The sequence below is a fragment of the Rhinatrema bivittatum genome, chromosome 4 (assembly GCF_901001135.1).
Source record: "Rhinatrema bivittatum chromosome 4, aRhiBiv1.1, whole genome shotgun sequence".
NCBI lineage: Eukaryota > Metazoa > Chordata > Amphibia > Gymnophiona > Rhinatrematidae > Rhinatrema > Rhinatrema bivittatum.
In genome coordinates, this window is record NC_042618.1 from 60994197 (window position 1) to 61066285 (window position 72089).

A 72089-nucleotide genomic window follows, 5' to 3' on the forward strand; every position below is an offset into this window, starting at 1 on the left:
AAAGGAAGAAAAACAAACCTACTGCCCACCCCTGCCGCCACGATCGGAAAGTAACCGAACCAAATCTCAGGCGCACAAACTCACAACAAAGGAAGAAAAACAAATACAAACTTTTTTTTTTTTTGTTTAAATAATTACCAGTCGTGCCGGTTCCAGTACCACCTGGGGGGAGTGAACCAGGCTCCCAGGTGTCACCCCCAGGGCAGGATGCTACACTGGTGAGACCAGTCCCACACATCAGTGGCCTTTGTAACCAGGCGGGATGGCCCTCTCAGGGCCTCACACCCCCTGGGAGGCACAGGACTAGACCAGCAGGCAAGCAACTGCGGTCCCCCTACGAACTACACACTACCTGCCTCAGTCTAGTTCCCTTTCTTTTTTTTTTTTTCTTTTTTCTTAATACACCAACTAGGCCTAAGCTCAGACTGTAGGTTTTGCACCCTCTCCACCTGCTAGGAGACAGAAGAATACTGCCAGACTGTAGGTGGCACCAGCCTAGATAAGGCGGAGTTTGGTTTGTAAACTTCTGTCTCCACCTGCTGGAGGGGGGACAAAACCCAGGAGTCTGGACTGATCCAGGTACGTACAGGGAACAAGGACCAAACTCTCAACTGTCATGTAATTCCCACGTTTCCCCTCCCTTAGTACTCCCATCAGCTTGTAACTTATTTGTAAAAATTATTAAAAAGAAAAGCAACTAAGGTGCCAAATCACTAAGGACTGCTAATGGCATTGCTAAATAGCACCCTTAATACTAATGATTTAGCACAGGTGAGAACATGTGCTAAAATGGCCATGAGCATGCATGCAAAATATGCAAATGGGGTGATTATGAGCGCATTAGTTAATATCACCCTGTTCACATAGAATTCAAAACCTACTGAGATGGTCAGGATCTAGTAAATGTAGCACCTGCTAACTTTCAAGACATGGAGGAGTTCTTTCTAAAAAAAAAAAAAAATCTAACCCTGTGGACCTAACCCTATCCCCAGACACAAACCATAGAGGCTATAGGCCCCCACTCCCTCCCATGGATATCCAAAATAATAGCTTCAGGCCCATGATTCATCCCTCCCTCCACTTCTGGCAAAAACCAGTGGGGCTGCAACCCCCGATCCATTCTTTTCCCCTAACGTCCAAAAATAGGGATTTCAGCATCCCCTCCCCTTTCCCAGAATACCATGGCATGACACTCTATGATAATAAGTAATAATAAGCAGTGCCATTTTGAAGCAAGCTGTGATGCTAGTAGCAGATATTTGCTTTCTACCTGCCAGTGAAGAATTCCAGAGCTACAGGAGAGTGAATGGGAATTCTGGGGCTGAGGAGAAAGAGCATCTAAGCCTATTTTTGGATGCTGGGATTTCAGGGAGCAAAAGCTCCTACGTACTCTGAGAGAAAAGTGTTGAGGTAGGGGAAGGGGAGAGGGGAAAGGAAAGGTAATGTGGAAGCCAGAGGCCCTAGAGCAGAGCTTTCCAAAGTGTGTGTCGCGACACTTTGGTGTGTCGCCTGAGGTGTGCCAGTGTGTCGCGCAAGCCCGGTGCACGTGACACAACCGGCAAGTGGGAGCCCAATGCGGCCGCCGGTGGAGCTCATCCCACTGGCGGCTGAGCAGCGAAGAATCGTTGTGCTGTGTGCCGCGGACACACAGCCGGAAGATCGGTAAGGCCGTGGTGAGTTCACGTCACCACGGCCCGAAGAAAAAAGGGCATGTCTAAACGTGCAGGTGCTCCGCCTCCTTCCTGCCCACGCGGCCCCGGAAGAAAAATGTTGTCGGAGCCGCACGGGCAGGAAGGAGATGAAGCAGCTGCGTGCAGAAGAGGAGCCGCGTTGTTGCAGCGAGCGAGAAGAGGCCCGGTAGCAGGGCCCCCACCGCGGATCGGATCGGCCCGAGAAGATCAGGGCCGCTGCAGAGCCGATCCTGCAGCGACCCGTGAAGAGGAGGCCCAGAGGTAAGAGAGAGGCTGAGGGCCCGTAGAGTGCGTGTATTAGCTGAGTTGAGAGATTGGGTGCCTGTATGAGCTGAGCTGAGTTGAGAGATTGGGTGCCTGTATGAGCTGAATTGAGAGGTTGTGTGCATGTATGAGATGAGTTGAGAGATTGGGTGCCTGTGTGAGTTGAGAGATTGGGTGTGGGAGTGAGGATCTCAATGTTTGCAGAGACAGCATGTGAGAGCCTGTGTGTGTGAGAGAGAGACAGCATGTGACAGTGAGAGCCTGTGCATGAGCAAGACAGCATGTGGGAGTGAGAGAGAGACTGGGTGTGTGAGAGTCAGACAGCATGTGCAAGAGAGAGACTGTGTATGAATGATTGTATGAGAGAGAGAGAGTGAGAGTGAGTGTGTGTGTGTGAGAGAGAGAGAAAGCATGTGAGATGAGAACCTGACTGTATGTTTGAGGGAAGAAGATAGATGGAGAGAAAAGAAATAGAAAAAAAGACAATATGAAATGAATTGGCAAAAAAATAAGAAAGGGGAGATGGAACAAAAAAGCCTGGGACCAACCAATTAGAAAACTAAGATCAGACAGCAAAGGTAAAAAAAAAAAAAGAAATAAATTACTTTTTACTGATTGGCACATGTAATCTTTGTTAATGTCAAGAGTAGCACTTTCTCTATGCGGATCTCACAATGTACGAGATCAACATGGAGGAACTGGAAACCCACAGGGCCTGCACAGAGGAGGCAGCAGAATGGGCTTCAGTGCCAATAGCAGCAATCAGCGCCTCCCCAATAGCCATGCGGGCATCAGTGGCAGCAGAGGAATGAGAGAGGCTCCGAGGTTGCTGGCAAAAGAAAGAGAGGGGGTCTGCCTTTAGTAGGGATGTGAATCGTTTTTTGACGATTTAAATATCGTCCGATATATTTAAATCGTCAAAAATCGTTAGGGCACGATACAATACCAATTCCCCCGATTTATCGTTAAAAAATCGTAAATCCGGGGAAGGGGGAGGGCAGGAAAAACCGGCACACTAAACCCCCCTAAAACCCACCCCCGACCCTTTAAATTAAATCCCCCCCCCTCCCGAACCCCCCCCCCCCCAATGCTTAAATTACCTGGGGATCCGGCAGGAGGTTGTTCAGCGGCGGAACCGCCACTGAACGACCTCCTGCAGGTCGATCTCCTGCCGGCGCCATTTTCCGTACGAAAACGATTCGCGGCGAGGAAATCGCTCCCGGAACCCGCTGGACTCCCAGGAAACTTTTGGCCAGCTTGGGGGGCCTCCTGACCCCCACAAGACTTGCCAAAAGTCCAGCGGGGGTCCGGAACGACCTCCTCTGTCGAATCGTTTTTGTCTATGGCCGCCGCCATTTTGCGGCGGCCATTTTGAAAAATGGCGCCGGCTGAAGATAACACGATTCTATTGAGGGGGGCCGTTCCGGACCGCCGCCGTTCTGGACCACCGCCGGATCCCCAGGTAATTTAAAGCATTTGGGGGGGGTTCGGGAGGGTTGGGGGATTTAATTTAAAGGGTCGGGGTGAGTTTTAGGGGGGTTTAGTGTGCCGGCTCACGATTTTAACGATTTTTCACGATAGTTTACACACCCAAACGGCAACAATACGATTCCCTCCCCCTCCCAGCGAAATAGAATCGTTAAGACGATAGAGGACACGATTCACATCTCTAGCCTTTAGTGTGTGCATGTGTATGAATGGGTGCTGCCTGGGGGTGTATGTGTGTGAATGGATGGGTGCCTGCCTGGGGGATGGTGAGGGAGTGGTGTGAAAATGAATGGGAGCCTGCCTGGGGTCAGTTTAGTGTGTGAGAATGACTGGGAGCTTGCCTGGGTGTGTGTGTTTGTGTGTATGTGAGGGAGCAAGAGAGAGTGTGTATGAGAAAATCCAGGGGAAGTAAGAGTTTGTGTGTGGGGTGTGTGTGGAGGGGGGAGGAGAGTGTCTTAGAGCCTGAGAGTGTGTCAGTGTCTGTGAGAGCGAGAGGTTATGGTGGGTATAAGAGCATGAATGTGACAGTGTATGTGTGAGAGAGAATGGACATGTGAGTCTGTGTGAGAGAGGATAACCTCTGGAAATTGTAAAAAAATGTATATGATTTTAATTAATAGAAATTCTATTTATCAGTAGTTTTAAAATATTCTTTATTAGTATGGTTTTACTATTATAACTGATGCTTTATGTTTCTTGATTTTGTTTGTTTTATGAGAAATGGTGGTTCTGTTTTTCCATTGTTAATACACAGAGTCTGGCTTCTTGGAGTATTCCATTTCAGTTTTTGTCTAATTTGTGCTCCTTTATTTTGTATTCTGTATTTGGTGAGGGTCTGTCTCTGCTCTGTGTGTGTGTCCCATGATGAGAGATTCTGCTAGCATAGGGATCTATAGCAATCGGGGTTTGTTTTTGTTTCCTCAATAGGTGGTGTATTGGGTATTCCTAGGACCCAGTGTAATATTTACCCATGCTTTTTCACAGGTAGGGTTATTGTTGTATTTGAGTCCTTGGTGTTATTACTGTTTATGTTACAATGGGATTGCAGTATAGATTTTTGAGTGTCATTTTTGCGAGGTTTTATTTTAGTTCACAATGTGCCTGGCAGTGGAAGGGTGTTTGTGCTGCTGTTAGCTGTGAGGTGACACCTAGCATTTGAAAATATCTTTTAGTATGATGAGGCTGTAGGGAACCATCCAATCTTCATTGTTTGGGGGGAATTTCAGTGGATGCACAGAGTTCCAGAACTGGAGGTGCAGGATTTATATTGACTTCTGTCCCTCCTATATATTCCAGATTTCACTCTCATAGCCATATAGAATTAGTTGAATGAGAGGCTATCAAATAATTATATATGTGAAACTGGCCAGCTTTTTAAAATATGCAGACGACCCTTTGGACTTTTTTATTAACACCCAATATTCAAAAGCTGTGTTCATCCCATCAAGCTCTATAATCTCATTAAAGAGGTAATTGAATAACACAATAACTTTGTTTTATTATTGTTACTCATAAATTATAACAATAACATTAATCTTTTTAATATAAAAAAAAGGTTTTCACAAGATATGTTGTGTTGTGAAACATTTTATTATGTATATATTTAAGGAAACATACATAAATTGTCGAAATACATTTCGTTCATTTAACCTTTAACCTCCGTTTGCTTGTAGACTAATTAATGTGTCCCGAAATTATGTTTGTCTAAAAAGTGTGTCACCAACATGAAAAGTTTGGAAAGCTCTGCCCTAGAGGTTTTATGTATTTATTTTATTTTAAATGCTTTTATTTCCGCAACCTCCAAGTGCGAGCCCCCAGGGAGCAGCAAGAGGGCTATCTCCATTCTAGAAAACACAACTGTTTCTCCCTCTTGCTGCTAGATCCAGGAGATACAACCCTAGCAAGGCTCACCCCGCCTTTAAAATTAGCTTCCGGAACATCCTATCCAAGGTAATCAAGTGTTGAATAGGCACCCATAATGGGGAAGTAATTTATTTGGTTCAGAAATGAAATCAACACCTGGCACTCCCAACATATTCTATGTCAGGGTGAGAAGAGCTGGGCAACTTATTTCTATTACAAACACTCTGTAAGGATTGCTTTCATCATCCGTGCTAACTGGGGTCCCCAGAGTGACCCGCAACAGCCAGAGGTGTACTCAAGATGCTCACCCACGGCACGAGACTTGCGGGATTCCACAGCCTGCAAGCCTAAAGGTTTTGTTTTCTTTATTTTGGCTGACTCTGTCAAACATACCTGTAGAAAAGACTGCCACCCGTGAAACAATTCCACCCAGGAAGGGCAGAAGGATCCATAACAAACCAGGGGGCATCAGACTGATGCCCAATAAGTTGCCCTCACCTGCTGAAATCCAATTAGGGGGGCCTCACAACCAAGCGAAAATTCTGACAGATCCCCTTCCGGACCCATTCCCACATCTTGCTGGGAAGGGCTGGCTCAGAAAAACAGTGGGAGACAACTCTCTCCGAGCCTCTGAACAGCGCTGACACGATTAGAGGGAACCCCAGGCAGAGTAAAATCGCATATATGCCAGCAGTATTTGGGCATAATCGCATATCTGGCAGCATTGTAAATCGAAAGGCTCTTAGGCTTCTTAACTACTGGCGCCATGGTTAAAATGTTTACTAGCAGCACACTTCCAACAAGCATAGAAACATAGAAGTGACGGCAGAAGAAGAAGACAACGGCCCATCCAGTCTGCCCAGCAAGCTACGCAGTTTATCCATTTTTTTCCCCCTTTTTTCAAACTGTGCAGCTATACAAGACAAACCCATACAGTACGCCAAAATTTAGCATATCCACATTTTTTTTTTAGGACATCCAAGCATAGAACATTCAAGTATGGGAAGTCCAAGTTCAGGACATTTACACGTAATAAGCGCACAGTACAGACGCTCAACACTTGTACACCCAACCACGCGGCCTAGACAGATACCCAGCCTGGACGCAAAGGCACAAACTGGTCAGACACTTTCAAAGCAGACCTTGCGCAGAAAAAAGCGCAAGAATGCCACCATGGCCCACCACACGGCAACTTAGCCTGAGAGCGGGACCTAGCACAAAATCCTGCTCAGCCTGCCAAAACTGCCACGACGCCCCCATCCCCTCATGGAGGCAGAGGCAAACATCAGATCGGCCTGCCAGAATAGAAGAGAGGTTAAGAGGAATCCCTAACATTCTCTCTCTCTCATTTCTTTCTACTTTTTTTTTTTTTTTTTTATATAAACTCTTTACCTGAACTCAGCTCATTCTGGCTGAGTACAGAGTCGCTCTCCAGCTGTGGGGTAAGAGCGCTAATGCTTGCACCGCCCACACATCTGCTAGCCTTTCAGCTGTTCTCTCCTGGCAGCTAAGTCCATGCCAGAAAACCGGCTACTGGACTAAGGCACTCGACTGAGGGAGGGATCTTGAGATATCACCTCAGGAGAAGGGGTGCGTAATTCTCCTTTTTTTTTTTTTTTTTTTTTAAACAAGCAATCCGCTGTAGGGAAATGCATGTCCACCCTCTGTTGGAGACAGAGAATGCTGGCGGGCTGATGTCAGTGCAGGGGTGCCTATACGGTGACATCAGCTTTGCACAGTCTCCATCTGTTGGTAGAGGTGCATAACCCACTGGTGTGGATTAACCTGTCTGAATGCTAGAAAACATGGAATAGCAGCACTAGGTAAAGAACCATACAGAATGAAATATTATAGCAGTGTTCCCCAACTCCCTCCTGGAGGCACACCTATCCAGTCAGGATTATCACAATGAATATGCATGAGATAGATTTGCACACATTGGAGACCCAGTGTATGGAAATCTCTCTCATGCATATTATTATGGAGAAGGTTGGGAAACACTTATTATAGGGAAGGGCTAAGAACTTAATATAGTGTGTACAGATATATATATATGCTTCAAATTCTTCATTTTTTTTTTCACATACAGAAACATCAGGTGATGTTCAATGAAGTCAGCGCCTCTTACTAAAAAGGCTACAAATACATTTTTACTATTATAGTGTTCATGTAAATGTGTAAAATTACTTACGAAAAATGTTAAGTGCATTTTATTTGAGATTATACTGTAACAGAGAATGGAAAAATGTATAAAATTGTTACCATATTTTGGGCTATATAGAGCTTAAAACATAATAAAGTGCAAATTTTTACACAAAAAACCACATTGTCATGGATGTGATTGAACTTTAAAAAGTCTTTGTAAACTTAAAGAATAAAACAGTACAACATAAAATAATGAGTTCATTGTTAAATATTAATACAACTGAATAACGCAAATATACTGTGAATGCAACTACGTGTAAGATATGTCATAAAATTATACAAAGTTTTGGGGTTTTTTTTTTTATTAAATTAACCTCAGAATTTAAAATACTGTGCAATCATTTTCTCCACCCTTAAGACGGGTTTTTTACACCTACTAGAATTCTGTAAGTTTCTTGAAATGTTTGTGAATTTTGGATTGTGTATTAAGAGGTTTGATGGACCTTGTTACCATACACACACATATATACATACATACACACAATCCCACAATTTTGAAACAATTGTTGTGATCAATCAAAAGATGTCATGCTAGTTAATATTTTTCTTGGAACCCCATTCATCCCTTTCTCACTAATTTTCTACTATTTTTTTTTAAGTAAACTAAATTTCATATGCATTCTCAAATTGATAAGAGCTGATTTGATATTCATTATTCCAACAATATGCTGAATTGTAATATCTAGTAATACAGATCCAAGGCAAGCAATCAGTGAGCACTGCCATGTAGTATCTACCCAAAAACCTTTCTACATGAAATGAAAACAAATGAGGGTAAAAGAAAGAATATCAGGGTTAGTTTCATGTAATAAATCTTTTAAAGCATTACAGATTTACATTTAGATTTATCTTATGTACCTTTTAAACCTTTCAGCTGACATTTTTTAAAACATTTTTAATGAAATGTAAGTTTTAGAGCTACAGTGTAACAGCTGAAAACATTCCATTTAATATCTAGTACATAAAACATGATCAAATACGCCCAAAGTCAAATAAGAATGGCATCGTAAAAAGTGCTGCCAAATCAAAGAACTGAAAAACTTGCAATGTGTCAAATACAAGTAACAGTTATGTCTTAATAGGCACTGGTTTAATCATATTCTAAGAAAATGCCATTTTTTGGTGGCATATGATTATAACCAGTGCCTATTAAGTCATGAAGGAAAACTGGTTCTTACCTGCTAATTTTCGTTCCTGGAATACCACACATCAGTCCAGACACATGGGGTTGCCTCCCAAACAGCAGATGGAGACAGAGAACAAAACCTTTAATGACACTGCTACTTAAGCTAGTGTGCCAACCTGCAGACCTTCAGTATGAACTGTACCCAAGCCAAGATGAGATTAACTGTAAACACTAACTTCAACCCCTCTCTTAAAGTGAGCATGAGGAAGGCAGAGCCCTTTGAACTGGCACTCTTCCGATAAGTATGGGTATTAGAACTTTTCAACCAGCAACCAACTTTATACTGTTTTACACACTGAAAAACAGAGTGGGCTTTCCAGAACAGGCAGGGCTCTGGACTGATCTGTAGTAGTCCAGGAATGAAATTAGCAGTTAAGAACCACATTTTCCTTTCCTGTTCATACCTCAGATCAGTCTAGATGCATGGGATGTACCCAAGCTCCTCTAAACTGGGTGGAATCATGACAGACCCGCTCGCTGTACACACTCACCAAAACCAGCGGATTTCGATGCCCATACCTCCAGCCAGTAATGAGTGTGTAGTGAAGCTCAAGTAGCTGCCCAACAGATCTGATAGAAAACTAGCTAACACTCGGCCTACGAGGTTCCCTAGTAACATGAGCCCGCAGTTCCTCAGAAACTGGTCAACCCCTGCAAATGCATGCCATCCAATTGCCTCCTTCAGCCACCATGCAATAGTAGCCTTGGAAGCCAAACTCCCTTTTTCTGTCTATACCAGGGGTAAAGGAACCTTTTTGGCTGAGAGAGCCATAAACGCCACATATTTTAAAATGTAATTCCATGAGAGCCATACAATATGTTTAAAACTAAATACAAGTAAATGTGTGCATTTTATGTAAGATCACACTTTTAAAGTACAATAAGTCTCTGAAAATATTACACCAGGCCTAAGACACCATACATCTCCTATTAGGAAAACGGACCAAGTCAGGCTGCTATAGAGTCCTACACAGAAACTACACGCCAGCAGAAAACCTCACCTGAATCACGTGCTGTCCCTCACCTAACATAGAATAAAGAGACCAAAACGCATAACTAGAAGCATGCTGAAAAAACTGAAATTGGAAACTGCAACAAGCCAGAGTCTCTGTATGCAGTGTAACAAAGGAAAAAGAAACATCACCCATCCTTATAAAACAAATCAAGAAATATTAAAATCATCAGCAGTAAAACTGTACTAACAAAAAGAACATATTTTGAAACAGCTGATGAGTGGAATATCCAATAATTAAAAACTCATATAAAACATTTCCAGATACCAACAAAATATTTCAAAATAGCAGACATAAAGACCCAGTAATGAAAAATAATAAGGATACAAAATTTTTTTGCTCTGCATACCTGGGAACGTTTGATATCCAGGTGTCCTGAGATTGTTCTGAATTAGCAGGAGGCGGGGTGGTTTGCTTGGAACTTTCTCCTCTCTCAGTCACATACCAGCGCTCTCTCTCATACTGGCTCTCAATACACACCTATACACACATGCTCTCAGTCACTCACATATACACATGCTTTTTCTCTCACTTATATAGGCTCTTAATTACACATTTACACACATGCTGTCTATCTTTTCACGCTTACACACACACCACAGGCTTTCAATCACATAAATACATGCTGTCTTTTTCTCTAACACACAGACTCTCATTCACATGCTTACAAACATGTCCTCTCTTTCTCTCATTTACACACTCACATGCTCCCTCACCTAAATCAGCTCTCAATCACACAGACACACATGATCTCTCTCTTACTTATACACACAGGCTCTTAATCATACATACACATGATTTCTCTCACACACAAAGGATCTCAATCATACACACATACTCTTTCACACAAACAGGTTTTCAATCACAAACTTACACATACAGGTTCCCAATCGTAAACTTACATTCATGCTCTCTCTCTCACAGGCAGGCTCTCAATCACAGACATATTCTCTTTCACATGTACAGGCTCTCAATCATTCACATACATGCCATCTCTCTCACACACACACACACACACAGGGCCCCCCCCCCCGCGGCCCGGAAGAGGAAGTGGAGAGCATTGGGTGCGTGTGCGGCAAGAAGAGGCCACGCTAGTGCGCTCGGCATCGGCCCGAAGAAAAGAAGACTGCAGTGAATGAGCTCATTCACTCTCTCTCTCCCCCACCCCAGGAACTCGCGGCAGCAGCAGCCTCCTCCCAACGCTAACCTCTTCATTTCAGCCCTCACGGAGGCGGAGTCCCATCGGCCGCGGTTGAAACCTCTTCATTTTCCTCCGAGCCGCGCTGCAGTCTTCTTTTCTTCGGGCCGATGCCGAGCGCACGCACCCGATGTTCACCACTTCCTCTTCCGGGCCGCGGGGGGGGGGGGGGGGGGCGGGAAGAAGAGGAGCACGCCGGTGCCGCTGACTCCAGCTGTCCTGCCGCGTTCCGCCCGGCTGACAGCATTTTAAGCCCGGGCGGAGGAGGACCGGGGAGCAGCTGGGTCAGCAGGAAAGTGTGGCGACACTTGTCTGCGAGCCAGATGCAGCCCTCAAAAGAGCCATATCTGGCTCGCGAGCCATGGGTTCCCGACCCCTGGTCTATACCATAGAACAACCAGGAGATCAGACCTCTAAAAACTGTTTGCAAGGTACCTCAACAATGCCTAACGTACGTCTAACAGATGAAGTTCCCCTGCATGTCACAGACTCCAAATTTGGAATAGCGGAAAGCTCCACCATCTGACTGTGGTGAAAAGACAGAGATTGAAAGACTACCTTCGGCAGAAGGAAGGTAGCATGTGCAATGACATACCTGCCTCCGAAATTTAAAGAAAAAGGGTCCCTACATGATAAGGCCTGAAACTCTGAAATCCTTCTGGGCGAACAAATAACCACCAAAATGACTGCTTTCAAGATGAGATCTTTCAGAGATGCCCTCTTCATCAGTTCGAACGGAGCTCCACCAAAAGCACCCACAGCACAGATTCCATGAAGGACCCCCTTTCTCACTGTGGGGACGCAAATGCTTCACCCCACAAAGAAAACAAACCACATCCGGATGCGAAACCAGGGACACGCTCTGCACCTTACCACGAAAACAGCCTAAGGCCGCCACTTGCACTCAGAGGGAATTAAAGGCCAGTCCCTTCACCAGAGACCCCATTTGCAAAAAAAATGCCAAAATATGTTAAACTGAAGCTTGAGTAGGCTTAATGCTCTCCTCAAGAAACCATCTCTCGAACACTCTCCATACCTTATATAAGCCATCTAGCTTGCAGGAAGGTGGTAATGACCTCCTCGGAATAACCCTTCCATTTCAAACAATTCCTTTCAAAAGCCAGACCACAAGACAGAAGCGATCCGCCTGATCCAAGAAGACTAGATCCACCTAACCTTTGAAGCAAACCTTGAAGATGCTCAACCCATAGCGATCCGTCCACTGCCAAATTTACCATATCTGCAAACCAAGGCAGATGTGGCATTCTGAAGCCATGAGAATCACCTTGCCCAGGTGTCTCATTATCTGTCATAGCAGTCTTCCTACCGGGGCCATGGATGGAAAACGTATAGAAAGGATCCCCTAGCTGCCTCAGGAGAACCAGAGCATCGATTCCCTCTGCTCTGTCATCTGCAACTGACAAAATGGTATGTCTTGGTGTTCTGCCCTCGACAACCATCAATTCCATCTGGGGAATACCCACCTGGCATGAATGAGCATCGCTTCCTCTATCAGCTCCCATTCCCCATTGTCCAACCGAGAAAATCCACCTGAATGTTGTCCACCCCAGCAATGTGAGACACTGCCAGAGCTGTCAGGTGTTGCTCCGCCCAGTGCCACTACATTGTCCAAAAGGATTCTCAATACCCACTCACACAATAGAGGAAGTAAACACCTCACAAATCACTAGAATCTCCCATCATGTGATAGACCCCAAATTTTTCTCCACTAACCATCAGCCTTTGCAGTCTGCCCCGACAGAGGGCTCCCTATCCTGTCAAACCAGCATTGGTGATCACTACCACTTAATTCAGAATCTCTGATTCCTCGCCCAGCTCCAAATAGGCCTGAGAAAGCCACTGGAAGAAACTGGTCTGGGACTCTTCCTGCAAGGAAAACTGAAGAGAAAAATCCTCTGACAGAGGGTTCCCTAAGACCTACAGATAATTCCAGCTTTTGGGTATGGATAGCCATAACAACCTCGACTTGTCTGCAATTTTAACATTCTATCCATGAGAAATTCCTTGTCTCTAGCGGTGTCGAAGTGTGCTTCTAGGTATTTCCATGACCAGGTGGGGACCAAATCGCCCTTTAACAGATTCACCACCTATTTAGCCCAGAAATTACAGCCTCTGCATGACCTGCTTAACCGAGTTCTGACACAGTTACTTCCACTTCACTCTAAGGAGCCAGTTGTCCAAATATGGATGCACCCATATGCCTTCTCTCTGAACAGCAAAGGCCACCATTACCATCACCTTGGTGAATGTATATGGGGCTATTGCTAGGCCAAATGGAAGCACAAAGAATAGAAACTGTTCTTCCAACCACCACGAATCTCAGAAATCTCACCATCTTTAGGTCTAGAATGGGATAGGTTCTCTCCTTCTTTGGAACTACAAAATAGATTGAGTACCAGTTGCGACTGTGCTCTCCTCAGGGAACTACGGTAGGCTTAATGCTTAGTTTTCAAAACCTAGCCACCATGGACTAGACTGCTTCTTGCTTAGTACTGAAGGCGCAAGGGAAGGCTAGGCAGGCTTCGCATATTGGATGAGCCAATTCTAAGGAGTAGCCCTCTTTTATGACTGTTAGGATTCACTGGTCCATTATAATGTTGATCCACTCCTCATAAAAGATAGCAAACCACACTCCTCTTACTTCTGGAGAGGAGTGGACCAGCCCCATTCCAGTGTGCCTTTACCTCCTCCAACCCTTTGGCCAGTGCTCTCCTGGGCAGGCACACACAATGCCCAAAAGGACTCTGATCTGTCCACCCCCTGGCTCTGAGACGAGCCCTTCTACTGGGGCGGTATTGCCTCACATTTCTGACTTTTGCCTGCTTGGAAAATTGTATTTCTTTCCCTTTGGGCATACCTTCAGGCAACTTATGCCCCTAGGCCTCACCCAAGTACTTTACCAACTGTTCCAGGTCCTCGCCAAGCAACAGTTTGCCTTTAAAGGGAAGATTTTCCAAGTGTGACTTGGAGCAGATATTGCCTGACCAAGTGCACAACCCCTGGAGCCGCCTTGTTGACCCCGCTGACCTCACATTCTGGGAAGACGTGCGTAGCAAGTCATCAAAGGCACTGCAACAGTGACTACCCATCCCAGCTTTCAGTCTCTCCACCTTCTTGGCTGGAAGATAGAGGTGAAGGGGTCAGGGATCTATCTATTGAATGCAGAACAAGCATGCCAGTGCTACGAACCACTGCATGTATGCACAGCACCGAGACCTCTAAAAATCTCCTTAAAATGTGTCCATCTTCTGGTCTTGTGTGTCCTTCAGCACCGCTGAAACCCACCACCAGAATGATAGCATTGCTCTACCAAGTTTCAGCTTGACTTTCTAGAGTATCCCACTTCCGAACCACTAATTTCTTACACTGCGATGGAAGGAAAAGGGCCTTCACCAGGCCCCAGAGCCCATGCAGAATAAGATCAACTCCCACATGTTTCAGACTGCTCCCGGACTTTGTACAACACCTGGGGAATCAGTGGGGACATCACCTCCTCCCCAGAAAGACGAACCATTCGCCGGAGCTTCTGCAGGAGCAATTTCCCTTCCCCCAGCCTGAGCACACTGAATCCTCTGACTGATCCACAGTCCTGCTAATACGGCTGGGAGAATGCATGGATCCTTTATGTCCCCTCCCCTCAAGGCGATACTCTGCATGCCCTGACTCAGACACAAGAGGCTCTTAGAGTGGGGCAACCAAATAGGCTGTGTGCCTTACAAGCACAACATTCGCTGAAAAAAGCCTTCCCTGAATCCGAGAAGAGTCCCCCCAGACTTTGTCTGAATACTCCAGAGCACTATCGAGGACCTCCACAGCAGGAATAAAGGCCGCAGAAAACAAAGGCCCCTTCCCTGTCCTTTCCTGCACGTGGGAGATGGCTCTAAAATGGCCATTGTTCCTGTGCTGCCAGGCAGAACTGTCTTAGCAGAGGCTGACAAACGTGTGGATTTCCTGCCATCCTGGTTGACTTTGAGCTAACGTCCTCTCAATGTGCGCACTCCTAGCAGCCCCATTTCGTTTAAATGCATCCTTTTGGTCCGAACAGCCTCAGCAGCATTTCCCATGCTCAGTGGTCACTGACGTGCAACTAAGGTAACTCGCTACTTAGTCTTAGAGGGATTCAATCCTGTGGAGGTAAACGCAGGCCCTAGCCTGTGCATACTAAATAGATGAGCCCCACCTATGCGTCCAAGTCAAACGCACTACCCAGCCTCAGAGGGATAATCGCCAACCCCAGCTGAGTGGTATTCCCCTGAAACAGCTCGCGGTAGTAACAACTGGACCCTGGCCTTCCTTGCAGCCAATACTTCAAGCTTCTACCCACAGCCCTAGCCACATCTGGTCTATGCATCCATGCTACCCAGGCTGAGCAGGATTCCCTCGAAACGGCTTGCAGTGGTAAAAACCAGACCCCATCCTTCAAAGCAGCAGATTCCTCCAGATTCTCCCCACAGCCCTAGCTGCATCGTTCTCCTCCTCAGCCACTTTTTTTTTTTATTTTTAAACAAGAAATAAAGCAGGAATACTTCCCTGCTCTGTCGTCAGCTGTTGGAGCAGGAGTGAGTGCAATCTCCATGGGGAAAATGAGGGAACCAGACCACTGGCTTTCAGTCTCCTCACTGTCCACAGGCTGAGACAAAGACAGGGTCACCAACCCCTCTGCTTGCCCTGCTCTACAGGGGAGATGGTCCTCCATGGCACCTAATATCCACAGGAGCAAACATCTCTTCTTTCTTTCTTTTCTTTTTTTTTTAATCTCCAGACTGCATGTTTTGCACCTCTACCATCTGCTAGAGACTGAAAAATAGAGGGACTGCAGGTCACACACTAGGTTATGCGCAGTGTCAGTAAAGTTTTCCTTCTCTGTCTCCATCTGCTAGTTGGGAAACAAAACCCATGCATTGAGACTGATCTGGTATATAAACAGGAACTATTTATTGGTATCTGACACCTTGCAAGTTTTCAGTTCTTTGGCTAACAGCACGTTTTACAATAAAACTCATTTGAGTTTGGGCTTCTTTGATTGTGCTTATATATCAAATACCCTCACTCCTTTGTTGGCCATTTTGATCTATTGTGACTGGTTTTCATTTTTGCTTCTTAGTTGTGACATTAGTTTGATATTTGTTTTTACCATAGTCGCAACAGAATGATACTGGAGCAAAACTGAAGGGTGTGGCTGAGAATCGGGAGACCCACATTCAAAGTCTCTATTCTCAGATTAACAGTTGCTGAGACCTTAGGCAGGTCTCCATTTCCTCTTGCCTCGGGTTTCCACTTAGATTATAAACTGTTTAGGTCAAGGATAAATTGCATGTGTGTGTAATTTGTGGAATGATGCCTTGATTTAGGCACCCATATAGATGTCTTAAATAAATTATTAAAATAAACTCAGCAGCAGCCCATAAGGAACTCACTCAACAGAATGGGCTTATCCAATTCACAATTTCCTTACTAGTTTGAAACAAATATCATTGATTTGCAGATTCCCATCTTACTAGTCCTAAAAAAAAATCTGTTTTAATAAGAAGAAAAAAAATGAAAGGTTTATATGGCAGCTTATAAAGTTATCCAGATCATTTTACTGGCTGAGCACGGAAACATTGACGACATTGTATTTAATGTCCATTTGCTCCTTCCGAAAGAATTCTTGAAGGTTCAGTAAACTTGGCAGTAAGCAAGTAAAATAGTGCAGGTGTAGGTACTAAGCTAGAAAGAGGTAAATCCGTTCCAGTTTTTCCACTCGGGAAATAGAGATAATCCCATAGGCATGAAGCAACCAGTGGCTGAAGAGAACAATGAGCCTTTTCTTCCTCACAAGAAGATCCTTGAATGACTTGTAAGAAAAACAATTAGCATTGTATAAATTGTAGAATTCAAAAAATCTATATATAGAATGATTTACAGTACAATAAAAGCAAACACTTTTACATCTGCATTACAAATGTAAAAAAGTAGTGCTTTGCAGTATCTGTGCACATGAGCAGAGGAAAATGTCATTAAAAATGAATTAAAGTTCTTCCTACCTCTATTTCAGAAGCAGACATGTAACAGCCAAAGTAACCAAAGATAACACCAGTATAATATACGGGAAGGCATAATCTAAAATAAAAACAAGTCAAGATCTAAATTGCATCCTTTGGTCTATGAAAGATTCTCCATGAAGTAATTAGACACATGGTGGGAGAAAACAGTGTATGTATCCTGGAGGCAATTCTGAAACTGGCCACAGAGGGTGAAGGTCTATGGGTAGACCTGCAAACTAATTTTTGAAAGGAAAACTCCATGTGGCGTTTCCCTTTGAAAAAGTGAGCTGGCAGGGACTACAAGTAAAAAAAAAAAAAAAAAAAGTGCCAGTGAATGGAGCCCCTGTTTCCTGCAGTGCAAGGTTGTGTGGGTGAGAACCTGTAGGGAGTTCAACATTACCTCCCTGCATGTCCTTTCCCTGTTCTGTGCCCACCCCTTTCAGGTGGCAGCTAAAAACAATGTGCTGACTTTTAGGCACATAGAGGGGTTGCAATTTTAAAATAGGCAATCTAGCCACGTTAACATGTCCTCATTTTATTTTTAATATGAGTGAGAAGACAGGGACTGTCCTCCTGTGAAGGATCCACAGAGTTCACACTTTTTTTTTTTTTTTTTTTTTTAAACAATAACTCAGAAATACTTGCTTGATCCAAACACGATAGACACACAGAAGGAAAAAATGCCCAGAAGGGACAAGCAGAAGTTAACAGGGAACCACAGGGTGAGCTGTTCCACCTACTGGAGACAGACAATACTGAAGGGCTACAGGGTAGGCTCTGTCCTGATATAGGATACCCTTTCAGTTTTGGTCTGTCTCCACCTGCTGGAAAGGAGGCTTAACCCATGGTCTGGACTGATCCGAGTACGTACAAGGAAATATTGCTTTTCTGTATTTGCTTCTTGTTGTAACACACTAAAACATACATTTTATTTTAGACGTTCTGTGCCATTTTAAGCCTACAGGACAAATGCAAGCTATTACTGAAGGCTTGCTACACAACCAGAGAAAACTAGAATGGGATAGCCCATAAGAACACATAGTCCATCCCATAAAGCGCTTGAATCCCAGACAGATGTTTATCTAATCCGCTCTTAAAATCCCCCAGTGATCAGATTCCACTTCCCTCAATAATTTATATCATTTCTTAACTCCCAAGACAATTAAAATGTTCTTCCTGTTCAAATCTGCTGCTATTTAGGCTTATTACTTATTCTTATCCTACAATATGGTGACTCCTAATGTCCACACTCAAGATGTACATATGTGCTCTGAGGGAGCTTCAACTTGTAAAATCTAACTGAGAACTACTGCCGCAATGATGATGCTACATGGAGGAGAAACAAAGAAAAATGGAGAAAAAAAATTATAGGTTTTGTGAATGAAGGTTCATATTGCTATAAACCTAGTAGAGGCAGATTCCACCTGAGCTGGGAGCCCAAAAGGAGCAGGAGAATATTACCAGAGCCAAAAAAAAAGTAAAAACATATATATGGAGAAAATACTACTTACCTGAATTTCATTTTCCTTAGTGTAGACAGATGGACGCAAGTCCAGTGGGTTATGCACCTCTGCCAGCAGATGGAGACAGAACAAACTGATGTCACAGTATATATACTCCTGCAGTGACCCTAGCCTGCCAGTATGCTCTTCAAAAGCAACTGTGGACAGACTAGAAAAAAAAAACTTGACTAACTTGACTAAAAACAGTCAACCAAAAGAAAACACTGAACTCAGACAATGAACGTATGTACCCCAATCTAGGGAGGGAATGAACACTTAACAGTAATCCCCAGAACACGTAGCCCCACAGGAGGACCATTAACACAATCAAGCCAAGGACGGGAAGCTGAGTCCATCTGTGTACACTAAGGAAAATGAAATTATCAGGTAAGCAGTAATTTCTCCTTTCCTAGCATGTAGACAGATGGACTCAGGACCAGTTTGATGTATCCAAGCTACTCCGGAATAGGCTGGGAGGCTGCCTGCGGTCCAATCAACACCACATGTGCAAAGGCTGCGTCCTGCTGGGTCTGCACAAGTATATAAGAAGGACCATGTAGCAGCTCGGCAAACTTCAACAGGAGACAACAATCTAACCTCCACCCATGACACTGCCTGAGCCCTAGTGGAATAAGCCCCAACATGAGTAAGTAACGGCTTATCAGCATCCACATACACAGTTGAGACTACCTCCTTAATCCAGCAAGCTATTGTAGCCCACAAAGCTGGTTCAACCCTCTTTCCTCCACCATGAAGGACAAACAGACGATCCATCTTTCAGAAAGGTTTAGAAACTTCCAGAACTGCACGACATGTCTCTTGACATCCAAGGGACACAACAGGTGATACTCTTCTGCATCTCTTATCCAAGAATGGCAAGGAAATGGACTGATTCAAGTGAAAATCTGAGACCACTTTAAGCAACAAAGGGGGAACACTACACAGCTGGAGTCACCTGAAGGAACAGCTCCTGGCAAGACAAGGCCTGCAGCTCGGAAATCCGATGCACAGAACATATCGCCACCACAAATACTGTTTTCAAGGTCAATAACCACAAGGAAAGGCTACGCAGCGGTCAAAACATAGAGCCTGCCAAGAAATCTAACACCAGGTTAAGATGTTTCACTCCCTTCAAGAAACAGGCCACATCAGGATGAGACGATAAAGATTCACCATTCACCTGGCCCCTGAAACAGCAAGAGCCTCAACCTCTACTTTCAAGGAATTAAGGGCCAACCCTTTATTTAACCCATCCTGCAAAAATTCCAAAATGAGCGGGATCTTAACTGAACAAGGAAGAACATCTCGATCCTCACACCAAGTCTCAAACACTCACCAAACCCACACATAGGCTAAGGAGGTGGAGAACTTTCAAGTTCTTAGCAAGGTGGCAAATCACCGCAGAAGAATATCCATGCTTCAACAAGTGAGCCCTCTCAAGGCCCATACTGTAAGACGAATCAAGTCATATCTTCATGAAGGACAGGCCCCTGAGCGGCAGAAGATGAAGGGGAGTCTCAACCAGGAGTCTTTGCAGATCTGCATACCATGGTCTTCTGGGCCAATCCAGTGCCACCAGGAGTACCATCCCCCTGACCTTCGGTCCTGCGAACTATCCTGCCCAACACAGGCCACAGGGGAAAGATAGACAGCAGCTTGTCTTCCAGCTAGACCTGCATGAGAGCATAGATACCCAAGAACCTCGGGTCTCTCCTGCGACTGAAGAATCGAGGAAACTTCGCATTACGAGAAGTCGCCAGCAGGTCTAGGAATAGAAAGCCCCAGCAATCCACTATCAGCTGAAATGCCCTCGTCTGACATTACCCATTCTCCTGGGTCCAGACTCTCCCTGCTGAGAAAATTTGCTCTTACTTTGTCTTTTCCTGCAAAATGAGAGGCCAAGATCACCTGGAGACTGCCCTTCCGTCCATTCCATAAGTTGGTCTATTTCCTGCAACACTTGTTGGCTCTTGATTCTTCCCTGCTGATTGATGTAAGCCATTGTCATTGCATTGTCCGACATTACTCTGACCGCTTGACCTTGCAGACTGTCGTTGAACTGCAAGCATGCCAACCGAAGCACCTGGGCTTCCAGGCGATTGATGCTCCAGAGGAAAAAACCTAATAACGGGGCCTAGCCCACCTGGGCTGCTCAACCCGGCAAGCTGCCCAATTCCCTTAACCCAAACAGGAGCGGGAACGAACGTTGGAACGGCATGCTGAGCACAGAGGAAGTCCTACACATCCCATCTCTGACTTTCCTTTTTTTTTTCTTTTATATCTTACCTGAGCTCAGCCCTTCCCAGCTGAGTACAGAGACAGTCTCCAGCTACAGGGGGAGAGGGCATCTGCCATCATCGCTGTGCTCTGCTTTCTGCACCCGTTGCCTTTAAGCTATCAATCAGCTAAGTCCACACCGGCTGAAAAACCAGCAATCAGACTGAGACACACATCTGAGGGACCACGGAAATCACTTCAGGAATTCTCACTGGGGGAGGGACCATTTGGTATCATTAAAGGAGAGCGGGATTTTTTCTTTTCTTTATAAAATTCTCCTTCTAAAATCTGAAGCAATCCCCAGTAGGGAGATGCACATTCACCATTTGCTGGAGATGGAGAATACTGGCAGGCTGATGTCACTGCAGGAGTAAATGGAGACAGAGCAAACGTTAGTTTGCTCTGTCTCCATCTGCTGGCAGATGTGCATAACCCACTGGTCCTGAGTCCATCTGTCTATATGCTAGGAAAAACTACATTTACAGGAGAAATAAAAGACAAAAAAGAAAATTACAATGTTTAGAGTGGATGAGGCTACCTTACTGCAGTAATAACACATTAACTGAAGTGGAAATTAACATTCATAGTAGTTTTCAGACTTACACAAGAGGCCGCCTCCAACTGCCTGAAGCAAAGTTAGAATAGGGAAAAAATAAAGTGCTGCATAGATGCTTTTAAATCGATCTGACTTTCCCAAGCCACAGGCAATCTTCTTCACCAGAAGTGGTCGAAGGAGCATCATTAATATCAAACAGAATGCATAATATATAAATACAATGGTGTATCTGTGGGAGAAAACATTAGCAAGAGTTAATGACATGTCTGACTGTGCCCTTCTAATCTTAGTCAAATTTGCTTTTGTTTCCCAGTTCAGTAGAAAGAGTTCATTTGCATTTTAGAAAAAAAGTGAAAGCATTTTTATTTGAACAAGCTTACAAGGTCTTGAACGAGTAGATGTGAATCGGTTATTTATACTTTCGGATAATAGAAGAACTAGGGGGGCACTCCATGAAGTTAGCAAATAGCACATTTAAGATTAATCGGAGAAAATTATTTTTCACTCAATTCACAATTAAGTACTGGAATGTGTTGCCAGAGGATGTAGTTAGTGCAGTTAGTGTAGCTGTGTTTAAAAAAGGTTTGGATAAATTCCTGGAGAAGTCCATTAACGGCTATTAATCAAGTTTACTTAGGGAATAGCCACTGCTATTAATTGCATCAGTAGCATGGGATCTTCTTGGTGTTTGGGTAATTGCCAGGTTCTTGTGGCCTGGTTTGACTTCTGTTGGAAACAGGATGCTGGGCTTGATGGACCCTTGGTCTGATCCAGCATGGCAATTTCTTATGTTATTTGTGGTTTAATCTGCTAAGTAATCTGTGCAGCCAAATGCTATTAGCACTGTAATGTAAATTGAGTTGGTATCAGGTTTTTCAGTTGACACAGCCTTATCAACACATTTCCAAAACAAATACTATGGTTCTTTTTTTCCCCATTGTTGCACTGCGTATAGGATCTGGCTTCTTGTGGTTTCCAACCAAACATTTTAGGAGCCAAATAAATTATTTTTCTTATAAATGTACTCTTTTTTGCATTTGGTTTTTATTCAGTTTATTTCACCTCATTTTTGTTTCTCTTTGCATATTTTTTTTTGAGTGGGGGGGGGTTTTAAGGTGTTTCTCCTAGCTTATTTTGCTTTTTTTTTCCTATCTCCTCTTCCTTCCCTTCATAAGCCTCTGAAAGGGGGGCTGCCCCAGACTGTAGGTCATATTTGGTGTGGCCCAGTACTGTCCTGGGCTGTTGCAATGAGTGCTAGATGCCCAGGACGTTTCCATCCCTGAGATTTTTATTTATTTATTTTATTTAAAGCTTTTCTATGCCGGCATTCATGATACAATCATATCATGCCGGTTTACAAATAACAGGGGGGTGCAATAACTTTGTTCTTTTTAACCAGTGCAGAGGAAGCAAAAGTTACAATATAACAAGGTTGTTGAAACTGGGGGAGGAAGACGACAAGAATAAATATAAATCTTTACAGAGGTAGATTATTTACATTGTGCAGTAAGGTCTCTCAATGGATAATAGACTCTGGAGTGCTTGATTGCTGTAGGATCTCTCCTTGGATATTAGTTTCGGGAAAAGCTTGTTTAAATAGCCAAGTCTTAAGCCTTTTTCTGAATGTTAATAGGTAAGGTTCAAGTCTGAGATCAGGTGGTAAGGTATTCCAAAGAGCGGGTCCCGCTGTAGAGAAGGTCCGGTCTCTGAGTGTAATATGGTGAGTAGATTTAATTGGGGGAACAGTCAGTGATCCTTTGTAGGCTTCTCTGATGGGTCTGGATGATGTGTGTAGTCTGAGGGGATTTGGAGGTTGAGGGGGGCTAGGGCGTGGATGGATTTATGGATGATGGTGAAGGACTTGTGTAGGATTCTGTAGTGTATTGGCAGCCAGTGTAGATTTATTAGAATGGGAGAGATGTGGTCTCTTCTTCTGGAATTTGTCAGGATTCTGGCTGCCGCATTCTGGAGCATCTGAAGTGGTTTAATGGAGGAGGACGGGAGGCCCAGTAAGATAGAGTTGCAATAATCTATCTTGGAGAATATTACGGATTGTAGGACTGTTCTGAAGTCCTGAAAGTGTAGGAGTGGTTTCATTCTTTTGATTACCTGCAGCTTGTAGAAGCAGTTCTTGGTTGTATTGTTGATAAATGTTTTTAGATTCAAGTGTTTGTCCATTACTACCCCTAGGTCTCTTGCTTGTGTAACAATAGTGTTTCATTGGAACAGTTTGTGGGGAGTTGCTGTTTTTGGGTGTGATGAGGAGGAGTTCCGTTTTGGCCGAGTTTAGAATCAGATTTAGGTTTGCGAGGAGTCTGTTGATCTCTTGGAGGCAGTATTCCCAGTGTTTAAGAGTTTTTGTGATACATTCTTTGATGGGTATCAGAATTTGAACGTCGTCAGCGTATAAGAAATGTTTTAGTTGTAGGTTAGATACCAGTTGGCATAGGGGAAGAAGGTATATGTTGAATAGTGTTGGGGATAGTGAGGAGCCTTGAGGGACTCCTTGTCAGGAATTGTAGTGGGGGGGATTCATTATTATTGATTTTAACTTTGTAACCTCTGTTACCAAGGAATGATTTCAAACAAATTTTGCAAGTACTACTACTTTAGTACAGAATTAGTATGAGATTTTTTTCTATCTTCCTTTTAAGGACATACTGCCTGTTTCAAAAAGATATTTTACCTTAAGTTGCTGATAATTTTGTATTTTGACAGCAAATGAACTCCATTCTTTAGGCTACTGCTAAATCCTAATTTCCTACGTTACTCTATGGTACAGAACATGAAAATTCAGGTCCAGTTGCAGTAAAATATGTACACTCAGACTTACTTAATCTGAGATGCTTTTATCAGTGAGGATCAAGGTAGGATGACATGCGATCATTAATTTCTCATGCACATGATCATGCCAGAAACAGCATTATTGGCACCGATTCACCTTTCCTGCAGGTTAATGCTATCCTTCTACTTAATTTGTTGGTGGCACCTTCCTGCTGGGAAGATGCAGCAGCACCTACACATTAATTACGGACATATCATTTGTACCAGAAGATGGTGAGTGAATGTTATACTCCCAATCTCATTTCCCCCCACTACAAGTAAAACCCAGATGCTTCCACAGATGCCCAGCTCCTCTTCCCCTTCCCTCCCCACTTTGTCCTCCACCTCTTTGCTTTGTCTCTCATTCTCCACCATCCATTTTCTCTCTGGCACTGCATCGCCACAGCAGGAGGGAGGCATGAAGCACTTCTGCTTCCTTCACCAACATATTGGTTATTAGCATTATTGCAGATAACCAGTAGGCCATGGGAAGAGGCAGGAGCGTTAGTACTGGAGAGAAGCGCTTCCTGCCTCCTGATCCACTCGTGCTGGAGCGGCAGTACAGGCATTAGTAAATCAGGGCCAGTACTGAGCTGTTACTCTAAAGTGTGTGCCCTAATTACAACTCAATAGCTAACTAAGGGCCAGATACATCAAGGTATTTTCCTATAGGCATAGAATGGGAGAAAAGCCTTCGTGAATCAGGCAGTAAAACGAGTTTGCAAAACTTAGTACATCAGCTACCCATGCCCCAGCCTAAATGACAGGTCAAACGTCTAGTGCATTCAGACCATTACTTACAGAGGATACACTGCTTCCTGGGTACAGTGTAGGGTGGTGACATAATCTGGACTTGGATTATAAAGCATTGTGTACCAATCTGAGAGCATCTCAACCCCGCAGGACTGGATGTGCAGTACACCCACTGGCTCACTACAAGTAAAGTAACGATTGCAGCAACACTGCATTCAAACAAGGCAGTGGCATGCTGGAACAATGCACTGGAACTGAAAGGAAAGAAAAATGTTAAGTCAGAAAATTCACTTTTTCTAATTTCAGTTAATATAATATAACATGCAGGCCAAACCAAACTACTGAGAAGATGACATTCAGTTATTGATCCCACTAGGTGCAAATCCAAATCATCCTCTAGAAATTTAACTCTGTGTCTTCCTGCTGTGCTTTGTGGATGCACAATTACATACTAAAACTGAATCCTAATAAAACCAAAGTTCTGTGCATTAGAAAGCACATGCTTTCTTTCCCTTGTCCTTTAAAGTTTGGATGGGGAACCCTTAGGCTGATTTTGGATTTAGAATTCCCTTTTGAATCTCATGTTTCTTTGTTAAAGAAAAATTGTTTTTTTTTCCACCTGTGGCAATTGTGTTGTATTTGTCCTTTTTTGATCACAATAATTTTGAGACCATTTTGCAAGCAGTTATCTCTGCCCATTAGACTACTGCAACAACCTATGTTTAGAATTGAAAAAAACAAAACAAAACAAAAAAAAATGTTGGGCAATTTGCAGTTAATCCAATATAGAGCAGTGCGGTTGCTGACTGGTTATGGATTTTACTATAGCATCATTGGAATGATCAGAGATCTATACTAGCTACCAATAGCTTCACAGATGCAGTTTAAGGCCTTGACCCTTGCCTACAAAGTGGGCCATGGGCTGGGCTCAGAATATTTGAAGAAGAGGCGGCTAGTGAGATATGTGCCTAACTGCACTCTGCAATCCCAAGGTGGAGGCTCTCTTTGTATCCAAAATGTGAAAATAGCTAGGCTTTCAAGAACTAGAGATCAATCCTTTTCAATGGCAGTTCCTTGCCTTTGGAATTCTCTTCCTGGATATTTGTGTATGTGCACTAGGTTGTTAGCTTTTAAAGGTTTGTTAAAAACTTAGCTGTTTTAGTGTTTTTAGTTTCAAGTTCATAATCAGATTATATCCAAGTGACATCCTGGTTGGCTGGGGTTAATTTTATATGTCTAAGGTTTGTTATTTAATTATATTGTGTTTTTTTAAGGTCATTTATTTAAGTGTTTTATTTGTACTCCATTCTGAGCTGGTTGTAAGGATGACTATAAAAGTGATCTAATAAATAAGATTTAATGAAAGGCAATAAACTGGCACCTTTTATATAAGGGCTGACAAACTTTTGTTTCTTTTAATTACATCTATAGAACTCTTAATTATATACCATCTGTACATCTTATCTCACTATTCATAATATTGATGCTTCTCATCTTTCAATTTCAAAAGCAGCATGTCAAACTAGTGAGCTTCCAATGATGGAGTAGCTCTCTTTGGCTGCTAACTCCATGAACATGAGGTTGCAGAAACACAACTACAGTAGTCAGAGGAGTTTCTACAATCCTACTAGGCATACTCCAGGAAGATAATTTCATGCATCCTGAAACATCACAATTTGTTTGAGGACATGCAGTGCAATATCCTGATCCTGCAAAACACGCCACAGCTTAAACACCAACACAGGACATACATTTCCCCCTAAACAAAAGTTACCATTTTTTGCTTTTATTATTTATCTGTATTTAGTTTGTGTATATGGAAGCCCCCAGGACATTGTACTAACCTTTTTTTCCCTGAATACCACTCAATGAAAAACCAATGTAAAATTAAGGGAAGCATTGCCATAAAACCAAGATATAGCCAGTCATACAACTCTGGAGATTCAGTGCATATTCGACAGATTTTAGCTGAGTTTGTTCTTTGTCCTCTGGGGCAAACCTAAAAGACAACAGCACGATGCTTTTATTACAATACCAGACAGATTTTCTTTCTAGATGTGACAAAGTTGACAACTAGAACAGAACCATGAATGAAATCAGGGCACCTATTGCAAGTATTCTGTGTTCCAGCATAACAATATTTGGGTATCTGGAAGACATTCAAACACATTGGCATTCTAAAATCTATTAAAAAGCACCAGGGAGCATGCAACAAATCAGAATGTTCAACTGTCTGACACTAACCCACTTCTATATTTCTGCTACAGTGTCAGCACATGCAATTATGCTACATTTGTACCATTCCACTGCAGGAGAACCTTTCCCATAGCACTTACAAAATAAAAAAAAAAATTAAAAACCATATTAATTATAAAACATATGCAATCTAAAATGTACTGGTGCTTTATAATAAGGTATAATAGGTATTGCTGCTGGTTTGTCTCATCATAATTGCTATCCTTGCTCTACTTATCTCAGTCAAACTTCCATGTGGCAACAGTGTTATGATGTCCCTAGATATCCAAGATCCTGTTACAGGTGTTGAAATGGCTTCTCTAGGTACCTAGATGCTACATGGAAACAGACAGTGAAGTACCTGGACTCTAGGTCTGGTTCCAGTTTTCAGCCACTCATGCTTTGTGGTTTCCCTAATCTTGAGCAACACTTTATACAAATATAAGAGAGTCTTAAACAGTCTAAATTATATAAATGCAGGTAGCTTTGTATCTATGTCAAATGTTTTCATAGCAACATGGGTCTCTACCTGAATACTGAGGATAGGATGTCTACAAGTTAGATTTACTAAGTCTTATGGCATCTATCATGTATAAACAGATTTGTATTTCAATACATAAATTATCAATTAACCCCAGAAATATTAGCTTCTTCATCTTAACTGAGCACATATAAATTAAAAAATTTTACAACATCAAGAGCTTACCCCACATTCTCCATAAATTTCTGTTGTTCCATTAAACGCCACAACTGGCTTTCCACAGTAATGTCCAATGCAAGCTGGATGCATATCGATAGCATGAAAGGGAAGAAAAAAAATACTATAATGTATCTCACATAACCAAGTTTTTCAAAACCTCTTATGAATCTTTCTTAAGTGAAGCCTAAGAGACAGTGGAAAATAATGTGGTTTAAATTTTTAAATAAACTATGTCTTACACAGAAAAAAAAAATACAGGGTGCATTTTGGGGGTAATACTGGCTGGTAGAGCTTGCTTTTGGCTGTTTTGATTTGTTTTCCATGTAGTTTACCCCCCACCCCCCAAAGAAAAAAATCATAAGCTATTTTGCATTGCAGGATAGCATACTATTATGGCATTTTTACAGAATGAAAAAACATTTTAGTACAGTGTGGTACATTCTAGTCACCCCATCTCAAAAAGATACAGCAAATGGCTGTCCTATGAGGTGAGGTAAAACAGGTTAGGGCTCTTCAGCCTGAATAAGAAATGACTGAGAGGAGATATGATAGAGATCAATTAAAATCTTTAGAGTGGAGCGGGTAAAAAGGGAATTATTTACTCTGTCAAATAGTATTAGAACTTGGGGACACTCCATGACATTAATAAGTTTTAAACAAATTGAAAAAAATATTTTCACTTAGTGGAATTTGTTGCCAGACAATGTGGTGAATGCTTTTAATTTAGCTGAGTTTCAAAAGGATTTGGACAAGCTCCTAGAGGAAAAGTCCATAAACTATTATTAGCCATGCAAATTTGGGAAAACCATTGTTTATCCCTGGTTATGAGTAAGAAGGGCTGAATCTATTCTTTGGAATCGTGCCGGGTGCTTGTGACCTGGATTGGACAGGACTGGGCTGGGCTTGATGGACTTGGTGTAACCCAATATGGCATTTCCTAGGTTTTAGTTGCTTGAATGCGCCCACAGGTCACATAAGCTCTTTTCTTGCGTAATATACTGCCAGAAAAAAAAAAATTTGACATCACCTGGTATTTCCATATTATCCCAAAAATACATGTAAACAAAAAGTGATATACAGCTAATGGGGATCGTGAGCTTGTGTATCCTGAAAAGCCTAAGAACAATACTGGCAAAGAACCGAAATATAGGTAAAGAACTACACTTAGATCTCTGTACTAACACCTAATAACAAAAGTATCAACACAATAGTTTCCCCTGTTATGCTACCAAATTATTATCACTTAAACAGAACTCCCGTTGGTACAAACGGCTAACTCTAAAACCAGCAGGTATCAAACTCACAAATTAGAAAAAAAATCACAACGCTGGAAACACTCACCCATCGCCCGGATCAAAGAAGAACCGCTTAGACCCTCGATGACCGAGAAAAAACCATAGCTACTTCCGGTCCCTCCGCAACAACTTCCGGGTCACGTCAGTTGTGGCGAGACCACTAGAAATAGCAGGATCTCATTGGCTGAGATGTAGGGGGGCGGTTGGTGTTGTGTTCTCTAATTAACCTTGTCTGGGTCGGTTCGCTATGGAAGTGCCCGGGCTGCAGCTGCCTCCGCACGATGGTTCCGTGCTGGCGGCAGTGGACATGCACACGGGCGGCGAGCCCCTGCGCATCCTGCTGGCCGGGCTCCCCGAGGTGCGTGGGCAGAGCCTGCTGGAGAAGCGGCGTTTCGTGCGGCGGCAGCTGGACTGGGTGCGCCGGCTGCTGCTCCTGGAGCCCCGCGGGCACCGGGACATGTACGGGGCCTTGCTGGTGCCCAGCGAGTGCGAGCAGGCGCACCTGGGCGTGCTGTTCATGCACAACGAGGGCTACAGTACCATGTGCGGCCACGCCGTGCTGGCACTCGCCCGCTTCGCCGTGGACTACGGGCTGGTGAAAGAGCCGCAGTCCCCGGAGACGCAAGTCAACGTGCACTGCCCGTGCGGGCTGGTGACAGCCTTCGTACAGTACGCGGCGGGCCGGAGCGGCAGGGCCCGCTTCCTCAGCGTGCCTGCCTTCGCCTTCGCTACAGGTAACGGGAACGAGCCGACGCTGTCCGACTGCTGCTGTTATTAGATAGTTGTAGAGCGCTGTAGAGACGCGCACATAAAAGACCATCCCTTCTCAAAGGTGCTTACCGTCTAATCTAAATAAAGCATTTTTGAGGGAATGGGGGGCGGGAATTAAAATTTCAAGGGGGTGGTGGTTAATAAATGCAGTTTAATTGAAAACTGGAACCATTTTGTTTAATCGGCTAAAGCTGTCACAATTGACTCATAGCCTCAAAAGCAATCTGTTCCCTGTATGTACCCGGATCAGTTCAGACCATGGGTTGAGCCTCCTGTCCAGCAGATGGAGACAGACCAAAACTGAAAGGGTATCCTATATCAGGACAGAGCCTACCCTGCAACCCTTCAGTATTTGTCTGTCTCTAGCAGATGCGACAGCTCACCCTGCAGTTCCCTGATCTTTCATACAGGCTGATACAGTATTGACGCGGTAGAAAGAGTGCAGAAGTGCCGGGTGCACCCTCGTTTGCCGCGCGCACAGTTCGGATCACATACCGCTTGATACAGTATTTAAATGGCATGCAAATGCAAGCCGTGTCCATGAAGTGCAATCCATTTTACTGTATAGAGTGCTATACAGCGCCTATACAGTAAAATGGGTGCGATAGTACCTGTCATTTCAAATGTCATTTGAAATGACAGGTACCAGGAAGTGGATGGTTCTATGCTCGGGCATCGGAGATTGCCAGTCCTCTCTCCCCCCCCTCCCCAAGCAAGGCACAGGGCAAAAATCGACTCGACATGTTATTAAGAAAATAGAAATTGTAACTAAAGTAAACTTACTGCATGCTTCCAGCAGCCCCAGTCCTCTCTCCCCTCCTCCCGAGGTGCCCACCGCGGCTCCCCTGCCTCCCGGGGGCAGCCGGCGGTGAAAGCGGCTTCCAGCAGACCCGTCGGCGAAGGTGCATGAACGTACGTCCAATTTGGGCGCTCAAGGCATCTTCGCTGGCTTGAGCGCCCTAATGGGACGTACAGGCGGTGCGAGCTCATCATGCCAAAAAAAATTGCACCGGCAGGCAACTGGAAGATTGCCCGGGGGGGGGGGGGGGTGCGTCGGAGGGGGCGGGGCGACGACTCCCCTACCTTTCCTGCATGCGGGGCAGCTCCGGCTCGCCTGCCTGCCTCCCTCCGTTCTGCTGCTCACTGCCTCCCCAGCGCCATCTTGCAGCTTGTGACATCACCCCTGACCCTTGAGTGCCCAAACGCCGGCGAAGGTGCATGAACGCACGTCTAATTTGGGCGCTCAAGCAGCGAAGGCGCTCGAGCGCACAAGGTCCTTCACAGTTTTGGACTTCACCACTTCCTCCGGAAGGGCATTACAGGCATCCACTACTCTCTCCGTGAAGAAATACTTCCTGACATTGGTTCTTAGTTTTCCTCCTTGCAGCTTCAGCTAGTGACCTCGGGTTCTTCTGATTTTTTTTTCTGACGGAAAAGGTTTGTCGTTGTCTTTGGATCGTTAAAGTTTTTCAAGTATCTGAAAGTCTGAATCATATCACCCCGCTCCTCCTTTCCTCCAGGGTGTACATATTTAGATTCTTCAATCTCTCCTCGTATGACATCCGATGAAGAACCTCCACCTTTCTGGTCGCCCTTCTCTGTACCGCTTCAATCTTGTCTCTGTCTCTTTGTAGATACGGTCTCCAGAAGTGAACACAGTACTCCAGGTGAGGCCTCACCAAGGACTTGCACAAGGGGAGAATCACTTCCCTTTTCTTACTCGATATTCCTCTCTCTATGCAGCCCAGCATTCTTCTGGCTTTTGCTATCGCCATCTGCAAAAAGACAAACCTTACCTTCTATCCCGTCTGCAATGTCGCTCACAAAGATATTGAATAGACTGGTCCCAACACCGATCCTTGCGGTACACCACTTAAAACCGCTCTCTCTTCAGAGAAAGTTCCATTAACCATCACACATTGTCTTCTGTCCGTCAACCAGTTTGCAATCCAGGTCACCAACTTGGCACTCACTCCTAAGCTTCTCGTTTTATTCACCAGTCTCCTGTGCGGAACCGTATCAAAAGCTTTGCTGAAATCTAAGTAGATGACATCGAGCGCTCTTCCTTGATCCAATTCCTTGATTACCCAGTCAAAAAAGTCAATCAGATTTGTCTGACAGGATCTTCCCCTGGTGAATCCATGCTGCCTCAGGTCCAGTAATTCTCCAGACTGTAGATAGTTCACTATTCTCACTTTCAACAGTGACTCCATTACTTTTCCCACCACCATATAAGCATTATGCATTTATTTGCCACCAAACATGCCTTGATTAGTAGTACTTTTCAAGCTTTACACATACAAATTGTGACACCCCCCCCCCCCCCCCCTGCACACCTAGGGGTAGATTTTCAAAAACGGCGCGTTGGCGTACTTTTGTTGGCGCTCCAGGCGCCAACAAAAGTACGCGGGATTTTAGTAGATACGCGCGTAGCCGCTAAAATCCTGGATCGGCACACGCAAGGCTACCGATTTTGTGTAGCCGGCGCACGCCGAGCCGCGCAGCCTACCTCCGTTCCCTCCAAGGGAACTTGGAGGTAGGCTGCGCGGAGGGAATTCGCTAACGCCCTCCCCTCACCTTCCCCTCCCTTCCTCTACCTAACCCACCCCCCCGGCCCTGTCTAAACCCCCCCCCCCTACCTTTGTTGGGGGATTTACGCCTCCCAGAGGGAGAAGTAAATCCCCGCGCGCCAGCGGGCCGCTGGCGCGCCTAGACGCAACCCAGGGGCAGTTCCGGAGGGTGCGGCCACGCCCCCGGACCGCCCCGGGCTGAAACCATGCCCCCGGGCCCGCCCCCGAAATGCCACGTTCCGCCCCGAAAATGACATGCCGCTCGGCCCCGCCCCCGACACGCCCCCCTCGGAAACCCCGGGACTTACGCGAGTCCCGGGGCTCTGCGCGTGCCGGTAGGCCTATTGAACATAGGCGCACCGGCGCGCAGGGCTCTTAAAATCCGCCCCTAAATATACAGAAGGCCTTGGACCACACGAGTTGAGAGTTTAACAGGAAGTTCATGTATCTTAATATAAGATTTTTTTAATATGGACACACTCCTAGAGGCAATGTAGAAAAGTAGCCTGTACTGCCGTACATTTGAGACACTGATCCGAAGAAACAACAGGAGCCTGAAATGCCTTCACAGGCCAAAAAATATAACTTACGTAGTATTTTACATTGCAGTTCCCTCAGAGCTATACGTTTTGTAGCTTTATTAATGATAGAAACCTCTGCTAGTAATTCCCGTGCCAATAGTTGAATATTGAGATCATGTCCCCAGATCTCTGCCATGGCCAACACTAACCTATATTCAGTAATAAGAGTGTAGATATTTGTATGCCACTGACATAGTCATCTTTCTTGCTCTTCCCATGTGAAGAAATCTTTGAAAAGGACCGGAGGTCCTCGCACTAAGCCCGTTTATGAAGAGGTTCGAAATTTAACTCTGTAGTTGAAAATATGGGAGAAAATCTTAGAACTATAAACCCCACGTGGTCAATACAGTATTGCAGGGAGTGAACCTTCCCTGACCTCAAATCATAAAAGGCTTGTACAGAGTTAAATCCCTTAACCTCCAACAGCTGGAAAAATACATTAAAGTCACCAGCCTAAAAGTGAGGATTTCTAGCTAAAGGTAGGCATGGAGAAATCTCCCAGGGCAGATGAAGTAACTTCCTCAGAAATTTCCAAACCCGCCGAATCATTCCAGAGTATAATGAGCAGGTAACCCAAACAGGAAGGGAGTCCCTGGAAGCATGAATCACAAATTTTAAATACAGAGGATGTACATAATTAGTTTCTAAATCTGTAGTACTAGAGGCCCTACTAACTCCCAACCACTCAACAATGGTTACAATATGGCATGCCCTGTTACAGTATTTAATATGGGAGAAACGTACACCACCCTCAGCTTTGGGAAAACTTAGTTTTCCCCCAGAGTTCTCACCTTTTTGGATCTCCATATGAATCTAGCACAAATATTATTGATAAGAAGGATATCCTTTGTATTTAGTAAAATGGCTACCAGTTGAGGAATATATAATAACTTGAGAATGAGTATCCTCTTTAATAGTGCCACCCGCCCCAACGTCAATACGGGAGATCCATCCTCAGTCTTCTGATGAAACTTTTATTACTGGTTGTATGTTACAACTTGGGATTTCTATATACTAAAACTCCTAAATATCTAATTTTCTCCCCCGCCCATTGAAAGGAAATCCAGGCCACCAAACCTCTAAATTTCCCAGCAGGTCCAACCCTTCAGGTTTATTTAAGCTTAATTTCAGTCCTGAAAACTTTCCAAACTCTGTTATCAACTGCAACAACGTGGAAGTGAGGAGGAAGCCTCCGAGAGGGTCATTAAAATATCATCAGCAAATAGCATTATTTTTTAATCTAGTGGACTGAATGGAATACCCTTAATAGCTCTTTCCTGTTTTACTCTCCGTATCAAGGGTTCCAAAATTAAAATAAATAATAGAGGTGATAAGGGGCACCCCTGTCTAGTCCCTTGGAATAAAGGAAATGCCTCCAACAGCATCCCATTAACCTGAATATATGTCAATGAGTTAGACTAAAGATCCTTATCGCAGCCATAATATGACCAGTAAAACCAAAGGCACCCAATATAAAATGAAAAAAAGACCATGAGACCCTATCAAAGGCCTACTCCGCAACAAAGCTGACAACTAATGATCCTGGGAATTGATTGTGCACTCTCACCTCCATCGCCAATAGCAAATATTGAATATTTGCATTGGACTGCCTCCCATGAACAGAACCCGTATTGTTCCCTTGAGAGTAATGACGGTAGTATATTTATTTATTTATTTTTCATGTTTTTATATACCGAACTTCCTCAAAGATATCAAGTCGGTTAACAGTGCAACAAATACATCTCAATTAACAGTACAATAAAATATGGCATAAAACAATAAAGTTAATACATAAAACCATTAAATGTTTCATATTTCTCCAATTTAAATGTCAAAACACCACTCCCACTTATCATCCCATAGACCTTGACATGGACTGAGCTGCTCTGGGCTCACACTAGCAGGGTCATTTATCAAATAGTGTTATGGCGTTTTCGCATGTGTTAAGCACCTTTAACACATGCGATAGCACCATAACCTATGGTGCGATGCAAATCAGAAAAGGAGAAGAGAGAGAGCGCCTAGCCATAATGCCCTCACACTAGATAGATATTTATAACTGTATGGGAGACCAACCTAGTAACTCGAGGTGAGGTTTAGGTATTAGTGTAGGGATTAGGGGCCACTTTGACATTCAAAGTGAGACGTACGAACAGAACAGTGCTCTCTTGTGAAGATTTGATGATCTTCGGAGTGAGGAAACTCACACCAAGATGAGATTTGTGCAGTGTTCTCTCAACCTAGCTTGATGGACGCTCTACCTGGGTAACATCAAGCTAGGTTGAGAGAACATTGCACAAATCTCATCTTTGAGTGAGTTTCCTCACGCCGAAGGTCTGGATCTGCTCTAACATTGAAATCTCCTTTCATGACAATAGGAGCAGATCCCAGTTCCTGTAAACATGTAATTATTCTCATGTAAAAAGAATGCTTGTAATTATTGGATGCGTAAATGGATTCCAGAATAACTTCCTGTCAGTTTTCCTTTAACCATCACAAAATGCCCTGCAGGGTCTGTTTTTACCTGATACATTTGAAAAGACATTTTTATGAATTAAGATGGCTACTCTGCAGCGATTGGTAGCACCTTGTGCGGAAAATACTTGAGAAACCCAATGCCGTCTCAATTTCTTATGTTACTTATCCAACATGTGGGTCTCTTGTAAAAATATATTACCGTTCAGTCTTTTTAATTGGGATAACACTTTTTCTCTCCTTATTGGGGATACCAGCCACGCTACATTCCAAGATATAAATTCAGTGGGGTTCCCCATCACATCTCTCTGGAGCCCAAAATAAGAAAGAGATCCTCAAAACGCCAGGGAGCCCGGATTGTCCCATTTCAAGGTCAAGATTCCCCATATTATAATAATAGGAAGTGCACCAATGTTTAACTACACAGCAGATGGGAATATCCCTTGATCCAATTATGGAATAATATATTTCATGCTTACCCAAGCCCAGAAAATAGCCGACCCAACTCCCCGCTCCCCCCCTAACAATCCCACATAGAAAAACAAACACAACTCCCAATAATAAAGAGCCTTACTACAAGAGAAGGCCAGGAGCACTTACAGATGCACTCAGGGGTTGCCCCTCATGGAAAGGAATCTGACAATCAAAAGCAGAATTTATGCAGCATGCACTGATAAATTACAAACCTCGATAGTCAAAACTGATCGCTAAATCCACAAATAACTAGCACTACTTGGGTAATAACTCCCCTATTGCCTTTAACAACAGATGTCCGATAAAAGAAATTGATAGAAGCAGGGTGAGAACATCACCACATTGCCCACTATGGCTGTTCTGAGCTAATGATCACCACTGAGAACAATTTTATATTTAGACTGCAAACAGTGCAGCACATAAATATGGCGATGTAGTGAAAGTCCAATAATTAGAGTCCCGAACTTAAACTCACTGGGCAAGATTTTCAAAGGGGTACGCGCATACCCCCCCCCCCCCCCCCCCCGAAAACCTGGCCGAAGTACCCCCTGCGTGAACCGAGCCTATGTTGAGTAGGCTTGGCGGCGCACACAAGCCCCGGGACGCACGTAAGTCCCGGGGCTTTCCTGGGGGTGGGTGGGGCTGTGGGCATGGTTCCGGCCGGGGGCGTGCCGAGGCCTCCGAAACTGCACCTGGGTCTGAGAATTGCGTGCCGGCGGCTGGCCCGGCGCACGCAAGTTACGCCTGCTTTGGGCAGGCGTAACTTGTATAGCAAAGGTGGGGGGGTTTAGATAGGGCTGGGGGGGTGGGTTAGGGAGGTGGAAGGAAAGTTCCCTCCGAGGCTACTCCGATTTAGGAGCAGCCTCGGAGGGAACGGAGGCAGGCTACGCGGCTCGGCGCGCGCAGGCTGCTGATTTTGGGCAGCCTTGCGTGCGCTGGCCCCGGATTTTAATGGATACACGCGGATCTATTAAAATCCCGCGTACTCTTGTTTGCGCCTGGTGAGCGAACAAAAGTATGCGCGGGCGCAGATTTATAAAATCTACCCCACTATGTCTTCCTTTCCGCTAACATTATGGGCATCATCGGCAGCTCATATAAGACACTACTCTCACTCCCCCGCTGCAGGCAGGTCATCCACAAATTTTTGAGCCTCCGCCACCGATTCAAAGAGATGAACTTTATTCTGCAGCCATATTTTCAGCTGTGCAGGGTATAGGAGAGAAATGCATATTTACCTGATGACTAGAGCTGAACACACCCTTGTAAACTCCTTCCTCTTAGTGGAGATACAGGGAGAAAAATCTTGAAATAAGAGAATACATTGGTCACACAATTGGAGTTCTTTTTGCTTGCGGTATAGTTGCATGATCTCTACGTTCCCTGTACGTACCCGGATCAGTCCAGGACAGCTGGGTTTTGCCTCCCCTCCAGCAGATGGAGACAGACAAGATTTTGCAGACTCTGTCCTATACCCCTGAGGTGCCACCTATAGTCTGTCCTGGACTTATCCGTGGTACTATAGGAACGAAAATTAACAGGTAAGAACCAATTTTCCTTTTTGCTTGTAATTAAGTAGTTTAAAAATTACTACTCTCGGCTTAGTTCTTCCTGCTTTCATGCGGCCAAGCCTATGCACACACTCAATATTACAGGCCCACTGTCTGGTGGAAGGCCCATTTCCTTAGCCAAGCCCATTGACATATTATATTGTTGTTACCTTTTTTTACCCTCCCTGCTCTTGTTTTAAGCTCTACCAGTTCAATGTAATTCTGTCACTTTGTTAATCTGTTCTGTGTAAACCGATATGATGTGAAAACGAATATCGGTATAGAAAAAACTCTAAATAAATTAAAAAAAAAAAAATTCTAATACCGATTTTAAGAGTCTCTCATCCACCGATTCAGGGATTCCAACAGCTCTCAGATTATTGTGGCAATAGTAGTTCTCTAAATCTTTAAGTTTCTCAGATTGATTCAAAAGCAGTTTCTCCAGTCACTGTATTTTCATTGCCGCTGCAGCACAGTCGTCCTCTATGACTCCAACTCTTCCTTCCACCACATCTATACGGGAGCCAAAGTCTGCTGTCGTGTTCTGCACCCCCGCAATCTGAGCAGATAAAGCATCAAATCTGCTTCTCAGTGCTGTCACTACAGCTTCAGAGTCAGAGAAGCATTCTCTTTTGCAGCTGCCATCTTAGATTTGGATAGGCGCAGCTTCTTTCTCCCTTTTTTGTGAATCTTGTGGACATAAGCTTAGGAGGTCTGATTATAAATCTGTCCATAAACTATTCAGCAGCCGTCCTGCAGAATTTAAGCAAGAAGGGAGTAAATTCCACTGCGATGGGAGGAACCCAAACTCAACTGTCCATCCGGGTTCAGTGCATCACGTAACTCCATGCTGGTTTGTTTTTTTTAAGAGGAGTAACCACCCAGAAAAAGGATCTTGGGAGTCATAGGACAATACATTAAAATGATCAGCTCAGAGAGAGAGAAAGAGAGCTGGAACTGCGAGGTGAGGAAAAAGGACTTGAGTCCCCCTTGCCCGAATTACCTCTAAAATATTACCTCCTGGGAAGCTCGTTGTTGGACATTTTTTCATCGTTGTTCCTTCCTGCCTGTCGCGCCGCTGACGTCATCAGGGGCGGGACCGGTAAGGACAAAATCGCCCCCCCCCCCCCCTGTGGTGCGCAGTCGACGCCGCGCGCGCGCGGCTTTGTTGAGTACTGAGCTTATCTCTAAGCATTTTCCATTGAAATATGATCCACACGTAGTCCCTCGGTGAGTAACTGTGTTATTTTCTATCTCTCTGCCTCAATTGTTAACCGTTGAAGATAAACTAGAGATACTCACAAAGACTGTTACTCCTGATAGAAAATGCCCCATACTAAACGAAAGGCCCGAGTAAGGGAGGTTATAACTTCATCTCCAGTACCGGGTCCAACTCAATCCCACATCCCATCATTCTTTGTGACGACAACAGCTACTAATCCGGAGGACAGGGCCGCATTAGAGGCAGAGTTAGAGCGAGATTCTGCCTCTATGGCCGAAGCCATCTCTTTAAGCCCCGGTGCTCCCAATATCCCATCTCCACCAACAGTCCTACAGGATAAAATTGATGATACAACATTTCCTGGTATACCAAGTGACGTAGGACCTGAGATGGGAAACATTGAAGCAGGGGTTAGTGAACTGGGACAGTCTGAAGACAGAATAATTGTAAATCCAACAACACCAGTGATAACAATGGACGTGATTTGGATTGCAATTAAATCTCTTGAGAAAGCAATAATAAATTTAACTAAAACACATGTAGAAGTACAAAAGAAAACATCAGAAATAGAGAAAAAAGTTTTAACTAATCAGGCTAATTTAGAAATTCAAGAACACCGTTTGGGTAAAGTAGAAAATATTCAAAACAATTTGGTTAAAGGTGAAACATTAAGTATGAGGAAATTGAGGAAATTAGAATATATGGAAAACAATCTTAGGTACTCTAATATAAGAGTACTAAATTTTCCTTTTGTAAGAATGATTTCCCCGTAGGATATGTTCAAAGAATACTTACTACATATATTAAAGATACCTGAACAGGCTATGCCTGCTATTGCTAAAATGTATTATATTGCTAAAAAATCTGGCACAAGAGAAGTGCAGCAAGAGCAATCAATTGATTTGTCAGATATTTTAGAATCTACTCTTGATACGGTAATAACAGCACGAGAAACTCTTTGTCTCCTCCTTGTTCCCACATGAAAGAGATACAACTCTGTGTCTATTTCTACGCAATAGATCGTTACACTTTCATGGTCAACAGATCTGGATTTACCCAGATCTGTCCAGGGTAACACAGGTAAGGAGACAGGAATTCCTCAAGTTAAAGTCTGCAATCCTATCAAGGGGAGCTAGATTCTTGCTAAGATACCCATGTAAATGCGAAATCTGGTACAAAGATCAAAAATATGTTTTCTTTGAGGTTCTAGCTCTACAGACATTCCTAGATTCACATCCCCAAAATGCAGAAAATGGATGAGAGCATATAAATATAGAAATTGTTATCTCTATTTACCTAAAATCATGGTATTTTATTTCCATTATACCTTGTAGTTTCGCTCATTTTGATTTCTCTTCAACGGTATACATTTTTCTCTAAGATATTACTGTAATTGATTATAAGGGTAATTATTGGTATATTGCTTCATTTGATAGTTTACTTGAATGTAAGATTGCATATTATTTGTTTTGCCTGTTATAATCTAAGGAAATTAAAATAAAGAATTATAAAAAAAAAAAAAATGATCAGCTCAGAGTGTAGCAGCAGTAAAAAAAAAAAAAAATGTTAGTAATTATTTGGAAAAGAATGGAGAATAAAACTGAGAATATTATAATGGTTCTGTATTGATCTATGCCTCAACTGTACCTTGGGTACTGTGTGCAGTTCTAGTCTCAGAAAGGTGACAAAACTAATAAAGGAGATGGAATAGCTCCCTTATGAAGAGAGGCTGAACAGGCCAGAGCTCTTTAGCTTGGAGAAGAGACCATGGAGGGGAGATGATAGAGATTTATAAAATCTTGAATGAAGCGGAAGAGATAAGTAAGGAATGGTTATTTGCCCTTGCAAATATTACCTGTTTGTAATCAGCTTTGAAGTGGATTACAACAGGTACTAACTAACTAAATAAATAAAATATTAACAGAAGGGAGCAAGTCATGAAACTAATAAACAGCAGATTTAAAACAAATTGGAGCTTTGCTGTGTGCAAAGTTGGCAAAGCCATTAATACAAAGAGTTAATTTTGATTTTCATAAGTGTGATTTGAACTATTAAAATGATGTATACCAGAATTATACATAAGAATACAAACTCTAGAAATATATATATATAAAAGATGGTCTCATCTATACAGTGCTATATAATTAATCTTCCAGGATCATATACTTTACCTTCACTTAATCTGATCCTCGTATCTTTTTCTCAAGGAACCCTTGTTGAACTGAGTGTGTGTGTTATACATATACACACACATGAAAGTCACTTCAAAATGGGCACTTCCTCCTTGTTTACTGTCAACTCTATTTTTAAGCTAATGTCTTTTATGTTTTGACAGTCTAAATTTTTCTAATATCGCATCATTTTTACAGGAATACAGTCTGACAGGTTCTCTGCCTATACCAATGACAGCAAGTTTCACTTTAGTCTTTAAAAATTACTTTTACGTTGTTTTTTTGAAGAAAGTAATTGTATTGTGACTGTCATCTAGCTAAACTTTAACAATTGTAACCAGTAATATCAGTCTAACTTTTTAAAATGTTAATAGCTGTGGAATATTTACTCACTAGATATAAATATTTACATATTTTCTGTTTCAGATGTTGCAGTAGATGTTCCTGGATTTGGAAAGACAATAGTTGATATTGGATACGGTGGCGCCTTCTATGCATTTGTTAGTGCCGACAGCTTTGGACTGGATGTTAGCTCATCAAAGACAAGAGAGCTTGTAGATGCTGCCTCTGCAGTCACCAAAGCTGTCAGTGCTCAGGTACCTGTCCTGTCCTACACCACATATTCCCAATGAACCACACATATGTAACCTTCGTCTCCTCCGTATTACCCTGTACCTTCCGGGAAGTGATACAGAACATGCACGGTACATTTGTTGACTTGGGAAGAACTAGCTCTCTGTGTGCCCGAAAAGAGAAAGGTGAGCACATTAAAATGTGTAGTGCTCTCAGTACGTACAGAAAACCAGGTTCTAAAAAAATGGCAGCAATACAGCACAGAGCAAAGTGAATAAAAACAAACAGGTAAACTGTTTGAAAGGGAGCTTGAGTGTATGACTGGAGATGTACTGGACTACCCGATTAAAGCAACATGACTTCCGCAATAATCCTGTATGAAAATGTTCTATATGGGGTAGATTTTAAAAGAAGTACACATGTACACCCGATTTATAACTTGCGTGCACAAATTATAAAATCAGGGGTCGGCGCGTGCAAGGGGGTCACAATTGTGCACCTTGCGCGTGCCGAGCTGCACTGCCTTCCCCCGTTCCCTTCCCCCTAACCTGACCTTCCCACCCCTTCCTCTAACCTGTCCTCCCCTAGCCTTACTCTAACCCCCCCCCCCCCAAATTTTTAATTTACCTTTTGCGCCTGCCGGCCGACTGCCAGCACACAATTCCAAGCACAGCAACACATGGCCGCTGTGCCTGGAGCCTCTAATCCCGCCCCCTTAGTAAAGCCCCGGGACTTACACGCGTCCCGGGGCTTTATGCGCGTCCCCAGGCCTTTTGAAAATAGGGCTGCGTGCGTAAGGCCAGTTACGCGCATAAATCTTTTAAAATCCAGCCCTATGTGTTTAATGCAGCTCTCTAGTACTGTGCCCTCCATGCTGAAGGGACATTATCTAGGAACTGTGCTCCCAGCTGTCCTCAAATTCACTGCAAACCTCTGTCAGGAACTACTCCAGAAGCATGCAACAAGGAGACCAGGTGCACACCTAACCTGATAGACAAATGTGAAAAATCTTTTCAAATATTACTTTGTACCTGCATAGGCCGTACAGTTCTGTATGATAGTATTCTACACCTATAGGGAGCACCTTTAACATAGCTGATATTAGAATACAGTTTCTTAGCATTCGGATAGGTGGATCCATGACCAGTGGGTTATGCACCTCTACCAGCAGATGGAGACAGAGCAAAGCTGACATCACAGTATATATACCCCTGCAATGACATCAGCCTGCCCATATTCTCTGTCTCCAGATGGTGGACCCAAGAAAACAACAAGGAAGGCAATCTATAAACGCCGTGAGGGTGAACAAAGTAGAATAGATGCCAGATGTCCAATCAAATTGCTTTATTCAAGTGGAGACGAAATACTATGGGCTTATTCATAGTATTTTGTCTCCACTTGAATAAAGCAATTTGATTGGACATCTGGCATCTATTCTATTTTGTCCAGCAGATGGTGGACATTAAACTCCCTACTGGGGATTGCGTTAAAAGTTTTTTTTGTAGAAGAAAAGAAGAAAGAAGTTTATTGCCCCCGCTCTCCTGTGGTGATACCTATTTGGCCCTCCCTCAGTCAAGTTTCCTGAGGGGATATCTCTAGATCCTTCCTTCAGATGAGTGCCTTGGTCCGGTAGCTGGTTTCGGCTGATGTAGACTTAGCTGTAAAAAAATAAATTAAAAAGCTGAAAGGCCAGTGGATGCAGGAAACTGAGCGCAGTGGTGAAGGTCTATGCCCTCTCCCCCCATGGCCGGAGACCAACTCTGTACTCGGCTGGGATGGGCTGAGCTCAGGTAAAGAGTAAATTAAAAAAAAAAAAAAGGTAAGGGGGAGTTGATTTTAGGGATTCCTCTCCCCTCCGGTCTCCTTGCTTGGCATGCCAATCTGACATCTGTTCCCGCCTCCAAGGGAGCTTAGGGACTCGGGCAGGTTGAGCTGCCTTCTGGGCTAGGCCCCGCTCTCAGACTTAGATTGTTTGCCGTGTGGTAGACTGTGGTGGCATTTGTGCACTTTTTCTCTGCGCATAAGCCAGCCCTCTTCAACGTCTGTTTGCGCTTACACGCCCGGCTATGCGTCTAGTTGTACACCTAGCTGGGCATTCGGGCACATAGGGGCGCTCAGTTGTGCATGTAAGGGCACCTGGGTGGATGCACAGTAGTGCGATTAAGGGTGCCTAAGGCGCTTAAGTTGTCTGTCTCCCTTGATAGTGCCTAAGGTGCCTATTTTTTGAGCGCCTATTTTTTTTTTTTTACAAGCGTCTATTGCGAGCACAGCTGGGCGCACAGTTCTCAGATGCCTGTTTGGAGCGTACTGGCAACTATGGCTCCGATAGCAAAGAAGCCTAAGCGTCTTACCCTCTGTTCTGCTTGTTATATTCGGGCATCTCAGCCTGGCATCCCCTCCAACTTGTGTCAGCACTGTTTGGAGGCTCAGGGAGACTTGTCTCCATCTGATTTTGCTATGCCCAGTCCTTCCCAGCATGATGCGGGAATGGAGAAAGAGTTGCCAGAGGTTTCACCTGGAATTGGAGCTCCCCTAACTGGTTTGTCAGTGGGGGAAGGTAGTTCAGTGGGTGCAGGACCGACACCCCCTGGTTTTGACCCCTCTGCCTTTTCTTGGGTGGAATTTTTTTCAAGGGCTGCAGTTCTTTCTTCAGGTGCAGTTGTCGACCCCGACCTATCTTAACAAATCCGGATCGCAGGCTGCAGTGTCAGTTTACATTTGTCGTTGCATTATAAGATGTATTTCAACTTGTCCATTCCCACCTGGGAAGGGACCAGTTTGATGGCTTAATGGCTGTTCCTGAACCTGGCTATTTGGGCTGGGGTTGCTGTAGGGGCAACATCCACATCAGCAAGGAAGGGGGGGGGGGGGGGGGGGGGGGGGAGTTGCAGCCCATCGTACAAAGGTGACATCTAGTGGCCAGTCATGGGTACACGTGTACTAGATTCCAGAGGGAGCTACAGCCTGTTGTGTGACTCCTGGCTGAGGGCTGTTGTTGCAATGTCTGAGCTAATCAGGAAGAGAGAGATCTGCAAGTGAAGGTTTATGGCATTATAGCACAGTAGAAGCCGGTTGTGATTGATCTGACAGCTCAGAGGAGCAGGAGGAAACTGCTGAATCAAAAATACAGTATTTACCCAAAAGGGAAATTAATGCTGGCATAAAAACAGTATTTTCTCTGTAATTGGATATGTGCTGCTGTTTCCTTAGTTGACCTCTGAGCTCGCCTATTGGAGAGCTGTGGCAGGCGCATTAAGTTCTCTGATTGGCTTAGCGCAGGGTAATGGAGCACTGCTGGGGGGGAACATGCATTTTTTGGGCCCGTGACAACCCAAATCGTGGAGGAGAAAATCTGTTAGTGATTGTTTTTTTTTCCTTTTGGTAGTACATTGCATGTTAAGAAAGTTGTCCCCAACATGGATTGAGGGAGTGAAATTAGCCAGTGGCACATGCAATAAAGACTAAATACAAAAGTTAGCAAGATGAACAGCAAAAGCAAAGCGCAGAACAGATACATAAATAGAATACATGTGAATTTCTGGTGCCCATTTTTAAATGCTGTATTTAGGGTCTCTCTCTCGGGGACTGCTTGGAGATTTGGGAGGCGGTGGTGATTTTAGAAGTTTGAAAGCGCGGGTTGATGTATTTTATTCATGATTGTAATCTGTGCTTTGCTTTTGCTTTTACTGTTCATGTTAACTTCTGTATTTAATCCTTATCTATAGTTGTGTTATTAGCTGATTTCATCCCCTCAATGCTGCTGTGGCAAAAGATGGCATATGCCGGAGGACAAATTTCTTCTTTACTTTATTGCTTTGCTAAATATTGTGTTTTGCATGTTAGGAATATGAGCTCATTATAATTATAAGATCACTTTTGTTTAGCTGTTTCTCATCTTCTTTAATGATTTTGTCTGTATAAGTGGCTCTTTCTTGCTATAATTTAGACATTTATTAAACCTTATTTAATTTTAATTTTTTTTTTTTTTGCTTGTTTGTTTTTGGGCATTGTAAAACTGACACATCATACCTTTTTCATTTTTTTTGTGTGCATATATTACATGTACCATCATATGCCATTGTAACTTATAATCAAAATAGTTTGATGCTGTTATATTTGTGTAACTATATTATGACTATTTTGTAGGTCAAACTTCATCATCCAGACAGTGAAGACCTGGCTTTCCTATATGGCACAATATTAACTGATGGCAAGGATGCATATAGTGAAGAGCCAACCGCCAACATCTGTGTATTTGCTGATGCACAGGTATTAAGACAGAATACTTTCCACTGAAGCAATGTAGTCTCTTACAACAGTACCTACTGCAATTCATGGACACAGTGGTATAGCTCATGAACTATGGGGCAAACTTTGGCAGTGACAGTGGAATACGCCATGAACTACACTACATACAGGTGACCAGTTTTTATTTTTCTAGGTTGACAGAAGCCCTACTGGATCAGGAGTGACAGCTCGTATTGCTCTTCAGTATCATAAGGGGCTAATTCAGTTGAACCAAACCAGGACTTTCAAGAGTGGTACAACTGATTCCTTATTCACTGGAAAAGCTGTCAAGGTAATAAAAGAATCTCTTGTTTCCTCTCAAGCTGTAATGCACTGAAAGATGGCGTACATGCAGAAACCTGGATCGAGCAGGCAGTTACATGCATAAATGTGGATACAGGCTGCTTGAAAGTAATAATTGAAGTCTGATGATCTTTAAATGTATACTCAGAGAATTGAAGAGATGCTCCGAACAGGGATGGATTACCTGGGAGAGCTGGAAAGCCTAAAGGAAACCCAAAGAGTGGGTAATATGTAAACAGGGTGGTATGGTAGTGTTGAAAGCAGAAAGAGAAGAGGATGTGAGACAAATGGTCTTGAGTTTGTCACTCAAGCCAACATTTCATCCAAAAAGGAGCCCAAGGCAATTTTTAGACTGCCTTAAACATAGTAGGGGCCAGTATTAAAATATATCAGGCTATGTAAGCTAGCTGGATAGGACTTGTCTGACCAACTTACAAGACATATTCAGCGGTACAGCAGTGCCACTGAATATACCCAGATAAGCTTATCCAGCTAACTTTAATACTTATGTGGCTAACTTTAGAACTGCTGTAAGGCATGTCTTTTTTGTTTGTTTGTTTTAATCAGGTTAACTTAATCAGATAAGTCTCAATATAGCTATTTATCCAACTAAGTTAGCTGGATAAGTAGCACCGTTCAGTTTGCCCATTGACTATCTGGCTAAGCAGCATTTAAATATGGACTCCAGTAGTCTTTAATTGCTTGCTAAAAAACATTTATTCCACTTGTGACCTTAAGGTATGGAAAACTGCATTCCTTAGAACAGGGCTGATTTGTGAGAGCCCTATTCTTAGTTGCCAGAGTACGACAGCTTTTTAACCCCAGGTATGGCCATTAAGTACTGACTATTGGAGTGAATAACTTGAGCTGGCAGATAAGGAGTAACCAAATCAGCCAAATGACCAGTTTCTCTAAGATTTATTTGTTTGTGCATTGAGGCTGCTATTTCTCTCTTATGTCTTTTTGTTTTAGACCATTTTATTTCCTAATGACTATAAAGCTGTTTGTCCTCTTTTTTTTTTTTTTTTTAGTAGATGGGCTTATGTAAATTCAGATAACACTTCGTTTATATTGATCACCTCCTTGTAGAATGAGGCAGACCTAACCTTGCATAGGTACACATCTTGACGTAACCTTCACGCAAACAAATGTCCAGTACAACTCAGAATATTGGAGAAGTTCCTCAGTGAGGATTTTCTTTAAGCTTTTGTCCCTTTCCTTGTCATTTCTCTCAATTGTCCTCGAGCATGGAGGGCAATAGATGTCTTTCTGAGGCCTTTCCTCCAATTTATCAATCCAACCAGAAAGACCATTTATTTTACTTCCCTCCGAGCAGAGATCAATAACACCTCCATAGCAGTCAGGTCAGGGAATGAAAATCTTATCAGCGATAAGATAGATCTCCACCTGGTTTCCTGTAACAGTACGGCTTAGGCTGTCGATCAAGGCTTGACATCATCTTGCAATAGTCTTATCTATATGTCATTAGAAAAGAAGCATTTTGAAGTCTATAACTTATCAGTTACGTTAAGGAAAATATATTTTCAAATACCTTTTTTCTTTTTCCAGGAAACTACCTGTGGTGATTTTAAAGCTGTCATTGTAGAGGTTGCAGGTCATGCCTACTATACTGGAACTTCATACTTTGTCGTTGAGAATGAGGACGCATTGAAAAATGGGTTTCTTCTAAAATGACCTTCTTAGCTTCATTTCAAACTCTTAATGGTAACCATGATTGCAAAGGTAGTTTATATACACTTCTTCTAAGAATGATAATGTGATTTATGACTAACCCTCCTGTCTTATTTTTTGTTTTGCCAACAGATGGTATGCTGCCACAACCTCTTATCCAGAATAAGTGCCTTTTGAATAGTGGAGCAAAGAGTCTTGAAAGAATCATGGCAAAGTAGCCTTATGGTTAAGGAGATCGGAATGTACTGACCTAAATCACCCATTTGCATTATTTTAACATCTGTTGCAAATAAATATCTTTTAAAACTGTTTGCTATTTTAATTCACAACCTGTCAAAGAAATGATTAGTGGATCCTCCACCCCTCATGTGGTATAAATATACAAAAGCTGAGGGCCTTAATAAGACCTACCCATCCTATTAAAAGTAGCCCCAAAGCTCTCCCTACCCACTAAACCTATCCATATGGTGCAGGAGTGATTCTCATGCATTCTTGCCCATGGGTGGAATCGGTTTGGGAGAAAGAACTAATGTTAGAACCTATGTTCCTTAATTGGTATTGGTTCTGAGCGCAATCCATGAGGGTAACATGATTGGCGAGTCTCGCTCAGTTGTTATATTTTTTGCTTCATTGTACTACTTGGACTCCTGTGAACTCTGTGAATTTATGGATGGCACTGGACAGCATATGCTGTATGATTGTATTAATATTTAGCCCTTTTGGAATCAAACCTGAGAGTTTGTTTCAACAATTTTACACCTTATAGTCTATAAAATAGTTCTTATGAATTTCATGGTATACTTAATGCTAGCCAGTGTATATTGTTAGATATTCTCCTTGCTGTATGCATTACAAATGGTACTCAGTACCTGCTGATGGAACACTGTATATATAGTTCATAGATATGAAATTGCTCTAGCAGTTAAGTTGTACCAGAAAAAACAAATTTATGACATTTGGCAATCTTTATCTCATTTTCTTGTTTCCTCAAGATAATCACGATATCTTTATTTTTAATCTAATACCAATAAGAATGGATACCTGTACCTCTGTTTTTGTTATTTTAAAGTTTTGATTATGTAAAACACTTTATCAATAAAAAGAGTGAACTCTCAAAGAATGACTTGTAGCTACAGAACAAGTATTTTTTTTTTAAATCAGTTATATAACAATCGATGGGAGTTCTTAAATAACAGAGACCTGCAAATGCATTAAAAATGATCCACCCAGAGGAACCCGAATTTCCGCCTATCGTTCCGCGCGGACCCAGCTTCCTAGCCACATCTCCCCGCCCACAAACTACGTCTGACGTTCCAAAACAAACCTCCGTTGCCGTGGCAACAGCAGTTCGCGCCAAGCCCTCTCTCCCCGCCCACCCCTAGAATAAAGAGAGGAGAGGGAGACGAGACGAGAAAATAAAGCGAGTGGAGCGCCGGGATCTGGAGAGCGGCCGCGGGATTCCCCTCACGCTGGCCTTGCCCGCTCTCCCGCAACCGCCCGAGTGATGCCGCCCCTCCCCGCCGCCTTGCGCCCGCGGTCTGCCCTCCCCGCGCCCGATGGAGCCGCAGCTGCCCCTCGCACTGCTCCCCAACTTAACGGAGCGGACACTGGAGCTGACGCCGAGCCCGGCCTTTCACGCCGTGCTGGGCGGCATCACCCTGAGCGCGGCAGCGGCGGCAGCAGCGGTGGCGGCCGGAGCCGGCAACCAGAGCGAGGGCGGGGAGCGCGGCCCGGACCCGGCGCAGGAAGCCGGCAAGGTGCTGGTGGGGGGCGGCGGCAGCCTCCTGCACGGCCTGGCCGTGGCGTCGCAGGCGCTGGTGCTGCTCGTCATCTTCCTGCTCTCCAGCCTGGGTAACTGCGCCGTCATCCTGGTGATCGTCAAGCCCCGGCAGCTGCGCACCGTCACCAACGCCTTCATCCTCTCGCTGTCGCTCTCCGACCTGCTGACGGCGCTCCTCTGCCTGCCCTTCTCCTTCGTCATGCTCTTCAGCCGCGACGGCGCCTGGCTCTTCGGCGACCGCTTCTGCCTCGCCCACGGCTTCCTGAACTCCTGCTTCGGCGCCGCTTCGGCCCTCACCATGACCCTTATCTCCTTCGACCGCTACTACGCTATCGTGCGGCAGCCGCGAGAGAAGATCGGCCGGCGCCGGGCCCTGCAGCTGCTTGCCGCCGCCTGGCTGACGGCCGCCGCCTTCTCCTCGCCCTGGTATCTGCTCGCGCACCCGCGCGGCGTCCAGCACTGCACGGGCTTGCTCCATGCGGGCGCCTCGCGCCTGGGCCGCGCGCACGGCCTGGCGCTCATCGCCCTCTGCTACTTGCTGCCCTTCGCCCTCATGTGCTTCTGCCACTACCACATCTGCAAGACGGTGCGGCTGTCCGAGATCCGCGTGCGCCCCGTCACCACCTACGCGCACCTGCTGCGCTTCTACAGCGAGATGCGCACGGCCACCACCGTGCTCATCATGATCGTCTTCGCCATCGGCTGCCGGGGACCCTACTGCCTGCTGGGTCTGGCCGCTGCCGGCGGCTACCCCGTCAGTCCCGTCATAGACACCGTGGTCATCTGGGTGGCCTGGGCCAATGGGGCCATCAACCCACTCATTTACGCCATCAGGAATCCCAACATCTCCATGCTGCTCGGACGCAACCGGGAAGAGGGCTACCGGACTAGAAATATTGCAGCCTACCTGGCCACCCAGAGCCAAAGCCGAGAAGCCAGGAGCCGGACGGATCGCCTCAGGGACCGCCATGTGAATCCTGGCAGCAGGATGTCCTCCTCCAGTCCCGCCAATGGAGGGGATGTTGCCATGTGGGCTTGCAAAAACCCGGCCATGATCTTTTGCCGGGATGGGCAGCCCGATACTGTCTGTGAGCCCGTGCTACCCAAATCTGAGACTGCAGACACCAGCCTTTAACGAGTGGCACTAAAGAACCTGTAATGCTGGACTGTACCCTTGAGTAGCTCTGGTATCTAACAGCAAGGCAGCTCAGATGCTGATGCAATGGTCTACTATGTTCAAAACAATATTACTGCAAGATATTAATAGGTGGGACTGACAGTTACAGGCTAGGACTATAGAAAGAGATGTGGAGCTTAATACTAATGGTTACCTAAGGCGCCTGGAAATCTACCAGCTTTAGTGGTTCAGTTGAAGTGCCAACCGAAAATATAAAGGTAAAAAGACAGACTAGATTGGGGGGGGGGGGCTATATGTGCCAAAAAATGCAAAATGAACAGGAAAAGTTCTAGACTTTATTAAATAAATAAATAGAAGTTACACTGTGAAAATGGAGCTTTGTGTCAATAGAAGCAGACTGATGCTTTAACGCTTTACTGTGGGAATTTATTATTTAATTGAAACATACAGGGAGGTTAACTTTCAAAAGGGCATGCAGGTGAACATGTACACCAAATTTTAAATAGGCGTGGAAAACCTTCTATTGTGCAAGTTGATGGATTTTAAAAGTGGCGCACACCCATGCCATTGCCAGTTTCACTAGTTCGTGCACCTGTTCACCCTGTTAAGAACCTTCCTAGTTTAATAGCCTACACTCCCCCCATTTACCCCAGACTCTTGAAACACCTCATGGACGGCTAGTTGGGTTTTGTTTTGTTTTTTTAAACATTCCTGCACAGCAGAAGTAAACACAGCACTTGACCTGGGTGCACACCCCAATGCATGAGTATTTGTATGCATATCTCTTGGCCCTGCCTCAAAATGCCCATGCCCCATGCAGTCTCCACCGCTTTTTCAATTTGAGTGAGATGTGCGTGCTGTCTGAGATACTCGCGCATCTCGGCAGCTTTTAAAATTTGGTGAGTACGCGCTAGCCTGACTTGTGCTTTTATCCCCTAATTGATGTGTGCATTAGGCTTTTAAAATGCATTTTTAATGTTTTAGCTGAACCAACTTAGTATTCATTTTTAAATTTTGAGCCGATTGATAAATCCTATTTTTATTATATATTGTTATGGAACCTTTCATATAAAAAAAATTAACATGGAATTCAACATACTGTGAAAAAAGGATAAGAGCCTAAACTTCCTGGATCTCCAGGTTAGTTTCCTAACATAGCTGCACATACATGGAACAATGTTAATATAATAAGAAGTGAAGATGTAAGTTCTTAAAAAGAGAATAAAAATGGATTTGTAAAGCGCCATGTATGTGCACTTTGAATTGCAAACAGTTTCTAGTCATTGTTTACAAAACTGCCTAATTTTCTTATTCTCTACTCTTGAAGGTTTTGACAATATTAATGCATTAAGGTGCCAATTGTGTCAATTACAGCCTTGAAACTTTATTGCTAGACATCTGGGCCTTGAACCATTTGCAGGTGTATTCTGGCTGGGAAGCATTGCCAATGCAATGACAAAAGTCAAATGCTATATTAGATGAAATAAAAATATGAAAAAAAGTCACAGTATAACAGGACCTGAGTGAATGTACAACACCCATTTTTTTTTATATTCACGTGCTAAAAAATTAACTCCCAGTGCAGCAAACTAATGATGTGCTAATGCATTGGGAGGTAAGAAAAAGTGCATTAGCATGTATAAAACCCAAATTCTGCACAAAGCATATTCTCCATTCAAACCATGCACATAGGTGTGGGAGAACATGCTTTGTGCACAAATAGTGGTTTCTGTGTATAAATCTTGAGCACAGGACCCCTGTATCATAAACTCCAGGTTCAGCCTCCTAGCCCCAGAAACTTTACTGCACTTCTGACTAGGAGATAAATTTCCAACAAGAAGAAAACATGAGTTAAGCCTACGTGACTCTGGATTGAGGGCCTAATAGCTAATGCCTTGATTAATACAGGATTTGCGTGGAGATATGCTAAACTGTGTGCACATTGGGCCGGATTTTAAAAGGGTTACGCGCGCCGGGCCTATTTTAAAAAGCCCGGCGACGCGCGTAAAGCCCCGGGACGCGTGTAAGTCCTGGGGCTTGCAAGAAGGAGAGGGGTGGGGCAGTCCGGGGACAGAGCCAGAGGCTTCCGACAGAGCGGCCATTGCTGCTCTGTGGGAGGATCACATACCGGCAGGCTGCCGGCGCGTGCAACTTGCGCCTGTCTGGAGGCAGATGCAAAAGGTAAGATAAACATTTTGGGCGGGGGGGGGTTAGAGTAGGGTTAGGGGGAGGGAAAGGTTAGGGGAAGGGGTGGGAAGGTCAGGTTAGGGGGAAGGGAACGGGGGAAGGCATCGCGGCTCTGCGCTCGCAAGGTGCACATGTGCGCGTGCCGGGTAGCATGCAAACATGTGGGCCGCGCGTGCTCCTTTTAAAATCTACCCCATTATGTTTTGTGTATGCAAAACTCCTTGTGAAATCGATGGTAAACTTGTACATACAATAATGTGCACGCAGCTGAGCACACTGTACTACATTGGCCTAAAAGAAAGCACAAAATATTTGTTTGAAACATTCTCTAATGAAATGCCAAACACATCTAATCTCCTTTTCTAGACTGGGAAAAACTCTGTGTGTAAGTTGCTCCCAAAGGCTCAGGATCTCATAGCCTTAATACCTTCAGTTGGAAATGGGATTTAGGCCATCCACTGCCTTCTCAAGAATTCAATGTGAGCAAGTAGCCAGTATTTTTCTTGTACAGTATTTAAAAAGTATATATTGATGTGTTATCACATTGTTGAGCATTTGTGACAAGTGAATGTATATATCATTTTGTAAATGACAAGAAATAAATTTTCTTTTATGCAGCAGAGAGAAGTGGTTTTTACTGTAAATTGTGGGGTGAACATTGTAAATGGGGGGAAAAATGGCTAAATTGCATTATCCTTTTTATATCATTTCATTTGTTCAGTAATAAAATTGCTGCTAATAATCCACTTACATACATACAAATAATGTTCTCTGTGGACAGGCCACATGGAACAGCCACACAACACTGACATCGTCCTTCGGCACAAACCATAGCTCGTACACAGAAAGTTCTCAGGGAACCTTCTCGGCATGCTCATCTCCTTATATCTTCTTACTACCTCGCTACCTCCCTTCACTTATTTTCATCCACTTAATGGATCAGTCCTGGAATTTCAATCAAGCCTTCATTTCATCAAATTGCATTTTATTATCTTTGTTTTTATTGTGTAGTTAGTCATCAGTGCTTCATTACTGGTTTACTCCTTCAGATCAGTTTTAGCTCTTCAGAAGAAAATGTCAAGAGCACCACCTGTAGGTAGAATACCTCTTTAAAAATTCATCATATGTCTTCACGTGATTGTACAATGAGTGTCATTGTGTCTGGAAAATGATCATACGGTATGTGATCTTTATCTACGTATGCTTCCTGCAGCCCTAAAATAAGCACGAATAAGAGGTAAATTTCATTTGGTTAATGTAGCAGATAGGGCAGTCAAACATGCTGGATGACTGGGGACCTTCATTTTCAGTTTTATCCTCTTTTATCTTGGAATTTCAATATTATAAGCAAAACAATTCCCTGGAAAAATTTACTTTTCCAGTGAGTTTTCTCCTGTGTCTTATAACAAAGTAATTTTTCCACTGAGTGTTATTTTATTTTTTTGTTATAACATTGAAATTTCCAGGTAAAATAAAATAAAAACTGAAAACCAAGGTCTCTAGAGCTAGCCAGCCATTTTCTAAATGCCGTTCAGAAAAACGGCAGGGTGCAGATTCTTCAGTGAAAAGGAAAGCAGCATGCAAATATTCAAAACCGAAAAAGAAAAGTAAACGATAGAGATACCGAGCAGTGGAACGTTGTTTCGGCACTTGCACGCATACCTCCAAGAGAGGCACAACTGTGACAAGAATGCTATCGGGGCAGAACAAAGCATAGAACATCTGCGCCCGAATTGTTTACTCTTCAGCACCGCGGACAGCTCAGTGCTCGCCTGCTTCAGACAGTACAGAGACCTGTTTTCCGATGCAACTTTCAGCTAGCAATAGAAATTCAAAGAAAGCAGACTTCCTAATACCTACAGATTACCATGCTGCCAGGAATTTTAGCTTCAACACTCACCTAACAGACAAAGCTACCTCCCACCAATTTTGACTCCAGAAGAGGCTTCCGTAGCCAAAGTCCATCAGTGCCTCCATTCTGTAAGGCTTTCATGAAGACTATGTGGGAGGAATTTGTAAAAAAAAAAAAAACCATATTTGATTCAATTGTGAACTTCAAAGAAGAGTTTAATTCGGTCTCCTATACATGCTTGCAGGAAGATTTGCAAAGATCATGACTTCCCATACCAAACATCAAGCATTTCAGGATTCTCCTATACTTATAACAGGTTATGGCTTGTCAGACTCAGACTGTGATGCATCTAGAGTAACAAGGATGATAAGGCAGGTGCATATGGCATTCCTGCATTATCTCAGAAGGCTTTATATCCCAGTGAGGATGCAAAGGATGGCAAAACAATTTAGAGGTGAATGAGTCAGTACCAGAGAGGTTGCCAACTGTGTTTTAGTTTATACAACCTCCAAGGTAGATTTAAGCTGTACCAATTCCAAAAGCCTTGCAAGATTTGCATTTGAAAATTTTGGAGAATGCCTTTGTTGGGATCTCCAGTTTAAAAGAATGTGGATGCCAAGTGTAAAGTACAACAGTGTACGGGCTGCTACAAATTTCCACATGAATCAATAGTTGTGGATTCAGCATTAAAAAGAGCAAGGAAGTGCAATACTACCACAGAAGGATGGAAAGTTGCTAGATTCTATGGCTTGCAAACAATATTTGTTGGCTATGTTTCAGTCGTGAATGGTAGCACATCAAATGCAGATGGTTCAATACTTTTACGGCATGCTACAGTAAGTAGAACAGAATTTAGTTACATTAGGAAAGGAAGACAAGAGTCATACAATTGTTGAAGTACAGGAGTGCACAAGACATTTAAGCCCAGATTTTAAAAGGGCTACGCTCATAAATTTCAGGTTTTATGTACGTGGCTGGGCCTTGCGCACGCTGCATGCATTTTACAACGGGTCCAGCCACACAATAAACCCCAGTACATGCAGAAGTGCGGGTCAAGGGAAAAGGGGTGGGGCGTGGACTGGGCAGGGAGGGGTGGGGCGAGGCTGGCCAGGATAGCAGCCATTAGGCCCTGTCCTGGGGAAGCACGTGCCAGCAGCCAGCCAGTGCACGGAACTTACATCTGCTCGTTAGAGCACATAAGTGAAAAAGATAGAAAATGTTGAAAAGTTATGGAGGGTTTAGGGGTCAGGGCGGAGAGGGGAAAAGGTAGGAAGGCCAGGTAGGGGTGTAGGGAAGTTCCCTTCCAGTCCACTCCAATAAAGGAGCATGTGTTATAAAATCGGCACATCTATCGGTCTCAAAATCGACCCCTTAGCCAGGTATGTTAGTTAGGATTTCCACAAGATCAACAGCAGTAGCAATAGCTACCAGAAGGTTGACAGGACCTCAAGGAATCTGGTTCCGTGAGCAGGTTCATGAGAAAATTACTGATGCTCCGTTTGAGAGAGAATTTGTTTGAAGATAAGGTTCTGAAAACTAGAAACAATAAAGAACCAGGTGTCAGTAATGCAGTCATTGCAGTTCGCTCAGGAGGCTCAATCTCAAAAGAGATTTGTCTATAAATACAGAAAACCTTATCGCAAACGACTATGCAAGGCAGGCTGGACTAGGCATAAACAGAAAGCAAGCAGGATCAGGAATGTGGGAGCAACACATACTGCAAACAAGCAGGTAGACCTTTTGGTGAGGCAAGGAAGGGAGTATGGCTGGGATCTTTATACCCAGCCACGTGATGTTATCAGAATGCGCCTGCCAGACTTTCGCACCGCAAGGACTACAAAAGGTGCTGCTCCAGGCTTCCCTAGGTGCACTTGCACATGCACCTAGGGAAGCCTGGGGAGTGGATTTGCCGGTGGCATCATGGCAGTGTCCTTACTGCTTCAGGGGAAGTTGGCATCCTAGAGTGTGTGCTGCTGGAGGCACCCAAGAAGCAGGAATGCTGATGGCTTCATTGCTCTCAATGTAAAAATCACAACCTAGTGGATCCACTCTATATCTCAACTAACTGCCACAAGGATGCGCTCAGGAGGTTTAACGCACCATATGAACTGAGATTGCAGAGTAAATACTTAAATTTAAGACTGAGTTACATCATTTAATTCCTGATGTTTTTTGCGAAAATAACTCCTGAAGAAGGCAGTTTGCTGAAACTTGTACAAGTCGTCGTCTTGCAATAAGAAACAACGGAGGTTGAAACAGGAATGGGGAAAATTGCAAGTTAAGTATGGAAATGCTGGCGGTGTGCAGGAAGTAGAAATATAAGAGGCTATTGAGCACAAATTAAAAGCATAAAAAAGTACACAAAAAAATTATATATTGGATAAATCACCAAATTTTGTCGTATATTTCATCACAACAAAAAAAAAGGATTTTATAATGAAGCATAGGATGGAGATGGTGAGTTAATGATTAAAAGAAAGAGTATCACGTGGTACCATGGAGAGTGCCCGTTGAGCATTGTATGAAACATAAGAAATTGCCATGCTGGGTCAGACCAAGGGTCCATCAAGCCCAGCATCCTGTTTCCAACCGAGGCCAAACCAGGCCACAAGAACCTGGCAAGTACCCAAATACTAAGAAGATCCCATGCTACTGATGTAATTAATAGCAGTGACTATTCCCTAAGTACACTTAATTAATAGCCGTTAATGGACTTCTCCTCCAAGAACTTATCCAAACCTTTTTTGAACCCAGCTACACTAACTGCACTAACCACATCCTCTGGCAACAAATTCCAGAGCTTTATTGTTCGTTGAGTGAAAAAGAATTTTCTCCGATTATTCTTAAATGTACTACTTGCTAACTTCATCACTCATTCCTTAAAAAAAAAATTTTTTCTGTGGTATAAATAAGTGTGATTACGGCAATAATATTTGAGATATAGAGTGTACTAGGTTATAATTTTTTCATTGAGAGCATATTAGAACCTGGTGTAGTGATCTTTGATAAAGATGGCTTCATTGTGGCATTCTTGCCAGATTGTAGACTGTCTGTGTCATGGGGTGAAGGCTAGCAGTTGCAGGATGACCCTGTGGCTGGCAAACGTTACAGGAAAAACAGAAACATCACCATTCCTTATAAAACATAATAAAATCAAGAAACATAGCACATCAATCGTAACAGTAAAATCATAGTATTATAAAGAATACATATTTCAAAATAGTTGACAAATAGATCATTCAATAAATAAACTCATACAAAGTTTTAAAAAGTTCTCAGAAACCAGTTAAATATTTCAAAACATCAGACATTTCAAACACCACTCAACCATGAAAACCAATAAGAATAAAATAATTCTCTGCTCTCCATACCTGGGAACTTTTGATTTCTTATCACCCTGAGATCATTATGGATTAGTGGAGGAGGGAGTTTGCACACAAACTTAGTTCCCTCTCAAATACACATAGGGCTGGATTTTTAAAGGGTTACACGCATAAGGTACGCACGTAACCCTTTTAAAAACCCCCTGCGCGCGCCAAGCCTATTTTGCATAGGTTCGGCGTCGCGCGCAAGTCCCGGGACGCGCGTAAGTCCCAGGGCTTCGCAAGGGGGGGCGTGTTGGGGGCGTGTCGGGTGGGCGATGCAAATTTTGGGGCGTGGCGAGGGGGAAGGTTTAGATAGGGCCGGGGGGATGGGTTAGGGAGGGGAAGGTGCGGGGGGGGGGGGGGGGGATAGAAGGAAAGTTCCCTCCGAGGCCGCTCCGATTTTGGAACGGGCAGCGCGCGCAGGGCTCGGCACGCGCAAGTTGCACAAATGTGCACCCCCTTACGCGCGCCGACCCCGGATTTTATAAGATACGCGCAGCTACGCGCGTATCTTATAAAATCCAGCGTACTTTTGTTCACGCCTAGTGCGCGAACAAAAGTACACGCGCACGTAGATTTATAAAATCTACCCCATACTCTCTAACACACATATGTACATTTTTACTCACACATGAACGCACACCCACATACTCATTTTCGCTCAGATGTTTGCTCACATACACATACACTCATTCATTCTTCTCCCCCCTCCAGAACTCACAAGCAGTAGCGACATCTTCCACCTTCAGTCCACATAGCTGATAGGACTCCTCTTTCTTCTTGAGATATGGGCTGATGCAGTTCCTGCTCCTTTCTTCTGATTATTTTATAGACTTCTATCATATCCTCTGTCTTTGCCAAGCAATAGTCCCATATTATCCTTCACAAAGTCTTCATTCTTCTCAGCTAGCACATTTAAAACTGACATCTCAAAGACATTATTTATAATCAGACACGTGAGAGGTGTTTATTTTTCTTGCGCCTTCACTATGGAACTCCTTGCCATTAGATATATGACTCAAAAAGGAATACCTGAAATTCAGGCAACAACTAAGGTCCTGGATGTTTTCTAAATTATTTTTTTTTTAATTATTTATTTTTTTTGTCACTTTTATTGCTTTTATGTTTATAAAAGTATTTTTATATGTTATTTTATACCATGTTTTAAAATTAATGTTGTGCATCTGTTATTTCTTATGTCTAATTTTTATATTGTATTTTATGTTTATTCTATTGTATGTTGCATTGATTTTGATTTTAAAGAAATGTGACTCATAAAATTAATATACTAAACTAAAATGTTAGCAGTCATTTCTCTATGAAGATTTTCTTCGTTATTGTGCTTGGTTTATTGATGTATTGCTTTTTTTTAAAGCTAGTGTCCATCTCTGCACAAAGAAAAGGGCAGAAAGAGGTTTTTCTGACCTATTAATCATTGCTAAGAGGCACAGCAGCTGGTGCCTCTTAGCCACAGAGCACTCCCCACAGACTTCTGATAACATCAAAGGTGACAGCTGGTCAGCGCCAGACTCCTCTTGTTAGCTGTTTCCTTTCCATCCCCTCGCGTGTAGGGGGAGGAAGGGAAATGCATAGTTAGGGCTATTTATCCAATTTTATACAGCTTTATACCAATGCTGCTCTTATTTTCTGGCAACTGAAAGGGTAGAACGACCCTCTCTTGCCACCACTTTATTTCAAAGAGCTCCTCTGATTATAACTACTCCATGCCACTCCCTCCACTTTGGCTTTGGCCTCTTGTAGTAGTTATTGTAACAGAGATTTGATTTTTATGATGTGTGCAAACAAAATGCAGTTGAATCTGCCAGCTTCCTACAGCAGGAATCTGAGTGATGATGGTGAGTTCAGAATTGTGATAAGGGAAAGTCCTTTTATATAGAGAGATATAGATATGTATTTGATGTCATATTGTACAACCAAGGCATGGAGGGTGGTGAGAACAAAAATCATCAAATGTCCATAAAATGTAATGGAAGCACAAATGTTTTATTCCACCGTGAAAGTCATTCAAAATAGTGCTGACAAAGATCACCTGTTGCCATGGGAGAAATATTTAATCCCGACCCCGACACAAGCCACGTCTCAAGGTGAAGCTTTAACAAGGGGAGTCAAACATCTAATGCATAAAACAAAATATCAATAGATTTCGAAAAAATGAAATGAACAAGTAAAAACAAACAAGGCATCAAAGGAAGCCCAACTGGCATAATGTAAAAGGCAAAATAAAAGTAATTTAAGCAGGCAAAATTGATAGCAGTCTCTATACTAAGACTTTTTTTTAGAGTGAGTATAAAAGGATAGCAGGTATTTAAACTGGTAAAAAGGACTCCAAAGGTCACATGGTCAGAGGTGCCCAATCAGCAGACAAAGAAGATTGACCAATGAAAGCTTACAAGCAGCATTACAGACAAGTGGCCCATTTGATCTCACAGTTAAGGCCAATGGGATACAAAAGCATTGAGCGTGAATATCCAGCGCTGATCCCAGTGTAATAAGTATACCATTATCCAGTTTTTTTTATTTTTTGACTGGCTAAACTCATGTAACCCACATTTATTGTAGATTTTCTTTTCCAATATGATTATTTCAGGATACCATTTTTGGACTTATCAATCTCCAAAGACAATTGTTTCTCTATATCCATTTTCAAAAAAGCCCACTGATATAAACACACTGTTATATTACATCAGCCATCATCCACACTCTTTAAGAAAAATATTCCTGTTAGTCAATGCTTTCATCTCTGACGACTATGCTCTTTTGCGAAGATTTCTTGTTTCACACTCAGATGATGTCAAACAATGTTTTTTGGCTTGGGGGGTCACCCCACTCATATCATTAGAAAGGCATTTAAATGGGGTCTTTTTATTAACCAACGGTTTTTACTTTTACCACACTCTGAGACAGATGACAACAGATTGGCTTACATTCTCCCTTACTCTGGATACTCCCGAGATATATGCAATATACGCCTTCATTAGCGGATTCTCTCTTTGATTTCAGCATTTCTAGATTCCCTATGTTTTGCATTTTGCTGCGAGTATAATCTTAAGAGATTTCCCGATATCTTCTGAATCACTGCAGCCTCTAGAGATGTGAATTGTGTCCTGGATCGTCTTAACGATCGATTTCGGCTGGGAGGGGGAGGGAATCGTATTGTTGCCGTTTGGGGGGGGTAAAATATCATGAAAAATCGTGAAAAATCGAAAAAACGTAAAATCGCAAAACCGGCACATTAAAACCCCCTAAAACCCACCCCCGACCCTTTAAATTAAATCCCCCCCCCCTCCCGAACCCCCCCCAAATGACTTAAATAACCTTCGGGTCCAGCGGCGGTCCGGAACGGCAGCGGTCCGGAACGGGCTCCTGCTACTGAATCTTGTTGTCTTCAGCCGGCGCCATTTTCCAAAATGGCGCCGAAAAATGGCGGCGGCCATAGACAAACACGATTGGACGGCAGGAGGTCCTTCCGGACCCCCGCTGGACTTTTGGCAAGACTTGTGGGGGTCAGGAGGCCCCCCCCAAGCTGGCCAAAAGTTCCTGGAGGTCCAGCGGGGGTCAGGGAGCGATTTCCTGCCGCGAATCGTTTTCGTACGGAAAATGGCGCCGGCAGGAGATCGACTGCAGGAGGTCGTTCAGCGAGGCGCCGGAACCCTCGCTGAATGACCTCCTGCAGTCGATCTCCTGCCGGCGCCATTTTCCGTACGAAAACGATTCGCGGCGGGAAATCGCTCCCTGACCCCCGCTGGACCTCCAGGAACTTTTGGTCAGCTTGGGGGGGGCCTCCTGACCCCCACAAGACTTGCCAAAAGTCCAGCGGGGGTCCGGAAGGACCTCCTGCCGTCCAATTGTGTTCGTCTATGGCCGCCACCATTTTTCAGCGCCATTTTGGAAAATGGCGCCGGCTGAAGACAACAAGATTCAGTAGCAGGAGCCCGTTCCGGACCGCCGCTGGACCCGCAGGTTATTTAAGTCATTTGGGGGGGGGTTCGGGAGGGTGGGGGATTTAATTTAAAGGGTCGGGGGTGGGTTTTAGGGGGTTTTAGTGTGCCGGCTCACGATTCTAACGATTTATAACGATAAATCGTTAGAATCTCTATTGTATTGTGTTCCATAACGGTTTAAGACGATATTAAAATTATCGGACGATAATTTTAATCGTCCTAAAACGATTCACATCCCTAGCAGCCTCTCTTGTTGAGATCGCCTGCCGCTGTTGGACATCGCCCTTGTGGTTCCTCCGGTCTTGGTGAGACTTTTCCCTTACTATTTCCACATTCACCAACTCTTCTACCAGTTATGGCATATAACTGACGGCACCTCTTCAGCAGTGGTACATGTAATTCTCTGCCTGTGGCCCTGTGTGTATGTTGGTAAGACCATATGCAAGATTAAAACCAGACTATACGAGCACTGTAGTAATAACCGTAATTTTAGGCATGAAGCTCCCCTTGTGACACATTGCCTATAATGCCATCATAATGTCTCTGATCTAAAAACTCTTTTTTCAATTTATATTTTATTCAGAAACAGAAAATACAGAAAACAGCATATGAAAAAAACTTCCACAGCAAAGTTGCTTTGGTTTTTATTTAAAGGGTAAAACATAATGAATGCAAAGATAGAACATTACAGATTATGTGTATCACACCCCCCACCCAAACCCCAGGACCCTCACATGTTTCTGCTTAACATTCCAGTGGAAGATCTTGCGTTTTTTGCAAAGGAAATTAGTGACTGTATTGACTGTCGCAGCAAGGTGGGTTGCAGCATCATGGTGGAAGAAAAGTAGGCTACTTTCTTTAGCCCTTCTTATGCATAAGTTTAAAAGAATACAATATCTGGAAAAGTTGACTGCACTGTAGACAGATGCATTTTACAAATACCTGAATATACGTAGTCTTTTTCAAAAGAATGTTAGACGAGAAACAGCTTAAAAACATATTTTGTTTCACAACTCTGTACACCACAATCACATGGCGGAGATTTTTCATTACACTTATTACGCTGAGAGCAGCGCTGAATATAGTCACTCTCCTGCTTTGCATTCCATTAGCTTTAACTCGGAGACTGAGTGGGCCGCTTGTGTTTAATGCTGCTTGCAAGCTCTTATTGGTTAATCTTCTTTGGCTGCTGATTGGGAACATCTGACCATGTGACTTTTGGCATTCTTTTCACCAGTTTAAATACCTGCTATACTTTTATACTCATTCTAAAAACACCTTAGAGACTGCTGCCAATCTTGCCTGCATAAATTACATTAATTTTGGCTTTGTAAGTTATGCCAATTGGGCTTTCTTTGATGCCTTGTTTATTGGGCATCATTTAACCTTTTGGTAATCTTTTGATATTTTGCTTTATGCATTAGATGCTTGCCATTCCTTGATTCACGACACAACGCGACTTCTCCCAATCTTGCCTGTATATTTGCCTGCCCTTGATAAAACTTCACAGTGAAAAACAGCATATGTCAGGATTAAATATTTCACCCAAGCCAACAGGTGATCTTTAACTTTCACATTGTATTAAAGCATTTGTGCTTCCTTTACGTTTTGTGGAGATTTGATGTTCTTTGCTCACATCACCTTCCTTGCCTTGTATAGAGAAATTACTACTTCCTCAGCATTTGGGCAGGTCAGTCCCAATGAGTGGGTTATGGACCTCTACCAGTAGATAAAGACAGAGCAAAAGCTGATGTCATAGCGATAAAGTCCCGCCCCAACATCAGCCCGACAGTATTCTCCATCTCCAGCAGATGGTGGACATGTATTTCCCTTTGGGGAATTCCTGTTTCTTGCAGGGAGTTAAGCATCTTCGTCCCTCATTGCGGCTTTAGGTGCTTCTGTAGGACCTTAACTTGGTCCTTGAGTTCTTGGCAGGTTCAACTTTTCAACCACTGTGCACTCTTTCCTTGCGGCTGCTTACCTTGTAGATAGTTTTTCTGGTAGCAATCTGTTGAGCATATCCAGTCTCTGAGCTGCATGTTCTTTTCTGCTGTGAGCCTTTTCTCCATATGACTCTGGGTGTGGTTCAACTTTGGACTGTGCCCTACTTTTTGCCAGGGAATCAGTCCATTTCCCTGCCCACTTTGGACAGGGACAGAGATGAGGATGAGTATTGTTTTTTGCGAACCTTGAATGTCAGGCATCATTTACTGCAGTATTTGCAGATGACCAAAGCTGTTCGGAAGTCTGGTTGCCTATTTATTCTCCATCAGGGAGCTCCAGGGATGTGGTCAATAATAACCCCCTGGGTCAAGGAGGTCATTATGGCAGCATATGTAGCTGCTGAGGTTGCCTTGCCGAAGCAGATTAGATCCCACTCCACGAGGGCTCAGGTGGTGTTGTGGCAGAGCTTCATTTGTTGTCACCTGCTGAAATTTGCCAAGTGGCGAAGTGGTCATCTTTGCACATTACCACTTGGATGTTAGGGCTAGGGACAACACCGTGTTTACACAGGCTGTACTGATTAGACCGCTGGTAGCCTCTTGCCCTTTTCAAGATTAGCTTTGGTCCATCCTACTCATTGAGATTGACCTGCCTGAATGCTGAAGAAGGAGAAATTACTACTTACCTGTAAATTTCCTTTCCTCTGGTAAGGGCAGGTCAATCCTGACCTGCTCTTGGCTGCCAAGATTTAAATTTGTGGTTAGCCTTCTTCGGGCAAGCTATGCAGTGATTAATTCCTGCACTTCATGGAATACTGGTAAGTGGCTTCTCTAGCCCTTAGTTTGCTAGATATGTTCCTTCTTTTGGCTGAGTTCAGTGTTCCTGTTGATAATAATATTCAAGTATAATCAGTTTTGTCCACAGTTTGGCTTTTCCAGAAATACTAGTGGGCCGATGTTGGGGTGGGACTATATAGCTATGACATCAGCTTTTGCTTCATCTCCATCTGCTGGTAGAAGTGCATAACCCACTCATTGGGATTGACCTGACCTTACTAGAGAAAAGGAAATTATCAGGTAAGTAGTATTTTCTACTTACGTAATTTTCTTTTTTCTAAGGAAAGCAGGCCATTCCCCACAAGTGCACCTCTACCAGCAGGTGGAGATGGAATAAAAGCTGATGTCATGGACATATAGTCCTGCCCCATAACAGCCCACCAGTGTTCTCTGAAAAAGCCAAACTGTGGACAAACTGATTATAATTGAACAAGACTATTAACATTCAACCACACATGCTTTCAAACAACAGGGAACACTGAGCTCAGACAAAAGAAATAACATTCGCAAAACTGAGGGACCAGTTAAGACACTTACCAATCATCCAACGAATAGAGGAACAACACTCTGCATTGTCTGCACCTAAAGGGTGAAACAAAGGCAACAAGCAGCAGCCGAGGACAGGTCAGGGATTGGCCTGCCTTCCTTCGAGGAAAGGAAATCATCAGGTAGGTAGTAATTTCTCCTTTCTCTGCACTCAAGCAGGCCAATTCCCACAAGTGGGATGTACCAGAGCTACTCCTGAACAGGGTGGGAGGCTGTCCACGGTCCACTTAGTACCGCACACATGAAGGTTGCGCCCTTCAGATCCTGAACGTCTAAACTAATATTTCGGAAGGTATGCAAGGAAGACCCAATGCAAAGCGAAAGATCCTCACCATGCATCTTTCACAGACTGATGCATTGGTAAAACTTCAGATTTATCATCATTAAGTTTAATCCAGTGAAAAAGTCAAACAGTTCAAATAGATTTTCGAGGGTCAGTAAGAAAAAGTACCACATTGTCTGCAAAGAGGCTTATTTTATGCTTCTGCTTGCCTAAAGAAAAGCCTTGATTCCTAGATGAGATTCTCATCTTAATTGCCAAAGATTCTATCATAAAATTAAACAAAAGAGGAGATAAGGGGGCAACTTTCTCTAGTGCCCCTAAACAAATCTGTCTGAGAAGAGACTTACCATTTATGATTAATCCAACTTGTGATGCATTGTAAAGCTGTTTAATTCATTGCTAAAAGGGATCTACAAACCATATTATTCCAATATAAAAAAAATATTGTCATTGTACCTTATCAAGCCTTTTGGGAATTTAGACTAACAATACCATCTTTTGGGCCTCCTTTTTGAGATGTCCACAAAACCTCTATAATGTTTTGTACTTTGCAAACTCCATGTCAAAAATGTACAAAACCTCTCTGCCTTTATTAATGAAGGAATTAGTGAAGCCAAACGAACAGCCAAAATTGAAGCAAGAATTTTAGTGTCCACCTTTATTAACGATATAGGCCTGTAAGATGATGGAGAGGTAGGATCTTTGCATGGCTTAGCAAACACTATAATCAGCGCCTGATTATCCCCAGATAGGAAAGCACCTTTTTGAAATATGCTGTTATAATAAGGTTCAGAAATCGATAGTCATAGAATCTTTTAAAATTGAGATCCTAGATCATCGCGTCTAGGAGTCTTTCCCAACACAAGACTCAAGCCTTTTCCAACGGAAAGGAAAGCTGTAGAAGCAGGGGCCATGATATGAAACTCCAAGGGAGTAAATCAAGGAACAATGTCAGGAAACACCTCTTCACAGAAAGTGTTGTGGATGCATGGAAAGCACTCCCAGAAGAGGTGGTCAAGACAAATACAGTAATGGAATTCAAAAGGGGATAGGATAAACAGAGCATCCCTAGAGGCTAAAGGATGGAAATGAAGGAAGAAGGTAAATTGTGGTAACTTTGGTTGTACATACAAGAAACAGTAGGGCAAGAAAAAAACTCGTATCCATATCTTTTCAGACTTAGAATATATATTTTTTTAATATAATTTAATTTTTATTGAATTTATTCAATATCTAAAAGGAAAAAAAATACAAGATAATACAAGATAGTGCACATTATCATCTTAACAAAGAAAGAATCTTCACAACAAGAGTCTTAAACCAACATGTTAATCTCGATTATACAAGTCCACATTAAGGGGCGGATTTTAAGAGCCCTGCTCGCGTAAATCCGCCCGGATTTACGCGAGCAGGGCCTTGCGCACCGGTGCGCCTATGTTCCATAGGCCTACCGGCGCGCACAGAGCCCCGGAACCTGCGTAAGTCCCGGGGTTTTCCGAGGGGGGGCGTGTCTGGGGCGGGGCCGAGCGACATGCCGTTTTCGGGGCGGGGCGCAGCGTTTCGGGGGCGGGCCCGGGGGCGTGGTTTCGGCCCGCGGCAGTCCAGGGGCGTGGCCGTGCCCTCCGGAACCGCCCCCAGGTCGTGTCTAGGCGCACCAGCGGCCCGCTGGCGCGCGGGGATTTACTTCTCCCTCTGGGAGGCGTAAATCCCCCAACAAAGGTAGGGGGGGGGGTTTAGACAGGGCCGGGGGGGTGGGTTAGGTAGAGGAAGGGAGGAGAAGGTGAGGGGAGGGCGTTAGCCAATTCCCTCCGAGGCCGCTCCGATTTCGGAGCGGCCTCGGAGGGAATGGCGTACTTTTGTTGGCGCCTGGAGCGCCAACAAAAGTACGCCAACGCGCCGTTTTTGAAAATCTACCCCTAAGCAGGGGGCAGAGATACAATGAAACAGTATCTAAATGAATAATAATAATTACAAAAAGTAAGAAAGATGAAGGTCATTAGGGTATACCTTTCATCGTGCAGCCTAATCCACCCAAAAATAATCCCAATAACATCTTAGGTCTTATCTGTGATACATTTTTCCAAATGCAAAGGGTCATAGAAAACAGACTTACTATTCTGGAAGGAAACCAAACATTTGCATGGAAACTTAAGAAAGAAAGTGGCACCTAATTGCAGCACTTTCTCCTTTAAGGAAAGAAAATGCTTCCTTCTCATTTGCATTTCACATGATACATCTGGAAAAATTTGTATTTTATGACCACAAAAGGAAATATGTTTATTCAAGTAATATTTTCAAAAAACAATATCTCTATCTTTATCTAAGCTGAAGGAGGCAATTAAAGTTGCCCACGTTGGAACTAAATCAATAGCAGACTTGCAAGAAGGCTGATGCATCCAGGCTATCATGCCTGGATGCTTCCAATAGCCCCTCCGAATTTGCATGTTGCTTGGGAATATACCTGTTTCCCCGAAAATAAGACAGTGTCTTATATTAATTTTTGCTACCAAAGATGTACTAGGCCTTATTTTCAGGGGATGTCTTATTTTTCCATGAAGAAGAATTCACATATATTGTTGAACAAAAAAATGAACATTTATTATATTCTGAATAGTTGTCTGGTTATGCTGGTTTGTGATGACGCTCTCACTCCCACATGCTGTCTTGCTCAAGCACAGGCTCTCACTGTCACATGCTGTCTCTCTCACACACACACACACACAGAGGCTTTTACATGCTGTCTCTGCAAACATTCAGGTCCTCACTTCCACACACAGTCTCTCACCTCATCTCATGCACGCACACACACACCCTCTACAGACCCTCAGCCTCTCTCTCACTTCTGGGCCTCCTCTTCGCGGGTCGCCGCAGAATGGGCTCTGCAGCGGCCCTGCTACCGGGCCTCTTCCTCTTCTCAGGCCGCAGCGGCCCTGCTGCCGGGGCCTCTTCCTCTTCTCGGGCCGCTGCAATGATTCGCGGCGGCCCGTAAGCGCTTCTCCTCTTCTGCACGTGTTGATGCTCCTCCTCCTTCCTGCCCACGCGGCTTCGGCAACGTTTACTTCCGGGGCCATGCAGGCAGGAAGGAGGAGGAGCATCAGCGCGTTTGAACGTGATCTTTTTCTTCGGGCTGTGGTGACGTGAGCTCCACCACGGCCCTGCCGATCTGCCTGCTACATGCATGTCACTGACGGCTGCATGAGCCTCCCTGCGCCCGGGGGCATTGGCTCCCCTCGGGATACCACTGCTCGCGGCACCCCCTAATACTTTGGCTAGAAACTTTATACAGTAATTAAAAAAAAAATAATAATAATCACGTGACAGGAGGGACCGGCCCACCGGGGGAAGCCCGATCCCCCGATAGGTCAATCCGCCCCTGTTTACAAGGGATGGCCTCAGAAAGGAACATCAGAGTTGGAGGTCTTCATGTCCTGCATGCAGCTGCTCTGCAACAAACGGTGAAGCTAGGGGGCAACGGCGGCAGGGTAAAAAGAATCACAGCTACATGCTCTGGTGTTCTGGGCGACGGGCATGCTCCCAAATAAAAACTTTGCTAGGTCTTACTTTCGGGGGAGGTCTTATATTTAGCAATTCGGCAAAACCTCTACTAGGTCTTATTTTCGGGGGATGTCTTATTTTCGGGGAAACACGGTAGTAAACATTAGACAGACTTGGAATCTGATCTTCTAAAAAACCCAAAATATATTTCAGATGTTTTTTGAGCATCTTGATAAAGGAGATAACAACCTTGTAATAGGAAAATTTAAGAATCTTAAATTTTTACTTCACATCGAATTTTCCAAAACCTCTAAACGGTTATGAACAAACAAACTATCTTTTGTACAGGGTGGCCCCATGGAAAAGTAGTTCGCCTCCAATACCAGTGCATTGGAGGCAGGCTACGTTTCCATGGGCCACCCTGTAGAAGATATACCCATATTTCGTACCAAAGTTAATGCTCTGTTGATGTTAGAAATAGAGCTTTCCACTGATTCAAAGCGTTTATCATATTCCTCAAGCTTCACTTTCAGCTGTAAAGGTAGTCATCTGAGATATATTTTGGTTTAATGTCTGATCTAATTTAGCCACCATCTCCAAATGTATTTTTTTGTGACCACCTCAGGTACCTCCATCTCTAAAGCACTGGCAGATGGTACTGGAAAAACAACAGGTAACCCAGAAGAATATGCAGGCATTCCAACAACAACACCCTGCTCTGTATTCGATGTAACTGGTTTACCAACCTTCTGATGCATCTTAGCAGAAGTTGAAATATCCACCACAGATACAGGATTTATCGCAGAGGCAGGGGGTTTCCGAGATGGCTGGGATGGAGGCTGGACAAGGCCTGGACTTAAAGAAACCTCAGTAATAGAGGTCTCTAATTTACTGCCCAAAATAGGCGAGTTACCCGAGTGTAGAACATGCGCATCCATCCATTGTGATCTCTGAATTGGGGAGGAGGTGGCTACTTTACTTTTTCTTTTCTTCTCCATCAAAATAAATCATAAGCTGTGCGCCCCTTTGGAGTGTGCAGCTTCCATAGTGCGCCACCAGCGCCTTGTTTAAGTAATCAGTTGTCCCCGGCTGATAACATCGCCGTAGCAGGGGAAGAAGGGTGTCCCGATGGGCAGCGCCAACAGCAAAGGCAGCGCAAGATCTCTCTCTCTCCAACACAGTCCACACTCCTCCTCCTCTTTTGAGAATCACTTCCCCCCAGAATATTTTTTATTCGGAATTTTCAGATGTATCATCAAGATATTTCCAAATTTGGTGAAAGAATTATACGGTCCCCTGACATGGACTGTGTTTCATACAGAGACCTGCATTCGGAGGGATCCAAAATCTAGATGATATAAATAACAGGATAACATAAAGCATAAAAAACACATCACGAAGCTATAAAGGTACAAAAATGGAACGGTACCAAAATAGTGAAGTGTATAAGCATAATCTTACCACAACTTTGCAAGGTATTTACTGCTGTGAGACAGTAAGATTCAAGTGGCAGAATAATTCTGGTGGCAAAATAATAGGAAGTAATTAGCTAAGCACACAAAACAACTACACAATGATTAATGCACAAGAATTAAAGTAGGAGTATATAAAGAGCTGACTCACCCAAGATTCAAAATGGATGCGATGAGGACTTAAAAAAAATATATACTTAAGGGCATCCAATCTGTACCGCATAAAACATCAAGTTCAATAGAACCAAAAAACGTGTCAGTAAATGTTTCAGTACATATAGCCATGTAAAGGGGTCCAACATTGAAAATAATATAGCTCAAGGGGCAAAATAGCAATGTTTTTTTAAAACAGATTTGAAGAGGCAACATAAACTTGATAGAGTTATACTCAGTGTCCGGCAAACATTAGACAAAGCCTCTGGGTGATACTGTAAAGGGACAAAGGTAAAATGAAACAAATGACAAATTAAAAGTTATTCCAGACCACGTTACAGACTACAAACGGCGGCAAGTAATAGCGAGGGGCTTCTTGTTTAACATGAAGTGACAGGATAAGGCATTTGCGATATAAACTCAAATCAAAGAGGAAATTCTTGGTGAGTGGCACAAATGTGAAACTCCTGACTCCTTCCATTACCCGACTGGCAAACCCTCTGGGATCCAGTCAGCTCCCGGTACCCCCATGGTTTAAATTTAAACCATGCAACGGCCCTACACTGAAGGACTGGAAACTCAGTCACACAAGCCCTCTCTCCACCCCTTCCCTGTGCCTCACTCATGAAGGGAGTCTGGCACCACATTATCCTGGGCAAATGGGCACAAAGCCCACCTGCCCTCTCACAACAGTGAGGAGCTTCCTGTTCAAAATGATGTGACAGGATAAGACATTTGCGATATAAGCTCAAATCAAAGAGGACATTCTTGGTGAGTGGCACAAATGTGAAATACCAGAGTAGATGCAGAATAAACTATCCAGCTTTTATTTGCAGCGTGAATGCAGCAAAAATTACAAAACACTTTGCAGCATAAATGAAGTATCGCAGAAAAGTCGCTACAAGTAAACAAAGCAAAACATAATTGTATTATATAATAGAGGAAATATAACTAACATCAGAACAGGTGTAAGGTGAATAAAAAACAGCTTACCAAGGCAATGAAGTTATCTAGGAGCAAAATGATACACTGGGAAAAGCAAACAGTTAACAGCTAAATATTTCAATACTGAAGTATACAGAAACAAAAGGCGCCAATACAAGAATCATGAGATAGTGATTGTCCATCAAAGATTGGGAACTCCTCCAGCCGGGATATCAGCATGTAAACAAAGGGCTTATGGCAAGTAAACAAAGCACCAACAGGACTGCTCACCAGAGATAAGAAACAACTCGAAATCAATGCTAAAGAAAAAACATGCAAACAGCATGTATATTATAAAGACAAGAAAAAAGCTAAAGCAGTTGCAGG

At 43.6% G+C, this 72089-nt stretch overlaps 3 protein-coding genes across 3 annotated transcripts; 2 read left to right on the forward strand and 1 right to left on the reverse strand.

Moving 5' to 3' along the window:
• Positions 1-16299: 16299 nt before the first annotated feature.
• Positions 16300-29275, reverse strand: LOC115089846 (JNK1/MAPK8-associated membrane protein-like). Its single transcript, XM_029598193.1, is given in 10 exon segments — positions 16300-16657; positions 16660-16765; positions 16956-16981; positions 16984-17031; positions 21338-21519; positions 24915-25050; positions 25053-25120; positions 26711-26865; positions 27808-27881; positions 29143-29275. Coding segments are annotated over 10 exon segments (909 nt in total). The 5' UTR covers positions 29147-29275; the 3' UTR covers positions 16300-16547.
• Positions 29276-29297: 22 nt separating this feature from the next.
• Positions 29298-48888, forward strand: LOC115089849 (trans-L-3-hydroxyproline dehydratase-like). Its single transcript, XM_029598195.1, has 6 exons — positions 29298-29830; positions 41337-41506; positions 45630-45752; positions 45925-46062; positions 47643-47798; positions 47898-48888. The coding sequence occupies exons 1-5, from the start codon at positions 29344-29346 to the stop codon at positions 47766-47768; spliced, it is 1044 nt and encodes a 347-aa protein (XP_029454055.1). The 5' UTR covers positions 29298-29343; the 3' UTR covers positions 47769-47798; positions 47898-48888.
• A 261-nt stretch (positions 48889-49149) lies between these two features.
• LOC115089847 (G-protein coupled receptor 135-like) lies at positions 49150-52729 on the forward strand. Its single transcript, XM_029598194.1, has one exon. It carries the CDS (start codon positions 49322-49324, stop codon positions 50678-50680), a length of 1359 nt encoding a protein of 452 aa, XP_029454054.1. The 5' UTR covers positions 49150-49321; the 3' UTR covers positions 50681-52729.
• The last annotated feature ends 19360 nt before the right edge of the window (positions 52730-72089 follow it).

Bases quoted from the DNA above. Each gene is read 5' to 3' on its own strand.
- LOC115089847 (XM_029598194.1), top strand. From the start codon at position 49,322: ATGGAGCCGCAGCTGCCCCTCGCACTGCTCCCCAACTTAACGGAGCGG.
- LOC115089849 (XM_029598195.1), top strand. From the start codon at position 29,344: ATGGAAGTGCCCGGGCTGCAGCTGCCTCCGCACGATGGTTCCGTGCTG. The intron at 45,753-45,924 runs GTATTAAGACAG...TTATTTTTCTAG, and splicing joins GTGTATTTGCTGATGCACAG to GTTGACAGAAGCCCTACTGG. The intron at 46,063-47,642 runs GTAATAAAAGAA...TTCTTTTTCCAG, and splicing joins TCACTGGAAAAGCTGTCAAG to GAAACTACCTGTGGTGATTT.